The 72,089-nt window shown below is 34.8% G+C and overlaps 1 protein-coding gene across 4 annotated transcripts; it reads left to right on the plus strand.

Annotated features, from left to right (window-relative positions):
• The first annotated feature begins 31,991 nt into the window (after nucleotides 1-31,991).
• LOC110093942 (tRNA(adenine(34)) deaminase, chloroplastic) lies at nucleotides 31,992-56,251 on the plus strand. 4 transcript variants are annotated; one of them, XM_028701404.1, is made up of 5 exons: nucleotides 31,992-34,496; nucleotides 34,629-36,000; nucleotides 36,090-36,177; nucleotides 54,940-55,067; nucleotides 55,278-56,251. In XM_028701404.1, exons 1-5 carry the CDS (start codon nucleotides 32,096-32,098, stop codon nucleotides 55,549-55,551), a joined length of 4,263 nt encoding a protein of 1,420 aa, XP_028557237.1. In that variant the 5' UTR covers nucleotides 31,992-32,095; the 3' UTR covers nucleotides 55,552-56,251. The 4 variants fall into 4 exon arrangements, with proteins under 4 accessions (XP_028557237.1, XP_020674668.1, XP_020674669.1 ...); XM_020819009.2 differs by having other exon boundaries at nucleotides 31,992-36,000; XM_020819010.2 differs by lacking the exon at nucleotides 54,940-55,067 and having other exon boundaries at nucleotides 31,992-36,000; nucleotides 55,278-55,444.
• The last annotated feature ends 15,838 nt before the right edge of the window (nucleotides 56,252-72,089 follow it).

Below are 72,089 nucleotides of genomic sequence, written 5' to 3' on the forward strand. Positions count from 1 at the left end.
TAGAGGGAGGGAAACCATCAACGGTGTTTTCTCCCTTTAACCGATTTAGAAATACTAATCATTGGCCATAAATCTCCAAAGTTTAAGAATAAGGAAAAATCATCATAAAAAAGATTAGAACAACTAAAAAAAAACTATCACAAAAACAAAACATAGCAATAATCAAAATGCAATTCAAGAATTTGTTAAGCAGCAAGTTTAAGCAGTTATGAGCTATGAGCCTCTGTTTGTCCAAGTATCCTATGCTCTCACGAGGTCTTTGGTGAGAGCAATCCTGCAAGAATCAATAATTTTCAGATTTAGGAACCCAAATAGGTTTGGGTCCTTCTCATGAAAAGTAGAGTGTAATGCATGTGTGCTATGCTGTGAATCATGCAATTTTGGTCTCCACACCCAATGTGTACCACGGTGAACAGTGCAAGTGTGTGAGATGTGTCCTAGAAAGCCAAATGAAAGCATCTAACACCAGGAAAAAGGTTCTTTAAATGGTTTGGATTGTAATTCCTCTTCCTAGGTCTTGGCTTTAGATTAGAAGTAGGTGTCATCCAATTTCTCTTAATTGAGTCCAATTCATTTTTAAGCCTTAAGTTAGTATCTTCCAAAGCATTACTATCAATCCTCAAGTTGCGCTCTATTTCTTTAGATTTCTTCAAATCAGATTTGAGTGAGGTGTGTGAAACTTTTAATGCATCATGCTCAATAATTAATTCCGAAAGCTTTTTGTTTAAATCATCAAATTCATCAAGTAGAGCCATGTAATTTGAATCAATTGTAGAATGATCTTTGAGAATAATTTCATATTCTTTTTGTAAATTCAAAAGTTTCAACTTTAAACTAGCATGAGTATTTTAAAGTTTTTTGTATGATGCATGAATTTTCTCACAAATTTCAAACAGTTGATCATAAGTTGGTTTACATACCTCTTCTTCAACATTTTGATCAAGATGATCTTCTCCCATTAAGCACAAGTTTGTTGTTTCTTCTTCTGGCTCCGTCTCCGATGAATCCGATGCAGAATCCGCCTAAAATGCCTTTTGGACTCTCTTCTTGTCCTTCCTTAACTAAGGTTTCTCCTCACCCTTTTCTTTGCTTGAGTGATCTTCAAGTGTAGGACAATCAGCTCTCACATATCCAGGCTTCCTGCATTCATAACATACAACATCAGAAGATTCCTTTGAATATTTATTATCCTTACCTTTTCTCCAATGATGCTTTTGCTTCTTCCTTAGAAAGCTTTTGAATTGCCTTGTGATTAAGGCAAATTCATCGCTTTTAGACCCAGAAGAGTTAGAATCTGAGTTGTACGCTTTCAGTGCCACCGTTTTCTCCTTCTTCTTCTCACCTGCATCAAGATTTCTTTGATTCACTCCTTGCTCATAAGTAATGAGTGAGCCAAGTAAGTTGTCAATCGAATAGGTGTTTAAATCCTTAGATTCAGTTATATCTATGATTTTAGCATCAAACGACGAAGGAAAGCATCTTAAAATCTTATTCACTTTTTCAAAATTTGAAAGTTCTCTTCCAAATACATACAATGAAGTAACAATCTGAGTGAACCGTGTATACATATCAGAAACAAATTCAGAAGGTTTCATACGAAAAAGTTCATAGTCATGCAAGAGAATGTTCAAACAGGATTATTTCACTTCATTGGTTCCTTCATATGTAATGCATAACCTATCCCAAATTTTCTTACCAGTTGAGCAAGTGGAAACATGCATGTAATCCTCAGATTTCAAAGCATAAAAAAAAATAGTTCAAACATTTTGCATTCAATTGAGCTAAATCTCTTTTATCGAAAGTCCATTCAGTAAAAGCAATTTTCGTTTTAATTCTGTTAATTTCACAAGAAGGTGGAGAATACCCTTCTATAATAAGCATCCACATGCGATAATCAGTAGATTGTAAAAATGTTACCATACGGGTTTTCCAAAAATCAAAAGGTAGGTTATCAAACAAGGGAGGTCGTGTAATCGAATATCCTTCAATAGTGTTACGATTCCCAAAGTTAGCCATAAATCAAATTCAAAAAGTTTTCAAACTCAGTTTTTATGAATCTCGCTCTGATACCACTTAAAAATTCGTTAGGAATGTTAAGCCCTATAGAACTGGCCTAAGACTAACCAAGAGGGGGGTGAATTGGTAGATTAAAAACTTTAAGCAAAGGTCAACAAATTTCACAAACCAAAACACCACAAAACAAATAATGCAAAAATTTAAGTGCGGAAGAAGTAAAAATAAGAATACAAAGGTTTATAGTGGTTCGGTCAACTCAACCTACGTCCACTCCCCGGAGGCGCCCTCCGAGTATTGCACTGCAATCGTGACTCTCCTTTAGCCCCCATAGCTAGGCGGAGAAGCCTTTACAAATACCACTTTTTGCCACACCTGGCAAGGCAGATAACCTTCCTCCTTTTGCTTCGTCCTGAAGCAAGCAGAGAACCTCAATCACTTGCTGAAACTTACCTCTCCCAACCCTTCCAAGGATAAAAGACTCTAGGGAAGAAGAAGTGGAATAATGCTTAGAGCAACCCCTTGTGAATCCCCTCACAAGCTCCCCCTCACAAGATTCTCTCTCTCTCTCTCTATCCCTCTCTCTCTCTCCTTTAGATTTTCTCAAGTCAAGACAGTAGCCAAGGATTGATAAAAAATGTTGAACAAGATCTCTTAAATAGAAGAGCTTCAAAGGAGCTCATTAATTGCAAGTTGTCGACTATATCGTCCATGATGATATAGAAATCATCTTGGCCGATTAGTACAAATCTCAGAAGATCGGCCAGAGCATCGGCCTGAATGCAAATTGGACGATTGAAAATTGGCTTGATCATCCAGGACGATCTCACGATCGTCCCGGCCGAACAGTTCAAATTAGAGGAAAATCATCCTGAGCATCGCCCTGAATTCAAGCTGGCCGATATTTATCATCCAGGAGTAACTAAGGGTTTTTGAATAGATCATCCTGGCTGATCCTACGATCATCTAGGACAATGTGATCATATCAATCATTCTTAATTACTTTCTTGATTCCTGGATTAATTTAGGCATAAATGTGTGATATCGTCCATACCGATATTACGATCGTCCTGGCCGATTTCCAAAAATACAGAATACCTAAATAGATTATGTCGGTAAATTCTTTCTGTATTAAGCCTATCTTCCTGGCCGATACAAGTATCTTCCAGGCTGATACAAGTATCTTCCAGGTCGATCAGTTAATTACGACTGCCTTAACAAGAAATCCTGATTAGAACTTCTGTTTTGAACTCGATCGTCCAGGCCGATAATAATATCATCCAGGCCGATGTGAGTAAAAATAGAGATTCTAAATCTCTCAAGTGTGTGTGTGTAGGGTTACTTAACATCAGTCACTTCAAACATTTACAATTGTCTCAAGAAAGGAAAAAAGAAAATTACAGACTGACTCAACCCTAATCTACCCAATCTATACCTGATTCTGATTTTCGTCTGATCTTTGGGTCCTGAAAAGTCAATAGAGAAAAAAAGGCTGTCGTAGTGAAAGAAGATTTGTTTGCTATCATCAAAATAATAATCCAAAAATAGGTTTGTAACAGAGCTGATTGAGGTTACAAGTGAACAATGGACCTGAAATATTAGTGAGCAATATTATTTGTTATCATCAAAATCATAGACTTGGGTCTAGATTTGTAAAAATATCATTCTCTTATATTTTCATTTTTCAATGAATTTATTGAAAAAGAGTTTGCTTGCCATTTATTCTAAATTGGGCTAATTCTCTTATTTTGGTTTGATGATGTAAAGAGCATGTTGAGTACTAATAATAACTCTTATTTTATAAATGTTAAATGACATTATAAATATTATCTCATTCATTACATAATTCACAAAGTTTTTATATGTATAGTTAAATATAGTGTAATGTATAGCCTCAATAGAAGAATGTAAGAATAACCAGAAGTATTGAGATACAATATTTGCTTACATAGACATACAATATTAAAATTTTAGGTTCTTAAGGATATATTATAACTATAGGAGATTAGAAAATATATTTTTCACCTTATAGGCTTGATAAAGATCATAGGATGCGTATTCTCTAAATCACATCAATAATTAAGAGTCTCATTGGAAAAGATATAAAATTTACACTCATCAATTAAATAGGTTTTATTTAAATTTTGTATCCATTATTTTTATTATTTTTATTTCATGATAGAATGTGCATAACCATCAATTTTATTTTAGAAGAATTATTATTATAATTAGAGTAAATAATAATATTTTGTTATAAGTAAGCATACTTTCTCATGGATTTGACACTCTACTCTATCACTTTATTACTTAATTTAACATGTATACTTGCATATATTAAGTGGAGTTTTATTATTTTTATAACAAAGTAAACCTAAGTATTATTTAGGGTTGATAGAGCTCTAGCTTTTTATATAATTCAAAAGTTCACTCAACAGTGCCCCATCAATAATCCCTAAGAGATGGGAAGAGTCTTTAATAATTCCTTGATTAATAATTAATTTTTCAACAAATACTTTGGTTAACTTAATAAATGTGGGAATAAGTCTTGCCAGAAGCAAATCTAACCATGATGAGCTTGCCCTTTGAGGGTAGTAGGAAATACATTGCAAAATAGTGCATCTGAGTCTCGCTAAATATGTATAATAGTGTTATGGTGATTGATGTGCTCAGAGGGTCAGAAAACCCATCATAAGAGTATATGCTTGAAAATTTAAAGCCTGTAAGAATAGGGTTTTAAAAGATTCTTTAGTTAGGGGTGATGACTCAAAAAGTTCTTGATGATGAAGGGATTGCCTTCCATGTCTTAAACGAAACTCTTCTCGGATAAGTTATCAAAGTTCTTCGCGTAGGGAATTATGAAAGATTTCAATAATGTGAGGTTGAGCCAAGTCTCCAATGATGACTAGAGGAATGTGGATTGGGTGTACCCCTGTGAGAGGGATGGGTAGAGCTAACTATGTTAATTATGTTGATGTCTTGCTATAACAAGGGGTGATATATTTACAGAGGGAGAGGAATCTTTACATGAACATGTTATGGTCTACATCCTTGGCTAATGGTAGATTGATAAGTGTAAATTATATAATATTTTTTTAGTTTTATTTTTAGTAAAATGTGTTGTTTTAGTTATTTTTTGTGAAAGAAAAACTCAAAAAAGACCAAAATTCTAAGTAGCCTACGATACTACGACATTGGATGAAATAACACTATAGTGCCACCTAGAACACCACTGAGACGCTACAATTTGGATATGGCAGTGTAGACTTCTCTATTTTCTATGGATGCAATGGCAACATAATCAACACCACAACATCATCTACGCCATGGAGTCAAAATATCAACATGGCTGTGATGGGTTCTTTGTTTATAAATACCATGATGCCACAATTCTCATTCCTTAGTGCCAAATTTTTGCCACTTTGATGCTGCAATGCTCTAATGTTACCAACTCTATGGCATTTTAATTGTAACTTCCAAAGGAAACATTCTACTAGTGAAGCGATGTGACTGTTCAATACATATTTGTTCCTTGTCAGCAAACACCATGATAAATCAAAAACATCAACACTGAGGTGTTAGTTAATTACATGGGTGTCGTGATACCAATCTTTCCAGCACCATAGCATCAGATGTCATTTTTATGTTTTTTATAAATAGTTATGATATTAAGTTTATAAGAGAGATCAGTCACTTGAGTAAACTTAGTACTATTTGGAGTACTTCTCTAGATCCCTCTTATTATAACGCCTAAGAGAGTCTAAGGAAGTACATTATATAATCATTTGTAGTGTAGCTTGTGTTTTTTAAGCAATTTTATAAGTTAAGGGAGAAGGAGTGCATAGAAGATACTTTGATCCTTTATGGTGATATCATTATCTTATATTTATATTTTTTTTTCATGAGTTTAATGAAAATAAGTTTTATAGTTATTTCTTTTATATCTGGCTAATTCTCTTATTTTGGATAGATGATGTAAAAGGCATGTTGAGTACTAATGAAGACACTTATTCTATAAATGTTAAATGATATTTTTCAATATTATCTCATTCTTTGTTTAATGCATATAGTGGGCATATGTATAGTTAAAATACAGTGTGATGTATATCCTCGATGGAGGAATGTAAGAACAACTAGGAATATTTAAATAATTTATTTGCATGTCTAGATACAATTTAAAGTGTTCTAGATTCTTAAGGAGATGTTTTAACTGAAGGAGGTTAGTAGACATCCTTTTCACCACTACAACCTCGACAGATATCTAGAAATGCATATCTCTAAATCACATATATAATTAAGAGTCTAATCAGAAAAAATTTGGAATTTGCATTCATAAATTAAAACCACTTTATTTAAATGTTGTATCCACTGTCTTTACTTTTTTTTATAATGATCGAATCTCCAAACTAGCATTTTTATTTTAGTGGGATAATTATTATAATCAGAGTAAATGATGGTAGTTTGTTTGTTAATAAGCTTACTTCCTTGTGGGTTTGACACTCTATCACTTTATTACTTAATTTGGCATGTATACTTATGTATATTAAGTAGGGCTTGTTATTCTTATATATAAAAGAAAACCTAAGCATTATTTAGGGTTGATAGAGCCTTAGATTTTATATAATTTATAAGTTCACTCTGCAACCCCCATCAAGTTTTTGGCATCATTATCAGGGAATAATTTTACTTCTTACATTTTTAATTATATTGTTGAATTAATTTCATTGTTAGACCTACTTTTATTAAACCTTATTTAAATCTTATAATGATCAAATTATGAGAATATATGTTCTTGAAGAAGAAATTGAACATATTATTAATGAGTGTCATGATTTTCATTATGGGGGACATTTTAGAGGTTTTAAAATTGCTTTTAAAATCTTTTAGTCTAGGATTTTTTTTGCCTACTCTATTTAAGGATTTGAATGAATATATAAAAAATACCATCAATGTTAAAGGGTAGGAAATATATCAAAAAGAAAAAGAAATGTCTTTGAACTATGTTTTAAAGATAATAATATTTGATGTTTGGGGAATAGATTTATATGAACTTTTGTGCCAATCCATGGAAATCAATATATTCTTATTATGTGGATTATATTTCTAAGTGGATTGAAGGTGTGGAAACCTTTAAAACTAATTCTCAAATTATGGTCAATTTATTTTAAAAAAATATATATTTTCTCTATATTTGGAATGGCAAGAGTTTTAATAAGTGGTGGAGGAAGTCATTTCTCCAATAAAAGAATAAAAATAATCTTAAAAAATATGGAATTTATCATAGGGTAGCAACTGCTTATCATCCCAAAACTAGTGGTCAAGCTAAAATTATAAATAGGGAGATAAAGAGAATCTTGAGAGAAAACAGTTAGTTCCAATATGAAGAATTAAACAATTAAGTTAAATGATGCATTATGGGCCTATATAATTACTTCTAAGACTCCTATTATTATGACTCCCTATAAATTAATTTTTGGAAAAGCTTGCTACCTTCCTTTGGAACTAGATCACAAAGCTTTCTAGGAAATAAAATGAAATTCTAATCATGAAGATATAAAAGAGAAAAGATTGATACAATTGAGAGAATTGGAAGAAATTAGAACCGAAGCTTATGAAAATGCAAGTATTTATAAAGGTGAAGTAAAAAAAAAAGACATGGACGAAAGATTCTTAGGAAAGAATTCACTACTAAACATGATGTTTTACTTTTTAATTCTAGACTTCAGCTATTCCTAGAAAAAATAAAATCCAGATGGTTAGGGCCAATCATTGCCATAAGAATATTTTCCAATAGAACTATAAAAATTCAAGATAAGGAATGGCTACATGTTTTTAAAGTGAATGTACATTGATTGAAACCCTAATTAGGTAGAGATATTGATTGATTATAAAGTATAATTGAATTGTTTCATTCTGAAATAAAATAATTGGTACAGTCCAGATGAAGAGTATAAACTTAGTGCATATGGGAGGCAATCCATTTATGTCTTTAGTAATCTTGTTGTGATTATTAGTATGGTGGTTTTTAAGCACTAGTTATCTTGTATTCTATATTTAGTTCTATATCTCACATGTCGTTACATTTTTTTATCATTCATATGAAAGCATGTGTTATTTACTAATACTTTCTTATATTTTTTATTCACATTATATTAAATTCCCCTTTTGCTTATATTTAAATATTTTCTTCAATTAGTATCTCTACATTCTGATTATTTAAATATCCTTAGTAAAAATGATAATGAAAATTTATATGAAATTAGAATAATAATAAAAATCTATATCGTAGTTTATATGAATATTGCTTTATAATTTATTGAGTGAAAAAACTAATAATTAACTAACTTAGATCATTTAAGAAATTAACTTAATTTAAATGTATAAGTTATACAAATATAAATTAACCCTTGAGTTAAAGATGAATAATAAAGGTTAAAGAATAGATATGAATATATTAAAATTAAAAAATTATAGCAACATAAATTTCGAATTAGTGATCCTAGTAAATCTGTACAATAAAAATATCAAGATTGTAAGAGTCTATAAAAAAATGATATTCAAAATCATTAACCATGTACTCCAAAAAAATAAAATGAAAAATGAAAAGAAAACGGTTCTCAAAAGAAAAGAAAAGAAGAAAGAGAGTACATTCAAAAATGAGTATAAATCAAAAGCTTAAAAAATTACTAGAATCTTATACTTAAATTCACAAAGGATAATATAGGAGAACTAATACAAAGAATGGAAAATAAATGAAATTTCAATCTTAACTACAAACACATCTAATCTTTAAGCTACATTATTTAAATTTATCATTCAAAAGTCAATGTTTATATTCATCATAAGCAAATTTATAAGTAATGATAAGGATGATTGGTTAGAATAATTATAAGAATTTTCAAACTAGAATTATAACTTTGTTTATTTCCACTACATATAGATTGTGATGTATTATCTTATATTTTAGTAATTTTAAATTATCACTTTATTCTTTAGTAAATTGATTAATAAGAACAGCAGATTTCTTAATTTGCTTGAGAACAAGCAAGAGTTTAAGATAGGGAGAATTTAAAAAGGCAAAATTATGTAATATTTAATGTGCTTTATTTAAAGTGAAAATTGAATGTTCAAGGAGGTTGTGACACCTCAAAGAATTAGCTCAAGTCTAACCAAGAGGAGGGGGGTGAATTGGTTATTTTAAAAAAATTAAACAAAAAAAATCTTTTTATAGCATTTTTAGTATATGAAGATAAACACCTTAATCCCTTAATGCCAAAGCATATTAATCTCATAATAATAGAAAATTAGAATTTGACAACTACATAGTAAATATTAGAAAAATAAAAGTGCAAAAAAATAAGAACAAAATACAAAAAAATTTATAGTGGTTCGGTCCAACCTGACCTTGTTTTACTCCTAAAAATCTCTTTTTCATGTATTGCACTAAAAGTAGTGTCTCTCCTTTTACCCCCACAGCAAGGCGGAGAAACCCTTACTAATTTTTTCACCAACCCTATGAAGGCAATAAATTTGAGATCCTTTTTCACCCTCCTAGTGAAGGTAAAGAACCTGGAATCCTTTTTCATCCTTTTGGTGATGGAAGGGAACCAAGAGTCCTTTTTTGTCCCTCCTAGAGAAGGAAAAGAACTTGGGACTAGTGCTGTGGAAAGTCTTCCCGGATCCACCAAAGAGTCGTGACAAAAGCTTAAAGAAGATAGAGAAGAACCTTGCTTGGAGTAACATTCTGAATCCCTCATAACTATCTCTAACAAACAACTCTCCCTCTCTTCTCTCTCAAAGCACTCCTTAACTCACTCTCTATGCTCCCTCTCAAGACACTTAACAGTAAAAGTGTTTTGAAAAAGACTATGTGAAAACTTAAATAGAGAGCCTCTCAAAAAGCCCTAAATTTAAATCTACCAATTCTGATCGTCCAGTACAATATAGTATTATCCTGTAATATTAGTTCAAAGTACTCCTACTATTGTTCTATACAATAATTTAAAAGAGATGAATTGATCATCCAGGATGATTAATAATATCGTCTAATATGATTAGAACAAAATAACATTCTTAGACAATACGAAATATATTGCCTTATATGATCAGCTCAAGAGATGTATTGATCTTCAAGTATGATTGGCAATGATATAATTATCATCCCCTACAAAGCTCGGTTCATACAGTACAAAATTAGAGGTTTGTCCTTCGTGATTAGTTGAAAAACTATGGAATTTGGTCTTGGATGATAGACGACTATTTAATTATTGCTCCATGCATCGCTCGTGCCATACAGTACGATCATCACCAATAATCCTATTTGATTTGATTGAATAAATTAACTATAAGTATTCCTTTAATCACAAGATTAATTTAGGTATGATTGCCATATATTATACAATACGATGCATATAGTATGGTACGATTAGACAAAAATTTTAAATATTAAAAAATTACCTAAATTATGATTAGTGGCTTTTTTACTAATTATAACTGACTATCCTATACGATACGGATCATATAATACGATGAGTTTAATCAATCTTACTTAGTATTCATGCCCTAATTATGGTTTTTTGGTTAAGTGATCGTCAAGTACCATATAAATCATATTGTACAATTAGTTCGAAAAATAAAAAATTGTCTAACTCACTAACTCACACTCTTAAGTGTGTATGTGCAAGGTTACTTAACTTTTGGATTCACCACAATATATATTTAGCTCAAGAAAGGTAAAAAGTATAAAAAGGCTAAAAAATATATACTTTATTCCTAGTTTACCCAGTCTTGAGTTGATTGAGGTTGCAAGTGAGCTATGATCTTAAAATGTTAGTGAGTAGGGCAAAACCACAAGATTTGGATAGCACAATGAAAAATTCAATAATATTTATTTTTATCAAAATCACAATATTTGGATCCAAATTTATAATAATCTCTCCTTCTTTATGATGACAAATATTATTTATTTATTATTCAAGAGTGTTTTGTTATTCCCTAAGCTCCCCCTCACTAAGTTAATTTTTTAAAATATGGGTGGTGTAAATTTTTTAAAAAAATTTTAAAATAAAGCACATAATAGGAGAACATAGAAAACTAAAAGATAATCATGGAATTAAACATTTTAAAGCAAAATATAAGCTAGCAACACATACTACTGCCCCTTTTGACATCATAAAAAGAGGAGAAAACAACATCAGATAAATAGGAAAAAAAAGTACATATATATAAAATAGAAAAGAAACTAAAATAAATAAGGATTCTGATCAGATTGAGGTGGAGGTGGTGGTGTCTTGAAGTAATAGTGGATTATGGCAAACTAGTTTCCAAACCACGCCATATCCTGGTTATGTTGTTGCTGCTGGGCTACATACTGATCGAAGCAAGCTAAGTCATTCTCATGTGGTTGTTGCTTCTCAACTACGTAAGTATCAAAATAGAGCTCCCACTAATCAAACTGTAAGACTAGATGAACAAATTGAGATTGCTGGCAGATAGGAGCAGGTATTGGAACAGGTCCTCCCTCTTCTATTGTAGACTCTTCATTTACATAGCGAACATTGTGAAGATGAGCACTATGAAGTACATTGAAGGAGCTAGTTATGTAATAGACTGGGAGGTGATCAGGTGGTGCAGGATAATGGAACTTGTATTTGGTTTCTAGGACAAATGCAATGATATATCCAAAGGCTAGATTAGGTATCCTCTTATGGCGTGGATCTCTAATGATTAATAGATGTTCAAGATAGTGGATAATAAGGTTAACTTTATTGACGTTAATTTGAGCCATTATAAAATAGGTTACAAGAGAAATAATATGAGTAATGTTAATTCAGTCAGTAGCTTTAGGAATGATAGAGTTTCTAAGTATATGTTGGATGATGTGAGCATCCTGAATTAGAGTATTGACATGGGTGATGTGGTATTTAACATTGGATTCCCTAAGGGTGGTGTTGGCAGGGGTCCAATCAAAATCAAGATTTGCAACTAGAATATAAATTTATTCAGCAGTAGTGGAAAGATGTAGAAAGTCATGGAAGTCTTGGTAGGTAATCTCCACTAATCACCTATTAACATAAGATTGGAGGACAATACCCTCACTATTGATTCTAAGGCTTGCAAAAAATTCAAAAAAGTAATTCATAATTAAAAGGGTAAACAAGAGTAAGAATAAAAGTGAGAGTGGTATAGACAAACAGTGGTAGTACTTAAAAGTTTAGATCCTCCAATTTAATGACTTTGGAGGGAGTAATTCCTGCATTCTTATATCTATTGTAAGCCTCTTCATTAGTACCCTCAATAAATAAAGGATCTACTTGACATCAAGAATAACTCCTAACGAGTGCTCGAGAATGATTTCCTCAAGATATTGCCAAGATTTAGAGCTCAAGTGAGAGGGGAGGTGAGTTGGAAGGATTGGAGTGAAGAACAAAGCATGAATTTGGTATATTTATATAGAATCGGCCAGATCATATAGTATGATCATGAGATCATACTGGACAATCGAGTATAATCAATTCATCCAGTCAGATCCAGTTAAAAAGTTAATCTCATCGTACAGTATGATTAGAATCATACTAGATGATTAAAGACAAAGCGTTCATCCTGAGGAGTCAGTATGGATGATTATTGATTAATCAGATTGTAAAGTATGAATATATGTTCATACAATATGATAAATTATTTAATATCATACCAACCAAATTCAATTACTCCAACATCTACTGCCACATAGATCATATAATATGATCACCAATAATGCAGAAATATGAGTCATTGGATGCATTGTGATCAGATATATGATAATAGTTATGAATATTATATATATATATATATATATATCTCATAACCGCCGGTTCAAGCCGGTTCAATCTAGTTTGTGGCTAAAGCAGTTTTTATAAAATTCCAGACCAACCGGCAGACTGGTTCACTGTTCAACCGATTGAACCGGCTGGTCCGGTTTGGTTTTCAAAGCACTGCTTAGCGCATCTTTTGTTTTTTGATACACTTTTTGCATCGTTCAACTTTGGCGTACATTGCACATCTTTTCAGCTTTGGGATCATTTTATACCTCTTTTCTTTTTGTAAACCTTTCTATATCTTTAAAGACTTTCAGTTATTATCATCCAAATATGAGAGAAGGAGAACTCACTCTCTTATATAAGGAAGAGTAAACCACAAAACAAAATCCAATCCTTATGATATAGGCAAACAACCTGATTAAGAAAATCTAAAATATATTCATAGAGTTGTAAAAATATTCATATGAGATAGAATATTGTATAGAGATGAAACAAATCTATATTTCTAGGTCTAATTTTTAATTTGAAATAGAATTTGATTCAAAAGGAAATTTAACCACTAAAGGAGTTAAAGGAATATGGATAATTTTCAATTTTTCTTTCTTTAACTATTTTAGTGGAGTCAATTATTACTTATAAAAAATATATAAGAATTTTATTTTAAAAAAAGGTTCAAGTAATAAAGTGAGTAGTGATCAGATTCTTATGTTTTAAAAGAAATAAACAAACACATGCATAAAGAAAAACAAAAATTCTTAAAAGACAAAAATATAAAACAAAAATAACAATTGAATTTTAGATTTTCAAAGCATCCAATTTCAAGCATGAATATCTATGACACCTAATCTTATTCTTAAGTAGCTGAATGTTTCAAAAGATAGTGGTTTTGTAAAGATATCTATAAGTTGATTGTTAGTGGATATATGATGTAGCTCTATGTCTCCATTGGTGAAATGGTCCCTAATAAAATATTGCCTTATGTTTATATATTTGGTCCTAGAATGTTGGATTGGATTCTTTGAAATACATATAGCACTAGTGTTATCACATAAGATTAGGATGGTGCCTATAGGTATTCTTAAATCAAGAATTTATTACTTTAACTAAAGAACCTATGCCACATAACTTCCTAAGACTATATATTTAGCTTTTATAGTGGATAGGGGCTACTGAATTCTATTTTCTACTGGACTAGGAGACTAAAGATTGTCCTATGAATTGATAGGTTCTAGAAGTGATCTTCCTATCAACTCTACATCGTACAAAGTTTGAATTAGAATATCCAATGATTTTAAAGGAAGTATTATGCCTAGGATACCTGATTCCCAAGTCTTGGGTTCCTACGAGATACCTAAGAATTCTCTTAACAACAGTCAAGTTGAATTCTTTTGAATCAATCTAAAATATAGCATAAAGACAAACACTAAACATAATATCAGGTATACTCGTAGTTAAATAAATAAATGATCTAATTATTCCTCTATATTTCTTCGATCAACTGACTTTTCAATTGAGTCCTTATCCAACTGTATTGTAGAACTCATGGGAGTGTTAATTATCTTGGCTTTAACCATTTCATATTTCATAAGGATGTCCTAAATGTATTTTGATTGACTAAGAAAAATCAATCATCCTTCTACCTTATACTAAATTCAAGAAAATAGTTATGTCCTCTCATTATATTCATCTCAAACTCTTTACTCATTATCTTATAAAAATTATCACACAACTTTTTATAAGAAGATTAAAACAAAATATCATCAATATAAATCTGGATAATGAGTATTTCTTCTCTTACCTTCTTAAGAAATAGGGTGGTGTGTATGCTTCCCTTAACAAAGGTTTGATCTAGTAGGAATGTGCTCAGCCTTTCATACCATACTCTAGGAGCTTATTTCAGTTCATATAATACCTTTTTTAATTTAAACACATAATTAAGAAATTATAATTTTTTAAAGCTTGGGGGTTGTTCAACATTCACATCTTCTTTTCTTACCCTGATAAGAAAGACACTATTAATATCCATTTGGTATAATTTGAATCCCTTAAAGTAGGCAAAAGCTAGTAGCACCCTTATTACTTCTATTCTAACTACAGGGGAAAAAGTCTCTTCAAAGTCATTCACTTTTATTTGGCTGTACCCCTTTGCCAGTAGTCTTACTTTATTTCTATCCACTTCAACACAATCATTTATCTTATTTTTGAAAACCCATTTTGCTCCAACAATACTCTTGTCTATAGATCTTTCAACTAACTCCTAAATATCATTTTTAGAAAATTAATTTAATTCTTCTATATAGATAGGATTTATAATTTATTAGATAGTGCTTAAATTGTGTTGTTGGTTAAATCATTGAGATAATGGTAGAGTAGTTAACTTCTTTCCTTAGTCCATACCTAGTTCTAACACCTTCATATATGTCTCTTAAGATCAGTTCTTTAGAATGACTTAAAGAATAACACCATTCTTTAGGCAGTGAATTTTCAAGTTCTACTCTTTCTCCATATTTACAAATTCTACTCCTTGAGTGAACTCAAACACTTCTTATTCTTCTACCCTAGACCCTCCATTATTATTAGATTCATAAAAAATTACATAAGTAATCTCCTCTACCACCATTATCCTCTTATTGAAAACTCTATAGGATTTTCCAACATTTGAGTATCCTAGGAAGACTCGTTCATCAGACTTAGGGTCAAACTTTCATGGCATATATTTCTCATTGTTTTATATCGAAAAACATGAAGGTGAGAGAGGTTGGGTGTCCTTCCCTTAAGAATTTCATAAGGTGTCTTGTTTAGCTTAGATCTAACATTAATCCTATTCAGAATATAATATGATGTGTTTATTACTTCTCCTCAATAGTATTTATGAAGTGAGTATTCAGCTAACATGACTCTAGAAGCTTTTATCAAGGTCATGTTCTTTCTTTTAGCTACCCCTTGCTCCTTATAATAAGATTTAAATTTTTTATTTTCAAATTCTCCACCATGGTGATTGTGAATGGTTAGGATTTATATTCTAGCTTCCTCTGAATCCAAGCAGAGAATGTCCTAAACTCCTCAAATGATTCACTTTTATGAGATAAGAATATATCCCAAGTAAACCTTGAGTAAACATTAAAAATCACATACCCAAAAACTTTCCCTCCTAGGCTTGTAGTGTTAACGGGTCCAAAAAGAACTATGGAAATGACTTCTAAATGTATGTTAGTGTTAATGTCCTTAATTGAGTGGAAAGAATATTTGACTTATTTTACTAACTAACAGGCATCACATAGGTGGTCCTTAATGAATTTTAGTTTGGGTATGCCTCTCACTAAATCTTTTTGAGTGATTTTTCTAAGATTTTTTATACTTGCATGACACACTCTCCTATAACATAATAAGAATTCATCAACAATAGTTTTTAGGCAAAGAAAAGTAATAGATTCAATGCAATTCAAATCAAAGATGTAAACATTATTAATTATTTTCCCTTACAAAGTAATTTTTCCATTTAATCTTATCAAATAGATGCTGGATAAAAATTTTATGTTGAAGCCTTTATCATAGAGTTGGCTAATGTTGAGCAAATTATGTTTTAAGCCATCTACCAGTAAAATATTTTCAATGTTGAAAATTTTTAAGTTGTCAATTATACCTGATCTAACCACCTTTCTAGTGGTGTTATCTCCAAGTATTACCTTGCCCCTTGCCCTAGCCTCCAGCATGATGAATTACTTTATCTCTCTAGCCATATGCCTTGAATATCCATTATCTAGGTACCACATACTCTCACTGAGCCTTTTGTGAGAGCAGCCTTATAAAATCATCAATGATTATATTTAGGAATCCAAACAAGTTTGGGTCCATCTTATGGATTGAAGGATGAAGTGTTTTCATGATATGCTTTGATTTATGCAAATTTGGCCTCCATACTAAAAGTGTTCTATGGTGGACAGTACAAGTGTGAGAGATATTTCCTAGCATGCCATAATAAAAGCACCTAACTCCTAGGAATGGATTCACTAATCTATATGGATTATGGTGCCTCTTCCTAAGTTTAAATGATGCATGTTGTAATGATAATTTATGAAATTTTGCAAGTGCAAGTGTTGGTTTTTTTTTAAAGTCTGTTACTTCCTCTTGCAAAAAATTGTTTGTACTTTCAAAAATTTAATTGTTAATTTTTAATGCATGCTCCCTATCATCAACTTCATCTAAACATACGTTTAATTCTTTAACTAAATTTTCTAAATCAACATGAGATGATTCAAAGATTCTTGACTAGCAGTTAAATCATAACACTTCTTGTTTAATACATCAAATTCATCAAGTAAGATCATATAATTATTATCCAAAGTAGAGTGATCTTTTCTGAGGCATTTATGCTCTTTTTGCAAATATGAAAAATCAAAATTAAGGCTTGCATAAATTTTCTTAAGTTTCATATACGCATTATGATTTTTTTCAGAAGCTTCAAATAGTTCATCATACGAAAGCTCATATACCTCGTCATGATCAGAATGATCAAGATGGTTAATTGTCATTAAGCACTGGTTGGTTACCTCCTCTTCAGCTTCTATTTCAAATGAGCCTTAAGTGGAGTCTGCCCAAAAATCCTTTTGAGTTTATTGCTTGCTCTTCTTAAGTTTGGCTTTTTCTTCACCCTTCTACTTAATTGGGTGAGCTTTAAGATTAGGGAAATCAGTCCTCATGTGCCTTGGCTTCCTACATTCAAAATAGAAGACATCAAAAGAAACTTTAGAATTTTTATTAGGTTTATCTTTATTCCATTGCTAATGACACTTTTGCTTTTTCTTTAGAAAGCTTTTAAATTGTCTTGTCATCAGCATAATGCCATCATCATCATTAGTAATAAAATTATCGCTATCAAGATCATCAGCCTTTAAGGCTATAGTTTTCTCTTATTTTCTCACACGTATTAATTTGTCTTTGGCTCACTCCTTTCTCATAAGCAATAAGGGATCCAAGTAAGTTATTAAGTGAATAACCATTCAGATCCTTAGATTAGTAATAATTATTATTTTTGAATCATAGGAACTAGGTAGACAATGTAGAATATTGTTAACTTTTTTAAAATGTATAAGTTATCTACCTAATGCATGCAGGGAAGTGACAATTTGAGTGAACCTAGTATATATTTTAGAAATATATTAACTAGGTTTCATGTGAAATAGTTCATAATCATGAAGCAGAATGTTCAACCTAGATTATTTCACTTCATTTATTTCTTTATAGGTTATGCAGTGTTTATCCTAAATTTCATTTCCAATTGTACAAGTAGATACACACATGTAATCTTTGTATTTTACTGCATAGAAAAAGTAGTTTAAACATTTTGCATTTAATTGGGCTAAATCTCTATCATCTATGCTCCATTAAAAAAATTTAGTTTAGTTTTAATGCCATTTACAAAATGAGAAGGTGTAAAGTATCCTTCCAAAACTAACATCCACAAGTGATTATCTATAAATTGCAAGAAAGTAGGCATGAATTTTCCAAAAATCAAAAGGAATATTATTAAATAATAGTGGTCATGTGATTGAATAACTTTTTGTAGTATTATGATATCCAAAGTTAGTCATTAATCATTTTCAAAAGTTTTCTAAAACTTAGTTTTTGAATCCAGCTCTAATACCACTTAAAGTTAAAGGAGATTGTGAGACCTCAAAGAACTAGCTCTAGGCTAACCAAGACGTGGGGTGAATTGATTATTTTAATAAATTAAAAAAAAAATAATATCATTTTGTATCCTTTTAATATTTGAAAATAAACACCTTAATCCCTTAATGCGAAAGAAGATTAATTTCACAATAATAAAAAATCAGATTTTGTCAACCACACTATAAACCACAGAAAAAAAAGTGCATACTAATAAGTATAAAACACATAAAAATTTATAGTGCTTCAGTTCAACCTAACTTACGTTCACTCCCTGGAAACCTCCTTTCTAGGTATTACACTAAAATTAGTGTCTCTCATTTTTCCCCCACAGCAAGGCGGAGAAGCCTTATAAAATTTTGTTCACTAACCTGGTTAAGGCATAGAATTTGAAATTCTTTTTCACCCTCCTGGTGAAGGCAGATAACCTGGAATCTTTTTTCACCCTTTTGGTGACTACGAGAACCAAGGATCCTTTTTCTCTCTCCTGAAGAAGGTAGAGAACCTAGACTAGTGTTGTGGAAAGTCTTCCTGAAGCTACCAAAGGATTAAGGCAAAAGCTTAAAAAAGATATGGAAGAACCTTGCGTAGAGTAACCTTGTCTATCCCTCACAACCCTCTCTCATAAATAACTCTCCCTCTCTTCTCTCTCAAAGAACTCCTTAACTCCCTCTCTATGCTCCCTCTCAAGACACTTAGCAGTAAAGGACTTTGAAATAAGACTATGTGAAAGGTTAAATAGAAAGCCTCTCATAAAGCCCTAAATTTTAGTCTATCGATTTTGATCATCCATTATGATCCAAGATTGCCTTATACGATTAGTTCAAAGTACTCCTGTTAGGATTGTACAAGAAAATATACCCTATTCAATCAATTCAAAGAGATGAATTTATCGTCCAGGATGATTGAGAACATCGCACATTATGATTAAAGTAAAATAAGTTTTTTAGATAATATGTATTACCCTATATAATATGTTCAAGAGATGTACTGAGCATCTAGTACAATAGATGATAATTTAATTATCATCTCATATAGAGCTCAGTTCATACAGTATGACATTAGAGGTTCGTCTTGTATAATTAGTTGAAAAACTATGGCATTTCAACTTGGACAATAGGCGATAATTTAATTATCATCCCATGCATCACTCGGGACATATAATATGATTATCATCAATCATTCTTTATGATTTTATTGAACTAATTAACCATAATTATTCCCCTAATCATAGGATTAATTTAGGTAGGATTATTATATATCATACAGTATGATGTATATCATACGTTATGATTAGACATATATTTTGAATATTAAAAAAATACCTAAATTATGATTGACGGCTATTTTTCTGATATGACTTATCATCCTATACACTAGGGATCGTACAGTATAATGAGTTTAATAAACCTTACTTATTACGGGTGCCCTAATTATGGTTTTTTCATTAATTGATCATCCAATATGATATAAAACATATTGTATAACTAGTTCAAAAAACTAAAAAAAAATTCTAACTCACCAACTCATTCCCATGAGTATGTGTATGTAAGGCCATTTAGCTTTAGGATCCACCATAATATATATTTAACTTAAGAAAGATAAAAAGTACAAAAAGACTAAAAAATATAGACTTTATTCCTAGTCTTCCCAGTCTTGAGTTGATTGAGGTTACAAGTGAGCTATGATCCTAAAATATTAGTGAGATAGGCAAAACATATATGCAATAGATTCAAATAGCATAGTAAAAAATCAATAATATTCAAAATCATCAAAATCATAAGACTTGGGTTTAAATTTGTGACAAAAATGTGTTATTCTAAGTAGTCTATAATTATGTATCATTATACAAAATAACATCGCAATGCCACCTGGAACACCGCTGAGGCGCTATAATTTGGACATGGCAGCACAAACTACTCTATTTTCTAATGCTACGATGACAACATAATCAACACCACAACATTATTAGCATCTTAGCATCAAAATGTCAATATGGCAATGCAAGATTCTCTATTTACAAATGCTGAGGTGATATAATTCTCACGTCTTAGTGCCAACTTTTATAACTCAGGCCCTACGAGGCTCTAATGTTAGCAGCACCATGACAATATAGTTGTAACTTTTAAGGGACACATTCTGCAATTGAAGCGACTTGAATGTTCACTAAATAGCTATTCCACATAAGTAAGCACTGCGTGGAGCATAAACATCAGTGTCGTTTACTTCATAAGCACCACGATGCCAATCTTTTGAGCATCGCAGTGCCATATGTCTTTTTTATATATATTTTTTATAAATAGTTATTATATTATGTTTGTAAGAGAGTTCAGTCACTTGAGTAAATTCAATACTATTCGGTACTTCATGGATCCCTCTTAGAGTAACACTTAAGGGAGTCTAGGGAAGTACATGATACAATTATTTGGAATATTAGCCAATGTTTTTAAGGGACAAGGAGTGTAGTGGAGATACTTTGATCCTTTTTGGTGATATCATTCGCTTATATTTTCATTATTCAATAGGTTTAATGAAAAAGCATTTTCTTGTTATTTCTTTTATGCCTGACTAATTCTCTTATTTTTTATTGATGATATAAATAACATGTTGAGTATTAATGAAGACACTTATTCTATAAATGTTAAATGATATTTTTAATCTCATCATATTAATTAATGCATATAGTAGCCATATGTGTAGTTAAAAAATATAGTATTATGTATAGACTGTATGGAGGAATATAATAATAATCATGAATATTTAGATAGAATGTTTGTATGCCTAGATATAGGATGTAAAATATTCTAAGTTCTTAAGGGGATCTTATAACTATTGGAGGCCAACAAATATTATTTTCACCATTACAAGCTTGGTAGCGATCTAAGGATACATATACTCTAAATCATATTTATAATTTAGAATCTAATTAGGAAAGATACAAAATTCATATTCATCAATATAAAATACTTTTTTTAAATATTATATCCACTATCTTTACTATTTTTATTAAATAATTGAATATCCAAAACTAACATTTTTATTTTAGTAGGATAATTATTACAATTAGAATAAATGGTAGTTGTTTGTTTGTAATTGAGCATCATTTCTCATGGGTTTGACACTCTACTATATCACTTTATTACTTTATTTGACACTTATACTTGCATATATTAAGTGGAGATTATTATTTTATATATATAAAAGAAAATCTAAGCATTGTTTATGGATGATGGAGCCCTAGATTTTATATAATTTTTAAGTTCACTCCACAGCCACCATCATAGATCTCGAGGGAGATGGGTTTCCTCTTATTGCGCTAGCATTGGTTAGCATGTGCCTCATATTAAAGAACTTTATTCTAAGACTCTTCCATTTTTTAGATACGATCTTCCAAGGATAGCCCAAAAGTTTCATCCCCAAAAAGTTTTTTTTTCCATTGAGAAAGAAAGAAGTATATGTCTGGCATACCAGATACATAGATTGATTCCTTGATTGATATAAGTAAGAGAGATAGGCTCCGTTATTTTGATTGTTATACTTGTTGGACATTAAAGGAGGGCATCAATTGAGCTTATATTAGAGGAATTATTTCTCATAAACAGTGCAAAACTGTTGCAGGATAGCATATTCATGTTGGTAGAGTGATTGAATTTTTTTATCCTAGCTATACACAGATATCAAGCATATAAATAGATAGTTGAAGAGAGTAAAAATATACCAAAATTTTTTTATGTGAAAATTCAAAGATGAAAAAAATCATGGGGCCTCGCTCAGGTTAAAAGATTCTATTAAATTTGAGCGAATTACAAAAGTTGACATGTCCCTTAACTTAGAGATGGTGCAATTACAATAGTTTGGAGGGTTGTGAAAAAGTTTGATAGGGGTTGGGATGAAGTCCTACACTATTCGAGTGGAAGTTCAGTGGTGGTTGGGAGTTGGGCTGAAGTCTGATGGTGGTCAACGGCCAGGTGGAAGTTCGACGGTGGTACGGGGTCGAGAGGTGGACCAATGATAATCGGCAGTCGGTTAGTGGTCAGGCAAAAGTTCAAAAGCTAAAGATGACCCGGTAGTGGTTAGCGGTTGGGTGGTAATTTAGCGATGGTCCAAAGGTGGTCAAGCTTAAGTACAGTGGTGGTCAGGTGGTGGTTTAATTGGCTAATAGAAATTTGCCTGTGGTGGTGCTTGGGTAGAGCTCTAGAACCTTAAAGCCTCATAGCACTTTCCAACCTCTAGCCAAAGGTCCCCTTCGTGGAGAGAGGGGGGGTTTATTTATAAATTTTGAAAATGGCTTGCCCCATAAATATGGAGAAGATTGAGGGTAAATATGGATTGCTCTATTGAATGTCTCATATTGATTCTCTTGATCAAAGAGCTTTCATCAAGAATTTAGGTGTCTTAATGATGCCTCAGATTGGTTATCAGGGCATGATAAGCCTTCAATTTATGTAAAAATTAGCATAAAAACATTTATAAAATTTTCAAGTAACACTTCTTCCCATTTCTCTATAAAAATTGATCGAAATTGAGGTGCCTGAATTAATCGAGTACATATTCGCTCAATAAAAAGTACGCTCAATAAATTTAGAAAAACCAAAGCATGTACACTAATCAATGTTGGAAGAAAGAATGAAAAAAATGAAATTTAAATAGATCATAATATGCCATTAAATAAAAATTAGGAAAAGAAACTTCACTAAGATCCAAAGTCTGCCATATTTTTGAATAATAAAGAACCTAAATCAAGTCCAATCGAAGAAAATCCAAGTGAAAAGAAAATAAATCACCATAAAAAAAATAAACATGAGTAAAAACCCTCCACATCCAGTTACGATCAAAGTCGAAAGAAAAGGCAGAAATGACAAAACCTAACTAAAGCATAGCAAATCATGGCGAATGGAAAATTTAAAGGTACTTTGAAAACTCTAATAAAAAATGAATAAATAAGAGAAAAACCTCTAGATTTATAAACCCCTAGTTAAACTCAATAAGAATGAAAAATCAAATATTTATCATAGTGGGATAAAGCAAGTGAGTAGGCCTATCAAGGCTGACATCTGTCAGGTAACCCTTCTCCGTGATATTTTGGCCCAAAAGAATACAAGTGAGAGAAAATCATGACTTCTTCAGCCACCTTTCCATCTCTGGAAGGCTCTCCATCTTCATGGTCTTCATTGGCAAATCAATTGATCTCACATCAAAATTCCATTCTCCAACCAGTGTAGAAAAAGTAAAACTCACCTGTAGTAGCAGCAAAGTTTATAAAGCTATAAAAAAGTAAGGTACAAAAGCCAATAAAATAGTACAATAAAGAAATTAATAAACTAGTATGTGTGTCAAATCAATAATATAGGCGTTATATCAGTATTATCAATTAATAAAAAACTTACGTAAAGTGGAAAAACTAATGCATTGATAAAAACTATCAAAATCAAATCAACACAATAAAATCATATAGGAGTGTGCATATATTATATATGTATTTATATCAATATTAAATTAATATATTATGTGCTCATTATGTCGCATACTTAATATCAGTATAATGAATATATAATATCAAATAATATTGTGTATATATCGATAATAATAACATTTAAATGGTAGAAGTAGTAAAATAATATAATAACAGTAAATTCATCTTATAAAAATAAATTGTATGGTAAAAAAAATAATACCTGAATAACATGTATTTCAGTAATCGCACTAAATAAGTAAGAAGTTCTATCTATTATAATATTTTTTAATAATCAGTAATTGATAGTTAGTAACCATTGACCCAGTAAATAGAGTCGACACTCTTTACCCATCAACACAGTAATAACTTCTTTTAACTCTCAGTCATTATATCAGTAGAGGATAACACCCAATCATAATATTTAAATGAAAGTCTATTAGCCTATCATCATGTACACGTCAATCAATCTCAAATCAATGTGTCAACTAGTCTTTACTCATCTTTTACATATATTCATTAGTATCACAATAATATAATAGTAATATCGACCAGTTATTACTCAATCATATACATATCCACATTCATTTATAATACATTATATTAAATAAAGTATAATTGAGATTAATTTAGCAAATATTAAAATATCCTAATGGTAGATAATAAAAAATCTTACTAACAAAGTATTCATATTCTAAAAAATTAATCAAATAACTTGAAATCATATATAACAACATTGTGAAGCTTTAATTAAATTAAACCACTATTTTTAGATGTAAAAATAAAATTTTAAATTGGTAACAATCATTTTTTTAAATCACTGAATAAAAAATCTCAAATAAATACTAAAAATATTCATAATCTTAATCTCTATAATATATATATATATATAATTACATGGTAAAAGTTTTACTAACATTAAATTATCCTTATTTTTAATTAATAGAAATAAAAATTGATCAAAAAATTGTCAAAAATATAAAATTGTTGAAATCAGAAATAGGATAATGGTTCTTTATAATGAGACTAGAAAATCTCCAAACATGATCGACATACAAAAATTGCTCTACGGGCTCTTAAATCTTGCTTTCACTTTTCTCTCTCCTCAAATTTCTCTTTAATTTTCCTTCATAGTTTTTTGTTAGCTGAATTGAAGAAATGAGACTCAAAAACCATAATAAATGTAATGGAATAAGATATTTACAAAATAAAAAAAATATAAGTATATAATATAATTAATTTTTAGTATAAAATTCTTTTGGGGCATCAAAATTAAAAAAAATATATAAAATAACTCATTTTAGATTTTTTTTATGAAATCAGTTTATAAATTGTCACTTTACGTCCCAAAATCTTTACTTATACTGATAGGTGTCAATTTATTAAGGATATGTACTAGTACTTAAAAATTATGAAAAAAATTTGAATAATTAAATCCCTATAATATCTATGTTATAAAAAAGATTATTTGTGATTTAGACTTATATAGAATGACTCCTAAAAATATTTATTTAACTCGGATAAAATATGAACTATTGTAATCTACCTATCTTTCAAAAATAACATTCTCAATATTTCCCTTAAGAATTTAGGCACAAAATAAAAATAAACCAAATTTATACAACCTAAACTCAAATCAAATTAAACTCAAATAAACGCTCATTAAAAAAACATAAAATCATGAAGTATAATCTATCACTTGTCATTCAATTATATATGATATGCTATGTCATGCAATCATTTAAAATAAAATTCTTACCAGCAGAAATCTTAGGTTATTAGTAGTCCTCCAAATACTATATGTTGTATACATATGACATCACTAGGTAGGTGCAGTCGGTCCTGGTGCAACAGTCTTCCTCTGAATACTACTAATAGCTTTATTTTCTTCATTATTGGTTAATCTTTCACTATATACTCTTGACCATACAGTCCTCTATCCTTCAGTTTATCTAGACTATCTTACTCTATGTAGATAAACCGTTAATTACCTTATGCCTTGGTTAACCAGATAAAAAATATTACCATTTCAATAAGTAACACTATCCTATGTGTATTCTTCCATAATGAACACGTTCATTATGACTAGAACTGCCTTTAGATTTTATCAATCCATATCACATTAAATAATTGTATTTTCTTTTGTTATCATTAACACTTTCTCTATGCCTTCTTAATTCATTCTTAGTCCTTCTATTGACATCATATCAAGATCCCACATCATACATATGTATTAGTACTGCCTAATAAATCTCTATCAATCTAGAACGCTCTATTATTTTAGAAAATTCTTGAATCTATAGAGGTATTAATAGATGTCTTAACCACCTGTTTAATCCTTACAAAAATATGTAGCATTTTTTTTAGCACTAGAGATCAAGTGAGTAGCATGCCAGACAAGAGCAATAATCTTGACCTCATACTACATTACTATTGTACATCCCTGCTTTAACTTAATAAAAGCTTCTTGCATTTATCGTTGGGTTGATGGAGATACAAATCACATTCTAAATACTGTAGTGAACTCATCCCAAGTGATCTCAGCATTTATCTTCTCTTAGAATTTATCTTTATGCTGTCCAACTCACCATCTCTTAGCCTCTCCTCCAAATAAAAACATTACTAGCAGTACTTTCCAGACCTCTAAGCATTACATACTTTCAAAGATCTTCTCTATCCCCAATAACTAATCTTTTGCAACTTGTGGTCCTACAACTCCTTTGAATAATAAGGGATTTAGCTTACAAAATATCTATAAGTGCTTATCTTCCTCTTCTTCTTTACTCCAAGCTGATTTACTTTGTGTATCCCCCATTACCAATGCTATAATAGTAGCCAACTGCATTATACTATATGATGGCATTGAAGTTGTATTATATTACTCATTAGTTACATTTGGCTTTAACAGATCTATTTTGATTATTCACCTAAATAATTCAGACATGCAATCATTTATATATGCAAAATAATATACATTAATCTACCAAATTTATCCAACTCACAATTAATTCCTAGTGAAGCACAACTCTTCACCAAAACCTACAACTAAACTCAAAGCATGATAAATGAGTGATATGCATGTCAGCAATCAAACATAGTTGTAGCATTTATATAATCATTGAATTAGTATAGAAAAAGTAAAATTCACATGCTATAACAATAAAGTCTGTAAAATAATAAGATAATATGATATGAAAGCCAATAAAATAATATAGCAAGGGAACTAATAAACTAGTATGGGTGTCAAATAAATAATACATTTATTGTATCAATACTATCAACCATTAAGAGAATTTTGTAAAGTTGTAAAACCAAACCATCGATAAAAAATTATCAAATCATATCAATGAAATAAAATCATATAGGAGTGTACACATATTATCCATATATTATATATTAATATTAAATCAGTATATTATGTACTTAGTATGTCACATGCTTAGAATTAATATAATGAATAGCAGTATCAAATAATATCGATGCCTATATTGATAACATTAATAATTTAGGGGTATGAGCAATAAAATAATAATATAATAATAAATTCATCTAATAATAAGAAATTTATACAATAATAAGACAAATGCGTCAATAATATATATTTTAGTAGTCACACTAAACTAATAATAAGTTCTAGCTATCATGATATTTTTAGTAATCAATATCAATAATTAGTAGCCGTTGGCTCAGTAATCAAAGTCATCACTCTTTTCCCATTAGCACAATAATAACTTATTAGAACACCCAATTATTATATTATTTCATCAATAGAAGATAACACATAATTATAGTACTTAAAGGAAAGCCCGTCAGCCCACCATCTTGTACAAATCAATCAATCTCCAACTAATAGGTAAAATAGTCTTTACTCTTATTTTACACACACATTAATATCAAAGTAATATAACATTAATAATGATTAATTATTACTCAATCACAAATCTATATTCATTTACAATATAAATATAGTAAATAAAATTTAGTTGAGCTTAATTTAGAAAGTGTAAAAAAATCCTATTATGAAAAAATTTATATTTTTTGATATTAATCAAATTAATAAAGATCAAATATAACAATATTATGAAGCTTTAATTGAACTAAAACACAATTTTTAAATTAATAAAAATCATTATTTTTCAAAATTATCCACAAAAAAATCTCAAATAAATACTGAAAATATTCATAATCTTAATATCTATAATATATAAAAAGTTAAGCGTTGAAAGATTTATCAATTAAAAACTATCCTCATTTTTTAGTAATGGAAATACAAATTTGATAATGATTTTTACAATAAAACGAGCAAATCTCCCAATAGGATTGACGGATAAAAATCACTACAATATGTCCTTTAAATCTAGCTTTCCCTTTTCTCTCTCCTCAAATTTCTCTTTAGGTTTTCTTAATTGCTCTTTATTAGCTGATTTAAGGAAATGAGAAAAAAAGCTTTAATGAATGTAATATAATAAGAAATTTATAAAGAAATAATAATATAATATAAATATAAATATATTATTTAACATTAATGTAATGGTTTTGATATGTCTTAGGTTAATTATTGGCTAAAGTTTTCTAATTGATTGAATTTTAATTTAAAAAAAATGGTCACTAATTCTAGGGTAAGGTGTCACTAAATTTTCTATGTTATATGTTTCTATCCTAAAGTGTTCATGCATCCTAAGTCTAGGTTTTCTAAGACTCAGTCCTTAATTATTGTCCTTAAGTGTCACTACTGTTATATGGGTGAAAAATTTATTATTACTAACCCTTATGACTTTGCGAATATGTAAAAGGAGTTTAGGGATCTAAGAATAAATAATAATCCTAATTAAATTGAAGTTACTATAGGGATCTAAAGAAATGGTTCACGCACACCACATCAAGGGGTCCCTAAAGGTTTTCTAAGTTTAGAAATAGTTACAGTCACCAGGGGCTACGACCCGGTGGTTCCGCCCGTAGCACCTCTACCCGGTTGGATAGAGGCGACTGACGCCTTTAGCTCCTTGTACTTTTGTTCCCTCGACTGGTACCGTTCCTCATAGTTCATGCAAATATAAAGAAGAAAACAAAGAAAACAGGGATTAGAAAGCACATTTAATAATTAATAATAAAATAATTGAAGTTTACTGAAATAAAAGACATATCTTTCTTCGGGCTTGAACATCAGTTCTGTTTATTCTACTTTTGAAATCCTTTCACTTTCAACACTTACCTTATAATTTTTTAACATTCATTTCTACTATTCTAAATTTATACAATTTTCACAAAACAAATACCTTACCTTTCACACTTATACACTTCTCTCATTCCAAAATCGTATTTTACATTTTTCTTTATCAAAATACTTTTAAACATTTCAATATTCAATACACCTTTCAACATGTATTACTTCTTAACACATTCCACTTTTCAAAAATGACTTTTATACTTTTTAAACCATACACTTTTCAAAAATATACATACTTTACTTTCAAAATCTGCACATCTCACCTTTATACATTTCACATCTCAAGTCAAAAATAGATCAATCTTCAAAATTACTTGATTTATTTCTTCAAAAATGCATATCTTCCATTTTTACCAAAGCATAGACTCTTTTCATATTTCAAAAATATACAACTTTTCAAATCATATAATTCACCTTTCAATATACACTTTTTTATTTCACTTTGTTCTCATATATAAATTACCTTTTTTAAGATACATTTTATTACACTTCTTCAAAATATACTCACTTCCACGAATTTATTTTCATTTATTCACATACACATTTTAGCTTTTCAAAGCATTCATATTTTACAAAATAAACATAAGTTCCACTTTTCCAAAACAAACACAATTTTCACCTTTACACATACTCCACATTTTGGCCTTTCAAAAACATAAAATTCGTTTCACTTCCCACTTTCAAAACAAACACCTTTTGTTTTCTAAAATCTCATAAATTCAATTCTCAAACTAAATACACTTCTCTCTTAACAAGCATTTGCTATTACTCATGAAACGAAGGAAAAGCTTATACAAGTTTCACGCCATCTATTCTCTTATTGAACTTGTATACATGGTATTTAAAGTGAATAGTATTAAACATATGTATATTTCTCTACTGAACACTAAGCTCATGAAGTTTCCAAACATCACATCTTACAACTCTTATTGTTTCAAATACTAAAAGCCCCTCCCCCCCTTTTTTTTTATATATATAAAAAATAATAATAATTAGTACAACAATGCTAGTGAGATCAAACTGAATAAGTATATGATTCTACTTATTGTGAAAAATGAAAAGTATGGTGGCCAATAACATTTCGTGATTAAAAAAAAAATTTGCGGTTAAAGATTACAATTATTTTGATATCAATATGAAATAAGGATTTAATAAAGTATCGAAAAGCATATTATATCAAACCAAATATACGTCGCATCATATGGAAATCCAGAGAATTATGTCTATTCTTTTAATAGAATAAAATGGAGAATGGCACAAGAAATCGAAAGCCAATCCAAATCTAAATAACACCTCCATGACATAACCATTCATTCTAAAAATAAGATCATAAATGTCAAGAGGAAGAAGTAGAGAAGAAAAGGATTACCTACAGCGAAGATGATCGGCGGTGAAGCTAAATCAGTAGAGGCAGGGGCTTCCAAACTGTAGGGTAGGAAGAGGCGAGTCTTCTGTATGTGCGAATGCAAGAGAAGAAGCATGTGGATTTTGACCTGGATTATACGAATAGAGAGCGACAGAGAGCAGTTCGCCTGGGCCGAACGAACAGAGAGATCTAGAGGGCTTGATTTGCGAACTAGTAGTCCGTAGGTAGAGAGGTCGTTTCTTGCGAACTAAATGAGAGGAGGGAGTTCGTGCAGTTTCCCTTAGTTTGATCCGGCAAGAGAGATGATCGAGGGAGAAGCGACGAACTTATACCAATGAGAGCTTAGGAGTTTTCGAAATGGAGAGGTGGTTCTCTCTGGGCTTCACGCGATACCTGGAGGTGATGGGCTGAGGGCGTTCGGCTGAAGGCATGCGAATGAGAGAGGCGAATTGGGAGGAGGCTTCGTTCTCTGTATGCGAATCAGAGAGTCGTGAGGGAGATGGATTTTCCGAAATATGAGAGTAAGAAAAAGAGCAGTTTCCAACTCAAGGAGAAGAGGAGCCGTTCGCCAATTAGAGGGGAGAGGGAGCGGTTCTGAACTGGAGAGAGGCGGTTGTTGGGATGCTTCGTGCGAATGGGAGAGAGCAAAACCGAGAGAGAGTAACAGGCTGGGGGATTTCACAAATTAGAGTGAGGGAGAGAGAGATTATGGGAAGGTTTGAACCGGTTTAATCTAACCATAAATTAGGTTTAGGTTAAGTCAACTCTAGATTTGAATTTTAGATTAAGAGATAGTTATTAGAATATATTTTGGTTATATATTTAACAATATTTTGAAACATATAAATGATTTATTTCAATAAAATTGATAAATTTAAATTAAAATAAAATTGATGAACATTTTTAAAATAGATCAATTTAAATTTGTTTATTTAATATAATTAATGGAGTTGGCTCGTGACGAATCAATCTGAACTAACTGTGGCTATTGTTATTTAAAATGAACTAGAGTCTAGTCAATTTGATTTAATTTTGCTTCGATTGGTGAATTGATTTTGATTCGAATTGAGTGGTAGGTTTGAGTCGATGCTACGTCAATGAGCGTCCACCTAAGAGAAATCCTACGGGTGCGGCATCTACACTAGGCTACGAAAACCTAGGTACTAGAGTCGATTCCGGGGAAATTGACCTCGAATAATGATGTCAACAATAATCAACAGATAAAACTAATTATCTTTTCACATAATACTTAAATCTTTAAATAACATCAGAATATTATTTTGATTATTTTGATTGAATCCGATGGTATCCGATGTCTTAATTTGTTTCTGGACGGGGTATCTGATGATCATATGTAACACTTTTGTCAATTTTAAATTAAAATGATGCCATATTAAAAAAATAATCATTATTAATATTTTAATAACAATTTTATAAATGAAATAATTTAGTGCAATGTATAGTGCCTCTCATTAAAAAAAAAAAACAATCATAGCAAGCTTACCCAAGCCCACTCAGTATTGTTCCTCTCCGTCTCTCGCTTCCCTTTGACGGCCCAATCTTTACCACCACCGATGTACGGCTACACCGCTGCAACCCTAGACGTAAGGTCCAAATGCTCCCTTTCCTTTTACTACCTTTCGCTCCCCAACGATCAACAGCTTTATTGCCACCGTCCATGCTGCCACTTCTCGGTAAGCTCTCGCATCCTCGCCGGGCACCTCCTCGGCTTGTACTTTCCGATCCCTTCCAAAATCCCCTTCCACGCAGGCCGCCGGAGGGTTAGGGTTTTATACGGGATTCGTGATTTCAGCATGACGGAGCTCTTGGCTGAATCGGCCGAGAGATTTCCCGGTCTGGGGAAACCGCTCTGGAAGAAAGGGAGGAGGGAAATCCATGTCGAATCGATTGAAGGTGAGCGCCGGATGTCGCGAAATGAAGGAAAAACGGGGGTATGCTCCTCTTGGAGTGATGGGTCGAGCTTGACTCGCGATTCCGAACTTAATGAAGTTAGAAGGAGAAGCGTTGGTGGAGAATCCCTGACTGGTTATGGTTATAGAAATAAAGATACCAGATTTGATACGGTCAATGTGTCGGATGAGGAAGTTCAGAATGTTGATGACCCTTGGGGAGAGAGGCGTAATTCTTCGCAGAGGGATGTTGTCCTTCATTCAAGAAACGATGACTCTACGAAGAGAAATGATAATTTTAGGCGATTCAGAGTTAAGGATGTAGGGAAGAAGGTTGATCAGAGGGCCAATTTGTCTCAGCAAGTGAATATCAGAGAAAGTGGGTCAGACGGAAGATCGAAGATGGTTGCGAGAATATCTGAGCTTCAGTTGGATGATGTCAAGCGAACTTCAGTTGCAGCTAATGTGAGGAAGATTCAGAAAGGGGAGAGTTCAGCTTCTGCTACGCGGCAAAACAATGCCATGGATCATCAATTGGCTGGGTATGATCAACATAGAAGAAGTTCAGAGAAACAAAGCAAAGTTGCAGATATTCAGAGTGCCGCTTATCCGCATAAAGATTTTAATGAGACAAGTACCAGAGATAGGGGGGAACGAGCTTACTTGGAGCAAAATTTAGCTCAGGTGTCTCGTGATAAAAGAATCCACCATGATCGACGAGCACTAGAGCAAGATGAATCTAGAAGAAACACCCAGAGGATTAACGAGGTTTCATTGTTTCATGGTAGCGAGTCTAGTGACCTCGGGAGGGCTTCACGTATTGGTGACAGAAGTTCCATGGGAATGGATGCGATTACTAATTTGGTTCAGGATTCAAGTCATGCGATCACTAATTTTGTTCAGGATTCAAGTCATGTTTCCATAAATAAAAGATCTCAGGTGAATACGGAAATGTATTTGTCTGTCCAAAACAGATCTGAAGGAGATGAAAAGATAATCATGGAAGGGAATTCAATTCAGTTGGGAGGAGGTGAGAGAAAGCAGATTCATAGAGGAATGTTAGAGCATGATGAGGCAAGAAGAAAAACAAAGATGCTTAGCGAGGTTTCAGAAGTTCATACTGACAACATGGAAGCATTTTCCCTTGCCAGAGACAAAAGAGGGATGGAGTTTGAATCCTATTTTGTTGAAAGTTCAATTCCTGCTACCAAAGATAAGGGAACCCAGGTAGAAATGCATGATGGATGTTACGATCAGATTGAAATGGCCAGATTCAATGCAAATAACATTGTCAATGCAGTCAGCTCATTGAGTCCTCCAGTGAACAGAGTTGATCCACAAGAATATGACACCCTTCTGGCTTCAAATCCGGTTTCTAGCTTAAGAGAGCGAAAGGACCAAGCAAACAAACAGGCTTATCTTCTGTATGATGCAAGAATGGAATCTGAAAGGGATAGTAATGAGTGCGATCTTACAAGAAGCAATAACAGAAGGATTTCTAACTTGCAAGAGGCCTATAATTCCAGAATAGAGAAAGAAAAAGAATTTTACTCAACCGTAACCTCTTCATTGGTATTGTCTCGAGAAGAGGAGATAAAAAGAAGCTCCTTTACTGGTGAGAGCTCCCAATCTGCATCAATGGGACTTACTTCAACAGTGAGTGTAACCGGTATTTCTAGTTCTCAGCCACCTTACAGTGAACTAAATTATGATGCTGGTTGGATTGGTTACCAAAATATCCAACAGGACACAAATGATTCTGCCGGAAAATTTGGTAAATCCTCTGCTCCACATGCAGTCGATTTTGTTGGCGAGCTACAGAAGGAAGTAACCGCTCTGAATGAGTCGGGAAAGACAACCAATATATCTGCTGGAATTCAAGTAGGAAAACCAGGTTGGAACGAAGTTCATGCAACTTCAAGAATAGAGAATCAAAATGAAACTTCCTCAGCAGAAACCTCCTCTATAGTGTTAACTCAAGAAAGAAAGGAGAGGCATAGTAGCCTTCTATTGGGAGAGACCTCGCAGTATAAAACTATTCAAATAGCTTCAACTGGAAGCTTAGGTAATGTTTCTAATTCTGTTAAAAGTTACACTGAAGCGGATAGCCATAGTGTTAGGGATGGTATTTTCCATTTCACTCACGATGAAATTGAATCTTCCAAACGATTAGATAAATCTTCTGCTTCCCATGTAGATGAATTTGTTGAAGAGATACAACAGGAAATAATGCCCATGAAAGAGTCTGGGAAGGAGCTTAATGTATCTACTAGATTTAAAATTGAAGAGACAGGCTGGAGAGAGAGTGAAGCAACTGCTGGTATGCAAGTCGGTGAACTCACTGAGAGCAGAAGGTATGGAGATGGCGGACGCATCAAAGAAGGCAGGAGATTGTCTTCATCTGGATCGGGAATGAGGGGTCCCTCTGATGAGATGTGGGGTGTCGAAGTCCTATCTTCTCAGGAAACTTCTAATGCAGAAGAACCTGAAGAGAATTCTTCAATATCAGGAGCAATGGATTTAACAACTCCTACTCTAGAAACTGCTATCACTAGGAGGTCTCCCAGATCTTTGTGGTCATATGTTGTAGATATAATTCGGATGAGTTGGGTTTTGCGGGGACATTCTAACAGTTCAACATCAAAATCTGATAAAAGAGCTTCATCAAATGAGTCTTTAAGCAGCGATGCATGGTTTTCTGGCCCTGGGCAAGAGGAGGATGGGGCTGGGGATGTGCCCCAGAATACAAAACAAACTGGCTTGGTAAATGAACCAGGATTGTTGAAAGAATCAGTTAAACTTCGTTTTAATGAATCAAAAGAAGGGGATATGTTAACAGTGATAGAAACAAATTCATCAATCCCATCAGATTTCATGATAGGTGGCTTACAAGCCAGCAGGACTGCTACCTCATCAATAGAGGCAGAAAGCCCACCGCATTCAATATCAAACCAAGATATTCTTTCTAGTGTTATGATAGTTGAGCAGCAACCAGCATCAAAATCTGATACCGCATCGCCTTCCATTGTAGACAATGTCGAGTCAAGAGTAAGGGATAAGGTGAAAGTGTTGAAACCAATTTCATCATTTCCAGCTGCTGTGCTGAGGGTAGGTTTCTCATCCGGTATAACTCAAGCATCAGGTGCAGAGCTGACAGAGGCTGCACAAGTAGGGGAAGGTAATAGTTCTAGTTTGGAAAATATTGTGCAACCCTCAGCATCAACAGTTAATTCAGCGTTACCTAGGATTACTGATATTGAAGAAGTTGATAGGCCTGGAAGCATTCCAAAGCTGGAATTGGATCCTTTCAGTGAGAAGCTCCCTGAAGTTGGTGGAACTAACGAGGCAGGGATAAAGCGAAGGAAATTTCAAAGGAATAAGCAAGTTCTAAGCGAGCAGTTTAGTGAGTGGGAAGAAGCATTTAAGCGAGAAAATGAACAGAAAAAGCTTGATGAGCTTTTCATGAGGGAAGCTATTTTGGAAGCCAAGAAGGGTGCTGATACATGGGAAGTACCTGTTGGTGCTGTGCTGGTGCAGAATGGGAAAATCATTGCTCGTGGCTGCAATATGTAAGTGCCTTAACGAACATTCTTTTTCTTCCCAATTCTAATCTATAGAGGATAAAAATCAGCCAAAACTATGGGCTTGATACATGTAGGGTTGAAGAGTTGAGAGATTCAACTGCACATGCTGAAATGATTTGTATCCGTGAAGCCTCTAATCTTCTCAGAACTTGGCGCCTTGCTGTATGAGTCTTCCCTGGCACCTTCATGCATAATTTTGATAAGATTCTTTTCTCATAGACTTATTCTCAACTGTTACTAATTGTGTGGTTTCCATGACACTTATTTTAAGCTTTCCTATATTGTCCTTCATATTTATTTCTCACAAAATGAACTGCTAGATTAGCACTTACAAATTAGGTCAGAGATGCTTAAGATAACTTAATGTTCAAACTTGAACGAGGTCAGTGAGTCTTATGAAAATGTTAGTTGCTTCGGTGATAAGTTGGGATTTTTATTTTGCTATATTTGCTACACAGGAAAACTAAGCTACAATCCCAAATATGGAACATATTCCGTGTAGGTTATAATGCATGAAGTTTGTTTTATGTTCTCAACCTCGTACAGTTATTTCCACATTGAGTTTGAAGTCGTGCTGCATTTCCACATTTATATAACATATTTTACTGACTCCATTATTTGAGCTTATACACTACACCTTAAATGCTCATGCATCATCCATTTATATATGGTATATGTTTCAGCAATAATAGCAACCTTTTGCGTGCTGTTATTTATCTTTTTACATCTTAAATGGTAGCAAATCTTAACTTTCAGCATATGGGCTATATATATTTAATTTTTGTGATTTTCATGTTTTTTCTGTCATACTCGGTCATGTACAAATTAAAAACAAATATCCTTGCTATTTGATCCAATTTGATTTGCTTGCTGACAGTAATACATTATATGAAAGGAATGAGGTTCTATTATTCATCATTAGACTTCAGTTTTTTTGGTCTGTCTTATGAGTCATCAATGTCCTTTCATTACTGCTTACTGCTGCTTGAGGTTTTAAATTTACTTTTCCAAATTCGTTTGCACTAATATACAAGTGAACTTCTATTTTTCTTAGGGATTCTTTCAATTTAACTTATTTTCTTGTATTATCAGAATATTTGGGCATTTATTCCCTTCATTGGATGCCTTACCACATTAATTCTATCAAATTTCTAAAGAAAATAATTTTCATTCTTCAATTTCAACTGCAAATTGTAAAAAGAAGTATCCAAAATAATAATTTTAGAACTGTTTAGTGAATAACTAATGCAACAGTAGCAAGGTGCAGGCATTAATCGAGTTTGATTACCTAGTTAGTTGTTGAATATTTTTTTTTTAGATATAGTTTTCTAGCACTAATTTTCTAAACATTTCTACTTGTGCTAATCCAATGCAAGATCTAGAACCATTGTGGAAGCCTAGACACTCTATCTTCGTTAGTGTCCAACTTTCCAGGATTTTCTCCTCTCTTAGCTCGCTGGAGTAAGAATGGAGGCAAATGAAGTAAAGATAGGGGTCGGTTATTTTTGCATATAACTAGGTCCATGTTGTAGATTTCAACATTTTAACTCCACTTCATGGTTTAAAATTGCGCAATATGAGGCTCGTCATGAGGTCCGCCTTTGCGCAATTCCAGTAAAAAATGCCTCGATGCTTACGCCTCGAGTTTTTTATGAGGCTTGCGCCTCAACTTAGTTGAGGCCCTCCTTGAAGCCCGCCTCGCCTCACTGGCATGAGGCTTACGCCTCACGCTATATATATTAAAACTTACATAAATCTTGAAGTAAAAGTCCGACATTGGACTCTATAGGAGAGGAGGAAGGGGAGGGAGCAATTCACCATAATGATGATTCAAATGAAGAACCCCTTAGTGATTATAGTGCTGATGACTTATGAGTTCTTATGTGATATGTCATTGCTATTTATTTTTGGAAATTGGAATTATATGTTAATAGTGGGATTTGGGAAAGATAGAATCTTGAGTTGAATTATATTTCATGTTGTCTTATTATTGAGATATTTTGATTTCACTTCATATCTTATGCTTTTTTATATTTTATATTATTCACTAATTAGTATATAAAAAAATTATCATTTTATGTTTACGCAATCTTTTGATTTTGAGGCTAACGCCTCAAAACGCCTTGAGGCTTACGCCTCGTCTCACGAATGAAAAACGCCTCAATACCCGAATACGCAATTTTAAACATTGCTCCACTTTTCAACTCTTGCACCCAGATCTCAAATGAATGCAGTTAATTTAAATGTATGAAGATTAAAGAGGCAATTGCTCGCTAAGAATCTAATATTTTTTCATTGTCCTCCAACCTATTTAAAAGGGCATGGATGACCTCATCTATCTCTCATGTTAAAGGGTTCTCATTTAGAGTTAATCTGTTTTCCCTTGAGTTTTAGCCTCTCAGGCATTGGCAACAATGATAGTAGTTTGTTCATGCAGCGCCTCCTCCTTATTGGCTCATCTCTTAACACCTTAAGGAAGCAACTTAGACAGGTGGACCATCGCGACGAGGATCTTCATTAGTTATACTGTTAAAGCTGAGGATAATCATGTTGGGGAATTTGGCATAGGCATGGGTGAGGCTTGACAGAATCCGTAGTTGACTTGGGGGTAATAAATGCTTTGATTAAATGAAATCCCAAGGATTTTTCTGCATCAATGCAAGGAAATAGAAAATCTTATACCAAGAAGGATCTGGAGCAAAAATAGCTTTGTCATCTGATCACCAATGAGGATGGTCCTTGTTGAAGTTGGATAACATTATGATCAAGAAGGCAAGGACCATGAAAGTTTGTCATCCATTTGCTACTTTTTTTCTCACGGTGATTAAATTCATATTAAAATCATTTTATCGCTTTCAATTTTCATGTAAAAGTGAGATTTTAGATTTTGAGAAATATAAAGAAGTTGAATAAATTGGGGAAAAATGTGAAATTTACTCAAGTTCGTCAATACAAAAAGGGGCTTGAGAGTAAGGGGACCAATGTAGATCTGAATCTGCCATAGCATCTTATATGACTTATCACCTGTCAAAGGTTTATGATGTAACCACTTGATAAGCATCGTGGTTTCTGCTGTATCTTGCATAGAATTCATATTGAGTAGGGCTCCAAACAAGTAACCAACAACAGGGTTTAATGCGAACACATGAGCAATAAACACAACATATTTTTTCTGGCACATCTAATTGTGTCATCTCTGTACTCATCATTTGACAATGTTCAATAGGCTCCCAATCAAGGTTTTACTATGCTTCTGAAGACCATTATTCTTGAGGAAGATAGGTTGTCTGAAGTAATGACCTAAAGGCTAGGGTTCATAGGTCATACCTTGTAATGACTAGAGGGGCTCCTTGACTACATCTATCAATGATTATTTGACATGATATACTAGTCAAGTTAGGAAATAGCTTTTCTTATTTTAACCCTATAACTAAAAATTCAAAGAATAGCGTTAAGGAGGACTTTTTATTGCAAATGAACTCCTCAATAAGAAATTTATGCTATATTTCAATAAATTCTTATTCCCGTACCTCCATTATACCCGTTGATTGCTTGAACTGTGATGGCTAATATGCTTTTGGTCAATTTTTGGCAGCAACACTCACAAATACTACCTTATCTTACTTTTTTGTTTTTTCAAGGGAATGATGAGTTGATAATTGGGAGCATTCCAACTTTCTCTCTAAGGAATTTGAAGAAAGAAATCCATTCACATTCCAAGGTTCCAAAAAAAAAAAAAAGAGATTATCGTTAAGTTAAAAATGCCCTCAATTAAACTCTATTACTCGCCATTGGGATGTTGTTGGTGGACAATGATAGTTTGTTTGATGCCCTCTTTTTCTCTACCTTTATGAACTTTGGGTTTATGCATGGAAACCTTCAGCCTTGCTCAAGATAACTACATAGACTTGCAAATAATTCAATAGACATGGATGGGACAACTATTCTATTAGTAACTCTTATAGAGGGATGACAACTATACCAGCCATTTGATAAAAATTATGGTTGTTAAGATAAAGATAACGTACAAAGCTTTTGTTGTTTTCTAAAATAACTTTTTAGTACAAAATTTTCTAATTTAAAAAATTTTGAACTAAAAAAACTGTTTTAATAAACAATAAGAAAGATGTCTCAAATTAAGCCTTAAATTCTTCAAAAATAATGGATTTAGAGAAGTGAGAGGAAGTTTAATGTCATCTTGTATTGCAGGATTGCACCATTGCAATCAAACAATGTCTTTGTGTAGGTTGATTGGGATACTTTTTTTGCTCAATCAAATAACATCATCAGTGAAAACTGTTTGTGATGAGGACATAAACAGGAGATTTTGGCACATGACACCGGAGATGGACGGCCACTATTAGGAGCCTTTACTTTTGATGCATTTTATGTATTGTTTATTTTATATTTCAATTTTTCCTATTTTACCCCTGTGGGTAGTTAGTTTGAGTTGTAGCCCTGATGGCATCTCAGTCTTTAATTTTCTTTTCTCTTTTGATGCCTATATATGAGGTCCTTAGTCTTCTATTAGGGTTAATGCTTGATTAATAAAATATTTCTGATTCTCTTGAGAGCTTGTGAGTTCTTGAGTGGTGAAGTCCCAAGTTGTGGGCAAAGCAATGCCCACCAGTCGTCGGAAGTGTCCCCGGCTCGTGTTTCAACTCCGTCCCTTGCTTCCAACCATCGGCCATCTCTCCACCTTACCTCAAACCCCGACCATCCTTTCTTCCCATCAAACCACCAGCCCCAACCCGACCTTCCTTTTCCTACCCGCCGACCCCCACTACTCTCCCACCCATAGCCGCCGGCCTAGCCCACAACCCGCCGCTCTCTCCCAATCCCTGTCATAGCTGCTGGCCACACTTTATTACCCCTCTTAATGATGATTTCAATCATCATTAGTACTTGCCTAAATTAACCTAAATGATTTGAGAAAGGATTTAATTCAATTTGAACTTCACATACACTCCTAAATTAACCAATCTAAATTAGGAAAGTTTCAAAAAATAAGTCTAATTTTATTTTAAATTAGATTTGATTTCATTATCCTCTTCCTAAAGTGGATTAAGGAATTAGGAAACTTTAAATTCCCTCTCAATTCTCACTCTTTCCCCATGTATGCCGCCGGCCCCTTAACCTCTCCCCCTCTCTTTCTACTCCCATTATTCCTCCTTTGAAATTGAGATTCAAATTTGAAAATTCAAACCCCTTTCCTATTTAACTAAATCTGAAATTAATTTTAGAAATTAGTTGCTTGGCCACATCCCAAACCCTAAACCTAACCTTGCAAAACTAACCCTTCCCCTCCCTTGGCCACTCCTCTCTCCTTCTTCCTCCCCTTAGATTTTCTTCTCTCATGAGGTATATTCCAAGAGAAGAAGAAGAAGACCATCATCCCTACCAACTTTCTTGCTAGTGCATGGCCGATCCTGAAGTAGATCATGACTTTGCATACGATTCTCAAGGGCAGATAGATATTCTTCAATCGCCGTTCTTCGACCCCGAATAGGAGATAGAAGACACCGTCGACGATTACGTCGACCGTATCCTATTCCACTTAGCTAAGACTATTGACGAACAACTACCCTCCTGATGCAGACAACTAAATATAAAAACCAAAACGGAGTACCCAATGGCTAGTAGAACATTTCTCAATTCAATATTTAGCAAGCCAACACCAAACAAACCTTAGTGTTCTCCGTTTTGGTTTTTCTATTTGATTGTCTGCATCACCTCAGGATAGTGGCAAATCGTCAGACATCCATTCGCACCTCCTCCGACAATGACCTTTCCGTGGATCAAGGCATTTGGCATCCTATCTCTTTTGGTGGCATCGTTCGGGTTGCTGAATCCTCTTTCCACTAAGACATTTCAAAGAGCGAGAGTGAGACAAACTCAAGGTAACTTATCTAAATGTTACATGGTGGATTTAAAGTTTATAGCATTTAAGTTTATGTTTATGTTTGACTTTATTTTAAGCTCTAGTGATTATATTGTGTAGCTGATTGCCATAACAAAATTGATATCCTTAAATTCTCTAAACCTCATATGGTGAAACATTAGTTTATTGTTACTTTGCTTAATTCATGTTCTTCTTTATAAATTTCTTACGCAATTCCTACTTTGTTTCACATCAGTTTGGACATCCTTGAGGAATAACATTCTTGCGCTCCCTAATTTTTTGCCATCATCATGGTCATTTGATTTAGAAAATTCACTTGCCCCTTGCACCCTTATTTCATTTCTTAATTAGCAAAATGTGAAATTTACCTGAGGAAATAAAATACTAATCTTAGAAGTACACGCCCTTAATGAGCTCTCGGACGAGCATCGCTAAGTCAATTTAAGAGGAAGATTTCCTCAAGTAGCCACCCTCAATCAGCCATACCAGGTGCAAAAACCAATATAAATACTAATCTTCCCATAATGAACATGGCCAATGAGCCAAATATGTCATCATCTTGACGATAAGATTGAATTTCTCAAGGGTTTTTTTGTTGGTGTTTATCTCATAAAGAGCAATGAGCTCCTCATATCTTAAGTATATCTTTCTTGTTATGTATCTCGTAAGGGATAGAAAAACCATAATAAGTTAGATATTTAGCATCTCGGTATAATTTCTTATGAAAGGTTTTTTATTATTAATATATTACTGATGTAACACTTTCTTTATGCATTAATAAAAAAATTACTTGATATTCCAACTTTTCTTGCTTCTTAATACCAAGTAAAAGCCCTTTCCTTGATTTGAGGGCCAACGAATGCTCCTCCTTTATGGAGGCTTGCCCTAAAACAATAAAACTCCCTCTTCAATCCAAATGACATCTCTAATAGAATTCTCCAAAGTTCTTAGAGCAAATATGTTCATAGATGGTATGAACCAAACCATAAGTTGGGATTTTGTTAGACCGGTCCAGCAGGCCCAAAATCAGGGCTGACCCCTGGTTTATTCCAGGCGGACCACATAGCGCTGTCCTCTATTGTGGGGCCCATTATTTGAATGCAAAATTAATGAGGGTGCAGATATGGAGGGAATTGAAATTGGGAGAGACTATTTAGTAGTTATCATTGTATTTGTATTTTCTAAATAGATGGGGAGGGTTAGGGTTAGGGTTATGTTATGTTTTGCTGAATTTGGTTTTCTCTTAGGTTTGTTTGGGCTATGGCTGTTGGTCAGAGATTGGGAAAGCCAGATCTTCTCGAATTGAAGATCCACTGTATCTTGTTTATTTTCTTCCATATTTCATCAATTATCAAGTTTCTTAGTATCTTGCCTCAAAATTTCTCTCAAATTCTATTTTTATCTTGATGAAATTCCAAATTTCAACCAAGTTATTTTGATTTCTGCAAGTATTTCCTAACAAATTGGTATCAAAGCGCTTTCTTGGGCGGAAAAATAAGCTATTTTCATTGTTTTTACGGTTAGAGCCTAGATCCAATTAATGGTAGCAATGAAGATGGATGCGTTGTAAGGCGAGATAGAACAACTCAAGGTCGGAGTAGAGGAAAAATATTTCGAGGTAGAGGGAAGGCTATCAACCATCAAGAACTGCTTTGAAAATTTTGAAGATATGATGAAAAAGATGCTTGAGATGTAGTCGAAAGTATCACCGATGATTTCTTGGGTGGAACTAAGAAGAAAAGAGATTCAGGAGGACGATGATGAATTGGAGTATTTTCCTTCAAGGACCGCAAGGTGGGACTCTGTTGGTGGGCGGATTAGGGAGGTCGAACACTTTGGGATACTACCCGCGCATGGGGAGAGGTGGAATGGAGGGCATGGTTGGGGGCATTAAAGGGGAGGATGCTCAGGATTGGGTGTACCTGGTAGAATGTTACTTTGCTATCAATGTGTTAATTGAAGGGGAAAAAATCATAGCGGCGGGTCTATGTTTGGAAGGGGAAGCCCTAGCCTGATTCCAATGGAGGGAGGCTTTTTATCTGATTTACTAATGGGAAAATTTAAGGAGTGTATGTTGGAACGTTTCTGAGCCATTCGGAAAGGAGACCTCCATGTGCAGTTCTATACTTTAACTTTGGAGGGGACAGTTATGGAGTACCATAGAAGTTTGAGCTGTTGTTGGGGAGGCTGAGGGGAATCTCTGAGGACAAATTGGAGGGGAATTTCATGAAGGGGCTCAGGGAGGACATAAGCAGAGCTTAGGGTACTGAGAATTATGGGGCTGAGGTAGACGATGGAGCTTGCTCAAAGGGTGGAGAAAAAATATAGGAGGGAGAAGGCCAGTATAAGCAGCACCGTGGGAGGGGCCTATAGGATTACCTCTATAACTCTAGCACCAATAACTTAGATAGTATCCTTTCATAAAGAAGCACCTAGGGAGAAGAGTGTTGGAGTTCACACAAGGGAAACTTCAAGTGACTCACTGAAGCGGAGGTGTAGGAGAAACAAACAAAGGGGTTATGTTTCAGATGTGACGAGAAGTACAAGCCGGGTTATAGGTGTAAGAAAAGAACTCTTCATGTTCTTACTATCTGTGATGACGAGGAAGTTGAGAAGGTGGTGGGAGTGAGGCATTGCATATAGATATGACTGAGGTCTTCTTAAACTCAGTGGTGGGATTCACTACGAATCACACTATGAATGTGAGAGGAGAAATAACAGATAACGAGTAGTGGTGTTGATAAACAATGGGCTACCCACAATTTCATCTCCAAATAGGTTGTAAACCAATTGGGGATGAAACTAGTGGATACAGGGTGCTATGGGGTAATGATGGTGATTGGGAAGATTGAGACAGGTAGAGGGGTGTGTAGGGGAGTGGTCATGATGATACTGGGAATCCAAGTGAGGGAGAATTTTCTCCCATTGAAATTGGGAAAGCACTAATGTCATCCTGCGCTTGAGATGACTGTAGACCTTAGGGGATACCAAGGTGAATTGGGGGACACTAACAATGGAGTTGATGGTGGAAGGGAGAAGGATGGTGATTAGGGGAGATATAGGGATCTCTAAAGCCATGGTGTTTCTAAAGACCATGGTAAGGGCCATGTAGGAGGTGGGAGGAGGATTTCTATTGGAGCTACAGAGTTTGGAGGGGATCGAAGGGGAGGAAGGGGCGATATCCCTCTTTCAGTACGACCGGTTATATAGCAATTCAGTGAGGTTTTTCAGCCACCTCATGGGTTGCCGCCACATAGGGTACTGGTGCAAGCCATTACGTTGAGGGAGGGGTTATCACTAATCAGTGTTTGGCTTTACCGCTACCCCCAGATTCAGATGGTGATCCGGGAGATGTTGGAAGGAGGGATCATTAGGCTGAGCATGAGGCCTTTTTCTAGCCTAGTTTATTGGTCAAGAAGGATGAAAATTGGGGATATTGTGAGGACTATCGAATGTTGAATAAGGAGACTGTGCCAAACAAGTTCGCTATTTTAGTGATAGATGAGCTGCTAGATGAGCATTGTGGAGCGGCGGTATTCACAAAGGTAGACCTGAAGTCTGAGTACCATCAGATTCAGATGAGTGAGGAAGATGTTCTGAAGACATCTTTCAGTAGACACGAGGGACACTATGAGTTCTTGGTGATGTTGTTTGGCCTCACCAACTCCCTTGCTAATTTTCAGCCACTCATCAAATAAGGTGTTTCGACCTTACCTCAGGAAGTTTGTTCTTGTTTTCTTTGATGACATCTTGGTGTAAAGCATGTCCAGTGAGAAGCATCTGGAGCATCTAAGGGCGGTCTTAGAAGTATTGCAGGAGCATCAGTTGCGGGTCAATTTGAAGAAGTGTTGTTTTGCATAGGCTAGTAGGGGAAAAAAGGCTAGTGTGGAGTACTTATAGCATGTGGTATCCCGGAAAGGGGTGGTCACTGATGAGGCCAAGATTGAGGCAATGTTGAAATAGCTTTTACTTAAGAACTTGAGAGAGATGATGGGCTTTTTAGGATTGACTGGTTGCAACAAGAGATTCGTGAGGGGATACAATTCTATAACTTGGCCTCTAACAGAGCAACTTAAGTAAGACAACTTTTTGTGAGGAGATCCAGCCACTCAGGCCTTTGAGAAATTGAAAACAGTCATGACCACGATCCTAGTCTTGGCCCTACCCCATTTCAGCCAAATTTTTGTGTTAGATATTGATGCCTTAGGATATGGATTGGGGGCAATACTCATGCAAAATCATAGACCCATAGCCTACTTCAACCAAGTGTTGATAGCTAGAGCTAGGCTGAAGTCAGTTTATGAGAGGAAATTGATGATTATTTTATTGGCTGTTCAAAAGTGGTGGCCTTACTTGTTAGGTTGAAATTTCATCGTCAGAACATACCAGCAAAACTTGAAATACTTGCTAGAGCAAGGGATGGTGACCAATGAACATTCGAGGTGGCTGTCAAGCTGTTGGGCTATAACTTTGAGATCTAATATAGGTCAGGGCTAGAGAACAAAGCTTCTGATGCCTTATCCAGATACATGGAAAAGTTCCAAGAGTTAGTAGTTTTGGTACCACCAATGTTGGATTGGGCAGCTATTAAGGAAGAGAGTGTATAATATGAGGGGTTGAGGGAGATTTGGGTGGATCTACTAAAGGATGAGAGTAGCCACCCTAGCTATTCTCTAGAAGGGGAGAGACTGTTGTACCATGAGAGGTTTGTGCTGCCATGACCTTAGTTCATATTCCCCATTTGCTGTAGGAATTCCATGTGAGCGCTGCTAGGGGCCATTCTGGTGTGCAAAAGACATGAGATTAGTAGCAGAATTATATTGGAAGGGGATGCATGGGGACCTCGAGCAGATGGTATCTAGTTGTGAGGTTGATAGGAAGTACTTGAGTTCGCAAGTAATTCCTATCAATCTTTAGAAAAACAACAAAAATCCTCCACAAGAATCCACACAACCAAGAAAACAATAGAAAATTTGTATTATTTGATGAAATAGAAATGAAAAATAGCAAGATACAGTTGATCCTCAATTCGAGAGGAGGATCGATCTCTCCCAAATCTCTAGACGCCGCTAAGCCCAAAAGAAAACCTAAATCTAAGAGGTTTTAAATTTCAGCCAAATTCCAGATCCCCTAACCCTAGGAAATCAAACTATTTAATGCATACAAATCAAAAGGAAATCATTAAAAAGTCCCTACATTCAAATTTCCCTCTCCATTCCCTCACAAATCTTTCTAAAAAAGTTCCCTTGGATTTTGCGGCCCGATCCGCCTATGCGACAGGCGGTGAGTTCTTCCTGTTCTCCGCTATAGCCGGGCACATGTGGACCGACTGGACTGGTCTAATCTTGTCCTCAAGGTGGAAAGAAGGAAATTGTTGTTGGAGCACTTGATTAGTAGCAATGGACTGAAAAATGGACTGATATTGGGTTGAATAACTCCTGTCTCTAGTATCTCTTTAATTAATCTTTCGATATCATCCTTCTGAATTTGGGGATGATGATACTGATGAACACTGAGAGGCGAAACTACTTCCTTCAAGATGATAGTATGCTTATGTTTCCGCAGAGGAGGAAAACTCCGATGCGGCTGAAAAAACTCACTAAACTGCTGAATCAATGGCTGTACTAAAAGAGGAGTGTGCCCGCCCTCCTCCAATTTGATTTCCTCCAGCCTATGTAGTTCCATTAGATAACCTTACCCCATCTCTTCTTTGCTCCTCACCTTGGTTTTAAGTGATATCATAGCTTTGGTGAGCCCTGCATCAGCTCCATCGTCAATGCTCCCCAGTTGATCTTGGTGTCCCTTAAGGTCTGTAGCCACTTCGTCCCCAGGATGACATCAGTGCTCCCTAACTTTAGTGGGAGAAAATCCTCCCTCACTTTTAACCCCCTATATGGTCAACACTACTCCCCTATATATCCCCTGATCCATCTCCACATTCCCTATACGCATCATTACTCCATAACACCCTGTATCCACCAATGTCATCACCAATTGGTCCACGACCTGGTTGGAGATGAAATTATGGATAGCCCCACAGTCCATCAATACCACTACCTCCCTATCTGCTACTTCCCCCTTCACCTTTATTGTATGTCGGAGTGAGTCCCACCATTAAATTCTGGGAGACCATCATGTCTAGATGTAGCTTGTCCTCCATCTCTCTCTCTCCCATACTCTCACCTCCCTCCCTAGATTTCTCGTCATCACAGACAGTGAAAACCTGAATAGTGTGATCCCTATACTTGTGCCCTGGAGTATACTTCTCATCACATCTAAAGCTTAGTCCCTTCACCCTCTTCTCCTGCATCTCCCTCTCCATCAGTCTTTTGAAGTTCCCCCCACTTCCTCCTCCTGCTGGATTCTCCCTGACAGTCTCATTAACGTTGCCTGATGTAGGCCCCTTGGTTGCTAAAAGAGTGGTCGTCGTGCTGTAAGAGCCCCCTGAATTGCTACATCTGGCTCCCTTCTCTAGATTTTTCTGATTTTTTACCAGTTGTGCCAACTTCTTGGCCTCTCCCAAGTCACGAGGCATCATATCTTTCACCGTCGCTCTGATATCTGCCTTGAGCCCTTAATGAAGTTCCCTTCGAATGCAGTCTCTTATAATCGCTCCATCCGACTGACTTAGGTGCTCGAACCACTCACGTTAGTCTACCACTGATCCGTCCTGAACCAGTGAAAAAAACTGCTCATAGAATATCTCTCCCCTATCGGTTTGAAAACGTTCTAATAAACAGTTCTTGAATGCTCTCCAGCTTCATATAGGTCTCCTTTGGTCCCTCCATTGGAACCAGGACAACGCCTTCCCCTTTAAACATAAGCATGTTGCTGTCAGTTTCTCCTCATCCGTCAACCCATTGATGGCAAAGTACCTCTCCACCTTGTAGATTCATCCGTAAGCGTCCTCCCCTTTAAAAATTGGCATCTTCAGCTTCCTCACCTTTTGATCTCCCCCTCCCCTGTTTCCCCTTATTCCTCCATAGTTTTCCCCTTCCCAAGTGCTTGGCCCTCCCCAAGTCTTCCGATCTTCCCTTTCCCTTTCATTCCCATACCCTCCTTTGAATCTTCCTCTCCCTTCAAAATCAACAACTCGGCGAGCATAATTTCCTTATGCTCCCAATCAGTACCCCTTTGCTCCTGCCCTCCATACCCACGCATTTCCCCAAACCTACAACCTCTAATCCTCCCTCTAGAAAGGATCCAGATGGGGTCTTCTCCCTTCTCCCTCTACGATTTCCACCTCGTCTTCATTCTTACGAATTTCAGAATTCGTATTCTTTCCTTCCAATCCTTTCACCCATGAAACTACTGATTGGTTATGGATTTCCAACATCTTCTAATCAGCTACTTGCCCTTCCATCGAGGAAATTTTGTCCTCCACCGTCGTCTTTATCTAATTCATCTCCCTTCCAAACATTCCTCCAGCGCGTCTACCTTCTTGGCCACCATAAAAGAATTCTGGTTTCGTTTCAAAAATCAGCAAACGTTCCTTCCTTCGGATGAAAATTTGCCGCTGATATTTCAGGAAATCATCCCCCAATGGTCCCAAGACTTGCTCTGATACCAATTTTATAGGAAGCACTTGAGTTCGCAAGTAATTCCTATCAATCTTTAAAAAAATAGCGAAAATCCTCCACAAGAATTCACACAAAACCAAGAAAACAGTAGAAAATTTGTATTATTTGATGAAATAGAAACAAGAAATAGCAAGATACAGTTGATCCTCAATTCGAGAGGAGGATCGATCTCTCCCAAATCTCTAGATGCCTCTAGAGCCCAAAAGAAAACCCAGTTCTAAGAGGTCTTAAATTTCAGCCAAATTCAAGATCCCCTAACCCTAAGAAAACAAACTATTTAATGCATACAAATCAAAAGGAAATCCCTAAACAGTCCCTATATTCAAATTTTCCTCCCAATTCCCTCACAAATCTTTCCAAAAAAGTTCTCTTAGATTTGGCGGTCCAATCGGCCTACGTGATAGGCGAAGAGTTCCGCCTGTTCTCCGCCTGAGCCAGTCCCATGTGGACTTGCTAAACCAGTCTAACAGAGGTATGCAAGAGAAACAAGTGCATTGCTATGGCTCCAAGAGGGTTACTTCAACCCCTGACTCTCCCAGATAAAATATGGGAGGAGACCATGATGGATTTCTTAGACGGACTACCCGATATGAGGGGTTTATAGTGATTCTAATGATGGTTGACAGGTTAAGAAAAAATGCTCATTTAATTCCCTTACAACACCCTTACATGACAATGATAGTTGCGACAACATTCATCAGAGAGGTGGTCATATTGCATGGGGTTCCAAAGTCGATAGTTTCTGATTGGGATAAGGTATTTCTCATACATTTCTTGAGAGAGTTGTTCAGGCTGTAGAGAATAGCTCTAAAAAGGGACGTCGCTTACCATTCTCAGACAGACAGACAGAGGTAGTAAATAGGAGCCTAGAGACTTACCTGTGGTATTTTGCTTCAGAGACACCTTGCCTGTGGGCCAAGTGGCTATCATGGGTAAAGTACTTGCATAACACTTCATATCATTCAGCTTTTCAGATGACTCTTTTTAAAGTGTTGTATGGAAGAGACCCTCCACACTTGGTACATTTTGGACAAAGGAGCACACCAATCTCTTCAGTAGAGCAGTACTTGGAGGAATGAGATTGGATATTGGAAGAATTGAAAAGGCACCTGTTGAGTGCACAACAAATTATGAAGAAATAGTCGGATGGACACATGATGGATATCCCATTAGAAGTAGGGGATAGGATGTTCTTAAAGCTGCGGCCTAATAGATAGAAGACAGTCACCAACAGGAGGAATGAGAAGCTGGCCCCCAGGCACTTTGCCCCTTATGAGGTATTGGAGAAGATTGGAGCATTGACGTATCACTTGAGATTACCCTCTACCATTGCTATACATCCAGTGTTCCACATGTCAAAACTAAATAGAGCTATTGGGGATCATGCAATTAGCTCAAAGTTACCTGCGACACTAAAAGAGGATTTAAAGGTGATTTTAAAACCTCTGGAGTTGAGAGGGGTCCGATAGGGGGAAGAAGGGACTAAGGAGGTTCTGATAAAATGGAAGAACTTACTGGACTATGATGCTACCTGGGAGCCATACGAGAGGGTGAAGCATCGTTACTACACGCCAGCTGACACAAGGACCGGTCCAGCCTGACCAAAACTAGGGCCGGCCCTTGTTTTATTCTAGGAGGACCACACAGTCGGCCAGAGATTGGGAGAGCCAGATCTTCCTCTCGAATTGAAGATCTATTGTATCTTGTTTGTTTTCTTCCATCTTTCATCAATTATCAAATTTCTCTAGTGTTTTGTCACCAAATTTCTCTCAATTTCTGCTTTTATCTTGCTGAAATTCCTAATTTCAGCCGATTGCTGCAAGTATTTCCTAATAGATTTGCCCTAGTTCTTGGAGCAACTTTGTTTAGAGATGATACAACGCAAATTAAAGCATCTGGCAAAGCTTTAATCACGCTTGTTGTAGTCCTATCATACAATATACTGAAGACAATATTCTTTATCTATATCGTTCATAGTATGAAGCCTGTTTGTTCAAGAGATCGCAATTTCTTGACTCATGGTTGTGGGCTTCATCCAAGTAGAGATTAATTTAGCTTTTTGGTATAGAAAATCCTCGATTTTGCATTTTCTTGTGCCCAAAATCCTTACCATTGAATTTGTAGATTTTCACCCTTTTCCTTGGATGACATTGTGCCCACTTTTGCTACAAAGACCTCAAGTCCAACGTTGATTCCACATGCTGGAGAGTAGTGCACGACTGCATGCATGAGAGCAATAACGGACATCATGATAGGAATTAAATACACCAAGTAGAACGCAACAAAAGAAGAATCAAGAACTATTTTAAGTGGCAAAATTGTCCTACATCTGCGGGCATACAATTAGATGGTTATTCCACTAGCTCATATATAGGATACAAATTTTCTCCTCACTTTTTTCTTCAATACATTTCCCTTTTTCTTTATCCCATCTTTTTCCCCTCTCTCTCTCTCTCTCTCTCTCTCTCTCTCCCCCCCCCCCCCCCCCCCCCCCCCCCCCCCCCGCTTGATAGAAATTTTTATCATTTTAGAAAGTTCAATTTTTTCCTTTCACATTTTTCACTCTCTATCACATATTTTGAATGCAAAAGATTTAAAGTAGCTAAAAGTTCGTAAAATGTTTTGTTTATAATTTATTTCCTTTTTGTTTTTGTTTTGTGAAACAAAATACCCAACTGATTTCCCTTTTTACTGTCCTAAGAAACCAACATTAGCCCTTTAAGAAAAATAATATTGAGGTTTTCCTTCTATTACCTTCTCCTAGCCGTAGTCATTCCTGTTACGGCTCCTTTGATTTGACAAGCCTTCTGTCTTTGTTGCTCCATGTTGGTTGCGTCTTTCCTCACCAGCTGGCCACTCTCACTAGCTACGGGTTATTGCTACTCCAGCCACGTGCAAGAGCCCACAACACATCCTTGAAACAAGAAGCTGTAAGCCACCCCACCCTTTTCATCTACCAATGGCCCTAATATCCTCGTTAGTCAACAGAGAGTTGTTGATATTCTCGTCACAACTCTGAGTTTGTAGCTTTGAATTTGTTATCGACATCCAAACACAGTGAACCACCTGGGTTTCTTTGAGCTTCTTCTGCAAACCGTCAATAGCCACAACCATCGACCATACTCCAATCAACATTCTTTGGCCAAAGAAGACCTGACGTTCTCTGGACAAAGACTTACCACCGATTGTGTATGGAGCAATTCTAGAGAAAAATACACTGCAATCCGAGGAAATTATTAGGTCCGGACACCAGACCTATTTTTAGGTCCGGATATCCACTTAAAATTTGCCACGTGTGCTGCACTTTGCTTGCGCTTTGACTGCACTTTACCTGCGTTTTACTTGCGCTTTTGACGCGTTTGACTTAAAATTCCGTGGATACGTATACATTCTACACGTCAATATTTTATTGGACACCGGACGTAGATATACGTCCGGTGTTCAGACCTAATAATTTTCCCTGCATCCGAGCAGCTTAAGTTTTATGGATATGAGAAAATTGATTGAACTTGTAATGAATTTGGTTGGAATTTAGGTAAGAAATTTGATTTGATTTAACAGATACATTTAAAATCTGAACAAATTTGATTCAGATTTGTAGTGAGGATTTGGTACTGGAACCCCGCTACTGCTTTTTAGAAAACTAAAGATGGGCATGCCAATTGATGAATCTAGCAGTATTTAAACTATCTCAATATTTGCAAGAGCCATGAACAATTGAGATATTCTTTTAGAAGTACCCTCCATAGATATAAAGTAAGTGCTTTGTGTTTAATCCGTTATATACAAGATGGCAGCAGTTAAAGAATCTGTTTCTGTTTTTCCCTGAACATTTCCTTTCCTTTTTTTTGGGATTTTTACATACCTAACACCTAAAACATCTCTATTTACTTATCTCACACCTAAATTTTAGTTTTTACTATTTTACCACCGTAAATACCTGCTGTTCATCAAATATAACACTCCGTCTGCTCAGTCAAAACCAATTCGCGAAAACAAAGTTTTGCGTTGGAAATAGCTCTCGGAGCAGCTCTCTCGCATTGAATAGAACCTCCATTTTGAGAGACGGAGTTGATGCCCTTCTCTCCTTCGCGAAAACAAGGTTTTCGCGCATGAGAAACATTTCTGATCAGCTATCTCCCCTTCTCTCCTTCCCATCAGAGTGAGGCTCATCTTGCCACGCTGGTGCTATGAAGGGCCAAAGAAGGTAATTTCTTTATTGAGAAGAAGAAGATTTTTATTTGTGGAAGAAGTGATAATGACTTATCACCAAAATGTTCTCAGTAATATTTGTCATCAGCTATGAATTTTTTTGTGTGAATGAAATCATTTTTCAATCAAAATTTTTTACCATGAAAAATCAATAATCCACTTATGAATCTCCATCCATATCCCCTTTAAGCAATGAATCCATGTTTAAGCTGATAGGTGATTCTATAGATTTCCTTCTTGATATGTATTTTTGTCTTTAAAATCCTAAACGTAAAAATTTACTCATCTATCCTGAACATTCACAAGAAACTCCCGAATAGGCAGCAAACGCAAACACAAGAATATGGAAGAGGAAAAGAGAAGAATGGGGAGAGTTCACCTTGCTAAGTAAGGAGAGAGAACGGTTAGGGAAAGTCGGCGGTGTCGGCTAGGGTTGGCGATCGGCGAGAGAGAGAAGGAAATGAGATAAGGCCCTTGGAGTTTCTTGCGAAGAAATAGCAAGTCGGAGGGTTTGTGCTATCGGGAGGGTTTTGACGCAGTGGAAGACGGAATGGTGATGAAGTGGTATTTTAGAAAGCAAAATAAATTTTAGGTGGTATGAGTGTAAATAGGCAAGTTTAGGTGTTGGATGAGTAAATAAGAAACCTTTAAGTGTTAGGTATGTAAAAATCCTTTTTTTTTTTTGCAGTCTTTCTTTTCATGTTGAATATGACTAGCTTGTTGTTTTCCTTGTTATAATGTTTATTTTTGAAAAAACTCTTCTTTGCAAGATAGGTAATCCTCATGATAATACTTGGTTTTGAAAAAACAAACTGATCTTTTGGCGGGCCACTCCCAATCAGGCTATAGTGGATTTCTTGTATGATAAATCATTGAAATCTCTACCAACTCGTACTTCATGCAAGCAAGCATGTCGTTGTAGATGATTATGTATATCAGCGTCTCAATTTGACTTTTGGACAAGAGTCCGGATCAATGAAAACATGGATGATGATTGATGGATAAATTGCTGCAAAATTACTGAACTATTTTTAAATAACTATTTCTATGTCCATAATTGAAGAAAACTGTCTTATAATTAATGCAATCTTTTTTTTTTTTAAACACTTAATTCTTTTGATCCTTTATTATCCTTCTCTTTTTTTTTTCCTTGTATGCATTCTTGTATAGAAATTTAAAGGCATTTTTGTATAGTTTTTCTCAGACTTTTCTTTTCCTATTACTCTGAAGGAAACAACCCTTTATGTTACACTTGAACCGTGTCCTATGTGTGCTGGTGCAATTCTTCAAGCGAGAATTGATACAGTGGTGTGGGGAGCTCCCAATCGATTGTTAGGAGCTGATGGCAGTTGGGTCAGGTCCGTGCATCTTAAACTAGAGTCTTTTTCATGCACCAAAGCATACGTGTACCATATAGAATGTTTGTTATATGAAGTTTAGGAATGAAGCAGGCCACTTCAGCTAACAACTAACTTTTTTTGTGTGTGAATATTGACCTTGTATAGAATATCTATGTAGTCTTTGTGAGTCCATTATCTTGATTATTTCCTTTTTGGCTGCCTATACAGGCTATTTCCTGGGGTTGATGGAGGAAGCCATAGCATGAATCCTCCAAGCCAGATGGTTGGACCTGTTCATCCTTTCCACCCAAAGATTATAATAAGACGAGGGGTCCTAGAAAGTGAGTGTGGGGATGTTATGCAGCAGTTTTTCAAGCTCAGGAGGAAAAAAGATAAGAGGCCCGAATCTTCACCACCACCGTCATACTTTCCATTATCAAATCGCCCAACGAAGTTCTTTTCCAAGCTGCATAACATCTTCTGCATCATGTTTTGCTTGTAGCATTTGCAATTTTTTTTTTATCTCATCTGTAAATTAAAATCACACTATTATGAATAATTATAAGTAGTCTAGTTAATTTATTATCATATTTATTTTGCAAAGCAGTACTTACATTACTTGCTGATGTAGTTTATTTAGTTCTTCATATTTTGAGTTAACAGTACTAACTTCTTTTTAATGATGCGTAATTTTAGCAAACCAGTTCTGGATCTTGAAGAATTGAAGCTGAAAAAAGTATGTGAGAATAACGTTTCTGTGAATGCTCTTGCAAATGATGCTGTCACAAGTAATCTTGATGCTGAGACTAATCACGATTCTGGAGTTGCTAAAATATATGATGGAGATAAGGTTATGATTCAAAGTGAATTAAAAATGAAAGAAGAATCTGACAGAAATTCTGAAGCTGTGGTAGTACGTTCTAATGCTGTTAAAATATTGGCTGACAACGCATAGTTGAAGATGTTCTTAATAATGCTATTATTTTTTAAAGTATGGAAGCTGCTGCTTTAAAAATCTATTCTGATGAAGTTGAAGTTATTGATGAAGTAGAAGTTCCTAATGATGATACTGAAGTTTATGTTCCTGCTGATAGCAACGAGAATAATGTTTTCAGTAACTCCAGTTCAAACTAATACTCCAATTGTTGTTGATGCGAGCTCTTCCAAGAATGGTATTCTGTTTGATCCACAAGAATGTTAAGGTATTAAAGTCTTACCCTTCTAAGAAGTTCAATAATTTTTTTTTCAGAAAATGTTGATGGTAGCAGGGATTGTAAAATAACTGTTGGATCTAGTGTGGTGAAAAAACATTCGATTAAATCTTCTCAGCATTAGTTCAAACTTAGTAAAGAATTAAGAATGTTAGGTCCTATTAAGGAGAGCTTAAGAAGCAGAAGTAGAGAAGTAGAGAAGTCAGGAGAGGGCTGGGGCCTTATACCCATTTGTTTCTTAATGTCTTGTTATTTTGGAATTGTTGGGGAGCTAAGAAGAAGGGAAAGATTCCCATTATCTGAGAATTTTGGTGTTTGAAAACAGTATTTTTTTTCATTGGTTTTTTGGAAACTAAATTAGTTTCCATTGATAATAAAGAAGTTAGAAGAAATATTGGTGAAGATTGGAATTTCTTTCATTTTCTGCTAAAGGAACTTCTGGTGGTAGTTTAACTTTATAGAAAAATAGCATCTCATCTTTTACTGTTTTAAATTCATCTAATTAATGCATCATTTGTTGGACCATTTCTATTGTCTATGCTAATAAGGATCTTCATGAAAGAAGGCATTTATGGAAGCTATTAGAAGAATATACTTTAATGATAATCCTTGTATTATTGGGGGAGATTTAAACTGCATTTTGTCTAAAAATGAAAAGAAAGGTGGAAAGAGATTTTTATTTGCTCAAGGTTCTAAAGAGATGGAGTTCATTACTTAAAATGACTATCATGATATTGGTTCTATTGATCCAAAATATATATGGTGTAACAATAAAAATGGTCTTGCTCATATTTGGGAAAGATTGAATAGAATTTGTTTAAATTCTAATGCTTTATTAAAAATTCCTGTTGCGGTGATTAGACATTTATCTAGAGTTGCTTCTAATTATTGTCCATTATGTCTTAACTTAGACAACACTATTTGTCATAATAAAAAATCAATCTGATTTGAGAATGTTTGGTGTTCTTAGGAAGCTTCAAGGGGTATTATTAATAAATCTTGGAATAAGCAAGAAGTTGGAACAACGGCTGAAATTCTTCAAAATAAAACCAAGAGATCCCTTAGATGCTTATTTTTTTGGAGTAAAAGCAAGCTGAAGGATCTGCATAATTTGAAGGCTGTTTTAGAAAAAGATATATTGTCATTACAAGAAGAGTAAAGTAGAATGGGCGGTTTGGATTCAATCAAGTTACTTGAACTCAAGAAAAAAAATACATGAATTGAACGTTACACTTGCAAGACTTGCTACTTGGTTGAAGCAATGTTCTAAAGCATAATGGTGGGAAGGCGGTGATCAAAATTCCCCCTTTTTTTTTCACGCTTATGCTACTGCAAGAAGAAATGGTAATATGATTCATCAAATTATTGATTCTAATGGGGTTTTACAATCAAATCCAGAATTTATTCAATTATCTTTTGAAGAATTCTTTCCAAACAAACGGAGGAAGAAACATTCAATTTTAAATAATTGGGTAACTTTTGAAGCTGAAGATCAGTTGATCGAAAACATGAAACTTTCTTTGAATGTTGAATTTTCCAAAGAAGAGCTCTTTTCTACTCTTATGAAGATGGAAAATAATAAATCACTTCGATCAGATGGAGTCAATGCTTGTTTTTCTAGATCCTTTTGGAGCATTGTAAATAAAGAAATCTGGAATGCTATTGCTAATTTTTTTGAGCTAGGTGTAATGCCTGAATTTTGGAAAGAAATTATGGTAGTTCTTATTCCTAATGTTTCTAATGCCTTAGAAATATCAAAATTTCGTCCAATCAGTATATCAAACTATTTATAAAATAGCTGCCGGTATGATCTTGAATAGAGTGAAGATTTGTCTATTTGTTGTTATTTTTGAAGTTTAAGGTGCTTTTGTTCCTGGAAGAACAATTTTTTATAATTATCTATTAGCTCAAGTGATTGTAAATAAATTCAGATTTCTCAATTGCTAAACCTGGTTTTATGTTGATTAAATTAGACATAAAACAAGCATATGAGAGCATGTGTTATATATTATGGGCTTTCCAAAAAAAAAAAAAAATTCCAACTTAATCATGCAGTGTATCAGGCATTCAAAATTTTCTCTTATCATTAATGGTAAAAATAGTGATTGGATTAATGTTGAATTTGGTTTTAGACAAAGTTGCCCATTATCTCCTTGTTTATTTATATTGTGTTGAATTATTATCAAAAGATTTTCATGAAAGATGAAATCAACTTGAAATCAGAATTGCATCCAATTCAAATAAATTCTCACTCCTGATATGTGATGATGACGTTTTGATTGTTTTCGAGGCATCAAAACTTAATAATAAATTAATTTTGGGAATTTTATATGATTATTGTTGCTGGACTGGACGACATATAAATAGAATCAAATCAATGATTCTTTTTGGAAAATCTGTTTCAAACAAAAGGAACAAGAAGATTAAGTAAAGTTCTTGGTTTTCAAACTGTTAACGAAATTACTTATTTGGGAGTGAAAATGGCTCTAAAAAGACCAAAGGCACTTGATTTTCAATTTGTTATGGATAAAGCAATGGAAAGGATTAACAAATGGGGTTCTCGTTCTCTTTCATTAGCTGGAAGAATTTTATTTATCAAATCTGCTTTTTCTTCTATTCCATCATATATTATGACACATTCACTAATTCTTAGGTGTTCTAGATGATATTGACAGATTTTGTTGGAATGTTTTATGGAGTGAATTCTTAGGTGTTCTAGATGATATTGACAGATTTTGTTGGAATGTTTTATGGCTCAAGGAGTGAGGAAGACATGGTATGCATTATATTTCATGGAATTTGTTTTGTACTCCATCTAATAAGGGTGGTTTAAAATTCAAAGTTCATCTTCAAGATTGGGTCCACTTAGAGCTCGCATTGCTTGGAAATTCATTCATAATCAAGAATTTCTATCAAATAGAATTATGGCATCTAAATATGGATATGATATATAGAATGGTGATGTAAAAAGAAATTCATCCCCATCGTGGCGTATTATCAAAGATGGAGCTCATTTTTTGAAGCCTATAATTAGATGGCAGATTTGTAATGGTTTGAAAGTTAGCATTACAAATGATACATGAATTTTAGACAGAAGTCTTAATAAATGGCCTTCAATGTGCAACGTATCAAAGCTTCATGATAAAATTGTATCAATACTAATAGATTGAAAAAGAAGATGGAATCATTCGACTATAATCAGGTATTTCTCTGAAGATATGATAAAGATTATTATGAAAATTTCTATTATTTCCTATTCAAAAGAAGACATATCTGAATTAATTACATCAATGCCTAGAAAATCTATGACTTCTTTGGCTTGTGAAGTATCATTACAAACCAATCTAGAAATTGTTATAATTCAAAATTGTTGAGAAGATATGTTTTATCATAAATGGAAAGCTAGGAATTTCTTTATTCATGGAAAATGTGTTCTTTCTGCTTCTTCGGTTGCAGCTCATATCCTGTCACAATTTACTTAATCACATTTATTTCTAATTAGTTAGAACTAGGATATTAATCAGCAAGGCATGTTTTTAAAAGCTTGGTATCCCCCTCCTACAAATTGGATTAAACTTAATGTTGATGCTTTGCTTGTGCATTCCAACATGGCATCTGTGGCAGGAGTTTTGCGAGATCATAAAGGTAGATTCTTACTTGCATATGGAAAGAAGCTTGATATGTCATTGCTGAAATTACTAGTTGTTTTTTATTTCAATAATGTAATTCAAGAATGGATGAATGAAAAATAAGATATCATTATTGAATGTGATAATATTAATGTTATCAAAATTTTGCCAAATTCAATGCTAAAGGCTAAGGGTCGGAATAATAGCATTCAAAAAGTGGATTTTTCTTTTCTTGAAGTATTTCATATTGTAATTTTTCATTTTGTCTATAGAGAATGTATTAGATTGGCGGATTTTTGTTCTCATTATGCCCTTTTAGGCGATTTTTTTTTATGCTTTTGTTTATAGTCAACTTCCTTTAAGTTTTGTTGACTTGATTAGGAAGGATTGTGATAGGATTTCTATCACATATATTTCTTTGTATCATTCCTTTTATATTTAATGCTATATGCATATCTTCAATATATGAGTTTTTACTTTGGTTAATAATTTAATCAGAATTAAAAATTTATTATTTACTTGAGGATAAGCAAGAGTTTAAACTAGAAGGAATTTGATCAGTGTAGATAATATATTATTTTGTGTTATATTTTTAATGAAAATATGTTTTATTTGTGTTGTGCAGAAAAAATATAAAAAGACATAAATTCTAAGTATCATCCAGCGCTACGGTACAGACAAAGCAATACCGCAACACCATCAAGTACACCATCAGAGCACTACATATGGACATGGCAGTGCCCAGTCTCTGTTTGTATAGTACCACGACACCAAAATTTTAACTTGGCAGCACTTAGCCTCTGTTTAAACAATACCGTGGTGCCAAATTAAATTTCAGTGCCGCCAAGCCGATAATTGCCAAAATATCCATTTTTATTTTGGTAGAATAATTATTTTAATTAGAGTAAATAGTACTATATAATTGCAAGTAAGCATTGCTTACTCGTGGGTTCGATACTCGATACTATCACTATCTTACATGATTTGACATGTATACTTGTATATATTAAGTGAGATTTTTATAATTTTTATATAAAAAAATTTAAGCATTGTTAGAAATTAATAGAGCCCTAAATTATTTCATAATTCAAAAGGTTACTCAACAGCCTCTATCAAATTTTTTGTCATGTTGCATTTTATTAACCAATAGGATATTCCAATTAGAAAAGAAGATGATAATGAAGAAAAAGAAGAAGAAGAAGAAGAAAAGGAGGAGGAGGAAGAAGAAGAAGAAGAAAAGGAGGAGGAAGAAGAAGAAGAGTGGTAGGATATCACCGGGTAGAATTGAGAACATAAGGATTATAGGAGAGAATTAGGATTCATTAATGTGGACAAATTTTACGTTCAATTCTAAATGATTTTCTTTAAATATGTTTCTTTGATCAAATCAATATAGATCAATATTATATTGTCCCAATGTACAGACTAATGTTTCACTATCGATTTGAAAAGAAAATTAATCAATTTATTTTCATAATCAAACATGGCATAAGGAATAGTCAATTCATGCTAAATGATAAAGGAATATACACTTATGATTATGAAACTAAATTAATGTATTTATTTTCATAATCAAATAGAATAAACTATATTCAATTTGTCCCTAAGGATAAAAGAAATATTTACTTATCTTTTTTTATCATAAAACTAAACCATTATTTAAAGCTAAGTCCACATCAATAAAATCTTCCCCTATCTTAACAAGAAATTAAGGTAGGATTATTTTAATTCTAGGTTTTATACTTCATATAAAAGATAGACCCTATAGTTAATTACATCTCAAAAGAGAATACTCTCAATTAAAGTGAATATTAAAATTTTTAAATTCATATAGATTTAAATAAAGGCTTGGGCTATCAATATTTTTGGATACAAGCTTAAGATTATAAACCTTAATTGAAATTCTGAGTTTATATTTAAACTTCATATTTTAGATTTTTTGAAAGGATAGAATAGAAGGGAATGTGCAGAGATTGAAGGGTACACAATCTAGACTTACAGTTACCTAGAGTGAGCTGTCAGCTAACAATCCTAATCAAAATCAATTGCCTTATGAATATATGATTTGATGGCTTTATCTATGGAATCAATAAATTATAATTTAGAAAATTTTAGTTAAGCTTTTATAGTATATAAATGATCATGCGATGAAATGATGCAGGAATAATAATGTATAAAAAAGCTTTTATTTGTTGAGAATTTCTCAGAGTACAATTGAGGGTATGTTGTAAAGTAAAGGTCGTCATGCTCCTAAACAAGCATGTATTTCTATTCTTATACAAATATAGATTTGAATATAATCATTTATTATAGTCTTAGAATTTTTTAGTTATGGATTTCCAATAGAATTTTAAAAGACAATGACCTTCAAAGGAAGATAAATCATTTTCTTTTAGAACATATAAATGAATACATAAATAATCATTTTCAAATCTTTTATAACTATTGGCACTGTAAAACTTAATTTAGCTATACAAGTATCTAAAATATTTACATATACATCATTATTTTTATATTTACATTTATATTATTGCCTAGGTATATTCTATTTTATAGAAATATAAAAAAGTAGTATAAATAAAATACACATATGCAATATTGTGTGAGTATATACGAGTAAATATAAAATGGCCTAAGTGCATACTCCAAATATGTACCAACAAAAATATAAATATGACATCTAGAGTGCAGACTATAAACACACACAAAATGCATACCCTCTATGTAAGACACTCCAAGCAAACCAAACTAAATCACCAGGCGCCTAGGCTAAAGTTAGTTGTCTTAACAAACCATCTAAAGTGTGTGTATAAGATTGTGTGGCTTAGATAGTGTGGACCTCCGAAAGGACACCACCATTACAGAGTGCAGAGGGTATATGACCGCACCACCCCGAGGGATAGAAGCGATTGTAGGCCTCTTCTCTTTTCACCAGCGGGCTAATAGAAGGGTAGATTAGATCCTACATACAATCAACCATTGAGGATAACATATCTCGCCAGAGCACCCCGATGGGTGATAATATGCATGACCTGATCAGTGTTACAGGGTTTCCCCCACCCGATACCTTAGTTTGAGTGAGGTTTATTTATTGTGGAATTCCATTTCCCATGGGCGTATGGAGGCTCACTAGTATACGGTGAACTACCAGTATTAGTGGAAGGAGTGTTAGAAAGTCTTTGACGGAAATCTTCAACTCTCATTATACACATCTAATGGGGAATAGGTTGCTTGCTAGTAGTATAACGTCAAAAGTCTCCTTTATTGTCTGAACTATTATTAATAACTAATCCACCCTCAGGTATCAAGTAGCTACGAACACTACAGGAAAATAACTTATTTCGGACAAAATTTTTTGCGGAATTAAATTCGTCACAAATTCGGACGGCTTTTCCAACAGATTACCGATGGAACATTTTTGGCAGACTTTCTGATGGATTTCCGACGGAATTTTTATTTAGCTTACCGACGGATTTATTTCCGACGGAAATGACGATGAAAATTATTTTTTTCCTAAAAAATAACTATAATAAATATTTATAATTAATTATTTTTAATAACTTATTATAATTTTAAATTATTTAAATAAACTATTTTAAAATTACATTAATTAATTTAATAATTCATTGTTAAATTACATTAATTTAAATAAAATAAATAAATTATATTAATTAAATTAATAATGCATTATTACTTTTTATATTTTATAATTTATAATATAAATATAAAAAATAGTTTATATGACAGGTTTTCCATTACAGTACAATGGTTGGGGGGCTTGAGCGGCAGCCTGAGGTGCACGATTCGAATCCCACAGCCTTCGGCAGGTGCAATTGCTGGCATCTTGTGGTTGGGCCTGGGTTCGAGCTGGAGGGAGCGTGGGCTAGGGCATCTTGTGGCTGGGCCTGGGCTGTGAGTTGCACGCAGAATTGGCTAGGGTTGAGTCTTAGCCTTGTCCTCGGTTTGGTAGCACGACCTGGTTGGGCAAAATGATTTTAAATTTTTTTCTTAATTTTTATGGCGGACGAATCTCAGTGAACTTGTACCGACGGAATATTTCCGCTAGAAAGCATTTTCGGCAAATTTTTACGCCGAATTTTTTTCCCGATGCGCGTTTTACCGGCGCTAAATTTTTCATCATAAATATCCCAAAAAAACAAATTTTCGACGGAGTTTTTTGATTTTTCGGTGGATATTGGCCACCGATAACACACAATTTTCATGTAGTGGAAAGGTATGAGGCATTGAGGTCTACTCGGCGATCTCAAGGTGAGGGAGCCGAATGAACAAAGAAACCCGATGGGAAGAAGGCTAGAAAGGAAACCATTAGAAAAGGAGTAAGATAGATAAGGGATAAAATAACCCAGTTGGCCGGAAGGAAAGGAACCATAGCTTTTAGAAACCCTAGTTAAGAAGGGAACCTAATTAAGAAAAGGATCCTAACTAAGAGTAGGACAGAACAAATCTAAGGAGTATGAATCATAGAGTACACATAAGAGAGAATAATATAAGATCCAAAGATGTAGAGAAACAAGTCCCACCGTGATCAACAGAAATCTATGGATCTCTGAAAGGACATCGCCGGCTATAGAGTGTTGAGGGTATACGACTATACCACCCCAAGGGATAGAGACGATCGTAGGCCTCCACACTCTTCGCAAGTGGGCCAATGGGTGAACATATTAGATCATGTATACGATCAACCATTGAGGATAGCGGCTCTCGCTAGTGTACCCTGATGGGTGATAATATGTATGACCTGATCATTATTACAGGGTTTCCCCCACCTAATACATTAGCTTGAGTGGGATTTATTTGTTGTGGAATTCTGTTTCCCATGGGTACAAGTCCCCGTGGTTAATTATATCTCAGGTCGAAGCCCGAGAATACTCTCGATTAAGGATCCAATATTATTCTTCCTAAAAAGGGATTGGCATAGAGGGGAGACTAGAAAATTAATATATGGATAGTGGATCAACATCACCACACCTGACTAACGTAGGTGGGCATGGACCCAATATCACATCTCAATGAGATATTTGAATTATTAGTTTTAATATCTCAGACTACACTTAGGGGTGATAAGCAAAATTAGGTAAGAATAACTATCGTATTATGACCGATAGAAAAAATAAATTCGCATAGGGAAATTAGATTAATATCATCACACCTGACTAATATAGGTAGGCATGGACCCAGTATCACCTCTTAAAGATGGGTTTAAATTATTAGTTTTGATATCCCAGACTACTCTTGAGGGTGCTAAGTAAAACTGGGTGAAGAACAACTATCGTATCACAACTGATAGCAGAAGGTAATTCCCATAGGGACGTTGAATCAACATCACCACATCTGACTAATATAGGTGGGCATGGACCCAGTATCACCTCAAGAAAGTTGATTTGAATTATTGATTTTGATATCCCAGACCACGCTTGGGGTGACAAGCAAAACTGGATAAGAACAACTATCATATTATGACCGATAGAAGAATGAAATTCACATAGGGACATTAGATCAACATCACCATACTTGATTATCCTATGTGGGCATAAACCCAGTATCACCTCTTAAAGATGGGTTTAAATTATTGGTTTTGATATCTAGACCACACTTGGGGGTACCGAGTGAAACTGGGTAAGAACAACTCCTCGTAAGGTGAGGACAAATTGAAGGTTTTAGGTGCTTGTACCAATGTGATTAGTGTGTACAAATATCCCTACAACGTATCAGTGTATCCCATTAAAGGATAGCCTTATACTCTTCATAACGAATATCGTGTGGTAGAGGACAAATTATCGTGGCCACACAGACTGCTGAAAAGTAATAAGTACCCTTTCAAGGGGGTACAAATATGGAGAGATATTTTAATGGGGGCAAGGAGGCTCCCCCTATAAAGTGCTAAACCTAGGCGTAGTACTTCATTTGGATCTTATTCATCGACAAGAGAAATAACCGGATAAGAAAAGGATATAACATGAATATTGGAATGAGTAGATTGGCTCTGCCCAAAATAACCCACACCTTCTAAAGTTTGAGGGATATTAATTCACTAAACACAGGCTTATTGTAGAGCTTATTCATCGGACCAAGTTGAAGGAATGACACCCCGCTCTACATAGCCTTATATAATAGTGAAAAAATAATGAGGGACACTAGTAATCTCTATATCCATAGCAGTCTCCTCCGAACCCTGGCTCCAAGGACTCAGTGGGGCACCTATACTATGGGATAAAAGGCACACTCTTTAGACCGTACTAGCCCAGATATCTCGTATAATAGAGGTCTAGAGTGCTCGCTATTCTGTAGCAAACTATCAACACTAGTAGAAGAGTGTCAGAAGGTCTTTGATAGGAATCCTGAACTCTTATTCCATACATTGGATGGGGAATAGGTTGTCCACTAATAGTATGACATCAAAAGTCTTCTTCTTTATCTAAGCCACTGTTAATGACTAATCCTCCCTTAGGTATCAGGTACCTATGATAGGTAGGAAGTGAATCATAACTGGCGAAATCCAGAGGTGATGAAGGGACTGAATGATGAAGGACATCAATCATTTCATCATCTGAAGAGTCAAACTCGATAGTCAAAGAATAAGTATAAAGGTGCGAGGGAGGAGGAATTCGAGTGTCGTAGTTCTGCGGTTCGCTGGTCGACTCTCTACCCCTTTTTTTACCTCAGCCTCCCTTACCTCTACTAGGAGGAACACCGTACCTAACTTCAAACTAGAAGGGAAACCAATTAGAGTTTATAGTGGAAACATCTGTGTCAATACTAACCTGTGATGGACCATATACTAACAACTGTATAGGACCATGTGTAGCTGACTATGGAGGACCCTATACAACACTAGCAGTCATCACTACTGATTGGGTAGGGGGAGGTCTATGAGTCTTCTAAGGTATGTAATACTCAGCATCATCATAAATAGAGACCTTGTACATGGAAAAGGGCCGGGTATCCCTAGGAATGGAATACTTGACATCATTCCTCATATACTTCTTTCACTGGTATAAGGTTGAGGGCACCATTCCATACTCATGGAGCCAAGGCCTTCCTAAGAGAGCCCTGTATGAAGTTTCAGCCTCAATCACATAAAACTTATCCTCAGTTAGGAAATTTTAAAACTTTAAAGGCAAAGTAATAGATTATAAAGCTTGCTGGCCTTGGTTATTAAAGCATTTCAACATAATATTATCGAAAGTGAGCTTCAAATGACCTAAGGAGAGACCCTTTAAAGTTTTAAAGGTAAGGATATTTACTAAAGCCCCTTGATCAATGAGGACCCTGTTTAACTCATAACCATTGACTTCAACAGTGACATATAAGAGACGGTTATGCTCAAAAGTCCCTAAAAGAAGATCATAATATGAAAAAGTAATACATGGCATCTCTCTCAAATAGCATACATCCCCAAGAAAATTGGAAGCAAAGAAAGTTTGGAAGGACTCTAGCTCAAGTAGTGATTTTACTAGTGTCTATCTCAAGTCAGGAGATAACATCAGAGCATCATAGACGCTAAGAAGGGAAGAGATTTGTCTTAGATGAGCCAACACATTATATTCAACATCCAGCTGAGGGACTTTCTCTTTCTCCTTAGATTGCTCTTGGGAGGAAGGGACAAGATCGTCATGCTGGGTAACAATATTTTTATCTTTTTCTTTTATATTTTTAGCCATCAGAGGTGGAAGGACCTTCCCTAAATGAAAGTGAACTTCTTGTATTGAGTCATCCTGAATAGGAGATTCACTTGGCTTAGGGGTGATTGCTTGTGTTGGCTCTACGGAGATACATGGAGTGGATTCTTGGATTTAGAAGTTCTCAAATTTATCTTCTGAATCCATGTTACAATCACCCTCTAGAATGATAAAGACTGGTTCAACTTCATACTCAAACTAATCTTCATATACAAGATCATTTACATTATAAGAAGTATGTAAAATATAAAAAGAGCAAGTGCTAGAAGAAGTAGAAGTAGAAGTAGAAGGAGTAGGAGTAAGAAACCAAAAGTAGCCATAATCACCTTATTCTATTATTTCATCATCAATAGAAAGGAGAATGAAGTCTTTCAACATAAGTGCTAGAAGGAGCCCCGTCTTCCCTTATGAAGTTACAACAAGCTTTTATTTTTTATACATTTTTCTAGTTATGTAAAAGAAGAATAAGAAATGTACTAAGTAGGCACTATAATAGAAGAAGAATGAGAAAAAGGTGCTGGCATAGTCAATGGGACGGTAACTGTTGACTCGATCTAGGGAGGCCTCCTATCAACTACCTCTGAACTTTGAACTGCCCGATCGATCATCTTCTTTATATTTTGAGAGAGAGCTAGCTGCAACTCTCCCTCAGAACCTTTGGGTGACCTTCTACTACTACCCTGACTGTTACTATTGTTGGAACTATAAATCATATGAATTGTCTGAGCGGTATTGCCTTGGGGCTATACTAAGTCACTGTCCTATAGATGTATCTTTCCACTGTCCATGAGCCTCTCAACCTTATTCTTAAACACATAACAGTCCTCTAAAACATGCCCAATATATCTATGATAGGGATAATAGAGTGGGTGGTCCGTCTGTCCCTGCTCCTCCGCTCTATTATAATTCAGAAATGTTAAGATATTTTTTTTTAAATAAGAAATTTGAAGATTTTCTTTACACTTTCTCTTTTGAATGAATATTCCTTACTAAGTTTCTCATGGAGGTACTGCTGGCCCTCTAGAGTCCTACGAAAGGGTCTGGATTGTGCTGCTGACTAACCCGGTGAGTATAACTACTATGGTGGTGTTAAACGGACTGCAGGTCTCTTTCCATTATCCAGTGTCCCATAGGTATTATATACCTCCCCTCTCCTTGAAGGAGGTTCCCCTGAAGACTCCTACTACTGAGGTCTATACGAAGGTTGACTCTCAACCTTAGGAGGGACTGTATCGGGTATGCTATTTTGTAAGATAATAACCTTTATCAACAACGTCTAGAAGGTTTTAATACTAAAGCCCTTCAAGTAGGGTGCTATGGGACCATCTATATTCTTTAACAAGATTTCCACTTTGTACTGCTCCTGTAAATAAGGCTCACACTACAGGCTTAGGTTCCTCTATCTGACTATATAATTTGAAAGAGTCTTGTGAGGATGCTGTCTATCCAGAACTAACTCTCCAACTATAACCCAGTGCTCAATATTAATAAACCTCTAAATAAAAAGCTGCTCTAACTCTGCAAAGATGCGGACTGAGTCATTGGGGAGATCGGCGTACCAAGCAAAGGCCACGTTAACTAGGCTGCTAACAAAGAGTCTCAATATCAGGACATCGTTCCCCCTATATTATAACATATAACCTGGTATTGAGCCACATGCTGCCTCAGGTTCCTAAACCCATAAAAACTCTGAACCATGGGGTAAATGAAGCCAGGGGTAGGGCTCCTTCTCATACTCAATCGGGTACGGTCTCCCCTACTAACAACCTGTCTAGAATTTATGGAGGAAATTGCCTGCTTAACCTTCTAGGATATCAAGTCCTGAATCTATCATGCTGACAACTGTGCCAACTGATTTCGAACTAGGGTAGTAGTTACTGTAGGTGGGCTTAGTGCTAGTGATAGTATTGTGGGCTCATTACTGGATGTAATAGGAGTGACCGTGCCTGTCATCAGGGGCATCACCCCTAAAGCTATCAACTGCACGGTCATCACCGCCATGGCTCTGGCCATCTCTGCCATCTGAGTCTAAAGATGCAAAATGGTAGCCTCTGTATCAACTAACCTGGGAGATCCACACACCTCAAGCTCTCCCTGCTCATCCTTATCCTTGAGTTCTCTCTGCTCATCTGAGTGACCTCATTGGGTAACCACACAACTTCTGTGTACTGGTAAGTCTTCGTCTGACTCACCCTCGAGTATATCCTCCTCGAAGAAGGTTTGATGATGTGCATTTATATGCAGACCTGGTGAATCGTCAAGAGGAACTACAACATCCGTATCAAAAAACATTGGGACTGCCTCAGACCCAGAAGGAACAACTGCCCATATAGATCAACTTCTTCTTCCAACTGTTCTATCTCAATAGGGGTATCCTCTTGTCATCATCTCCAAACCCACCTAGTATAGTGGGACCTAGCAGGGGAAATTGCTCACTGGGGGGCTACAACCACTGAATGGATCTGAGCTATGGTAGGCCCTAAATGCTATCTTGATATATGATGATATGGGGGCCATCCAACTCCAGGAGTGAATGTTTGTGGTAGGACTACCAGAACTAAACTAACTGGCTACCTAGGTGGCTATCATCTCTATCACATGTACCTCTGTCTCAAGGTCTACCTCTATAATTGAACAGAAGCCTAAGAGATCTGATAGAGTAACTTCTCCCAATTGACAAGCCCTCAACCTCGTATTAGGCAGACGATACTCTAAATCCTTTGAGAGATTGTTCAGACAGCATCATCCCTAGGGACACTAGCTCAGGGTAAAGGAGTGGAAACAAGAGGGGTCATCACAATGCAAGCGATGTCCCCCTCATCACCACTATGTGCCCATAGAGAGAAGAATCCTCCCTGGACTTCTTCTATCTCAGGCGCTACTATAAAAGTTGGGGTAGGTGGAACTGAAACTGGTCGAAGCTCCCACTACACAGGGACCACTCTCCTTTGAATAGGCTCCTAGTGAGCCACTGCCTATGTCATCCTCTATCTATCTGCCTTAGACATAGCCAAACATAGTCTTCTATTTTTATTCCTCTATGCCCTTCTCCTAAGGCCAGAGGTGGAGGCAGAAGGTAAATCTGAACCTTCTACCTGGGAGACAGAGGGAACAGGAGCCATAGGAAGTGTCAGGGTCTGCTCGGTTGTCTTGGGGTGAGAGAGCCGAGAGAATACAGAAGCATGACAGGCACAAGGTGAAGAAGCCTCAGTCTTGACACCTCTCTTCTTGGAGGAAGGAGGGGGAACCCGAACTTGAGCTACCTCTGCTGGAACAATAGGAGGAATAATAATTGGCTGCCAGCGCTGAGGAGCTGGAGCAGCTTGCATAATAGGTATAGTAGGAGCAGGTCTCCTAATAACTAAATGAGTAGGAGGAACTGTGAGTGGTTTAGGCACTAACTGCCTAAGCATAGGGAATATTTGTTGCATAGAAGGGGAGCGGGACGAGCAGGTGCCCGGGCTATCCGCCTAGCCGCTAGTCGTCTGAAGGGGCGCATGGCTGTGCGCCCAGTCATTTTGGGAGGAGAGAATATAATAGCCTCAGCCAAGGTTATTGCAATCCATGACCCCTAGTTTGAGCTTTTGATGATGACAAATAATGTCATCTCAATTACTATTCATTGAATATCTTTTATTGCCTGTGAGTACTAACATTTCAGGAAGATCACGAGTTAGTCAGGACAACAGGAAGACTCAAGACTGAGTAGAGTAGGAGTATGAGTCTGAAACAATATACTTTTATATTTATTTTTATTATTTTTTCTTTTCTTGAGTCTGGCCACAAACTGTATGTAAGTCTGAGCAACCATGCATACACATAAGGGGAGAGGGTTTTAAAGAAAAAAATATAAAGATTTTTCTCTGTTGATCATACTGTACGACTTTATATCATACTGTACGATATAATATTATAAAATATTTTTTTGTTAACTGATCGTACTATACGAACCATATCGTACGGTACGATGTGTTTTAAATCCAAAACCCTACCCGCAAGATTAGTTTAAGTTCTATTATCCGTTCATACTGTATGAAGTAATTCATATTGTACAATTTATTTTAAATACTTACTTAAATTAACCCATGATTAGCAAAGTAAATCAAGGTTTAATTGCTGATTGGTACTCATACTGTACGAGCATGTTCGTACTATACGATGAACAAAGATGAGTTTTGATCATCCTGGACTTCATCTTGGACGATCTCTTATTTTTTCCTAATCATACTATACGATGTATTTCATATCATACGATGTACAGAGCCAAGTTTTGATCATCCTGAACTTTATCCTGGTCGATGCCTTGATTTTGACTATTCATACTATACGAAGTAGGTCGTACCCTACGATGTACAGAGATGAGTTTTGATAGTCCCGACTATCATCCTGCACGAACAGAAGTGTTGGTGATCGTACCTTACGATTGTAAATTATACTGTGTGAATATATTTAGAAGTTTTTGATCTGTTCGTAAACCTTCGTACCAGGACGAATCCTGTT

Source organism: Dendrobium catenatum, unplaced genomic scaffold (genome assembly GCF_001605985.2).
Source record: "Dendrobium catenatum unplaced genomic scaffold, ASM160598v2 fragScaff_scaffold_1686, whole genome shotgun sequence".
Lineage (NCBI taxonomy): Eukaryota > Viridiplantae > Streptophyta > Magnoliopsida > Asparagales > Orchidaceae > Dendrobium > Dendrobium catenatum.

Excerpts from the sequence above, each read along its gene's own strand:
- LOC110093942 (XM_020819009.2), top strand. The coding sequence starts at position 32,096 with ATGTACGGCTACACCGCTGCAACCCTAGACGTAAGGTCCAAATGCTCC. Across the intron at positions 36,001-36,089 it reads ATTGCTCGTGGCTGCAATAT|GGTTGAAGAGTTGAGAGATT; the intron begins GTAAGTGCCTTA and ends TGATACATGTAG. Across the intron at positions 36,178-54,939 it reads TCAGAACTTGGCGCCTTGCT|GAAACAACCCTTTATGTTAC; the intron begins GTATGAGTCTTC and ends ATTACTCTGAAG.